Source organism: Myotis nattereri (assembly GCF_964212035.1).
Source record: "Myotis nattereri genome assembly, chromosome: 6".
In the NCBI taxonomy this organism is placed as follows: Eukaryota; Metazoa; Chordata; class Mammalia; order Chiroptera; family Vespertilionidae; genus Myotis; species Myotis nattereri.
The window spans coordinates 60,231,815-60,303,903 of NC_138081.1; the positions used below are offsets into that span (position 1 = coordinate 60,231,815).

At 44.5% G+C, this 72,089-nt stretch overlaps 1 protein-coding gene and 1 pseudogene across 3 annotated transcripts; both read left to right on the forward strand.

The window, feature by feature from the left end:
* Positions 1-12,519: 12,519 nt before the first annotated feature.
* PRDM1 (PR/SET domain 1) lies at positions 12,520-33,290 on the forward strand (the record flags this gene model as incomplete). Of its 2 annotated transcripts, XM_081093965.1 has the most annotated exons (7): positions 13,690-13,773; positions 14,024-14,272; positions 20,902-21,021; positions 24,537-24,789; positions 29,625-30,736; positions 31,178-31,306; positions 31,653-33,290. In XM_081093965.1, the coding sequence occupies 7 exons, from the start codon at positions 13,690-13,692 to the stop codon at positions 32,226-32,228; spliced, it is 2,523 nt and encodes an 840-aa protein (XP_080950091.1). In that variant the 3' UTR covers positions 32,229-33,290. The 2 variants fall into 2 exon arrangements, with proteins under 2 accessions (XP_080950090.1, XP_080950091.1); XM_081093964.1 differs by having other exon boundaries at positions 12,520-14,272.
* Positions 33,291-55,494: 22,204 nt separating this feature from the next.
* LOC308520848 (large ribosomal subunit protein eL33-like) lies at positions 55,495-62,172 on the forward strand (annotated as a pseudogene). Its single transcript has 2 exons — positions 55,495-55,519; positions 61,751-62,172. The product of its transcript is annotated as a large ribosomal subunit protein eL33-like (transcript).
* Positions 62,173-72,089: the final 9,917 nt, after the last annotated feature.

Here is a 72,089-nt window from a genome sequence, read left to right on the forward strand (position 1 = left end):
AAATGATGCATACATGGGAAGATGTTCATGGTAATAAGTGGGAAAAATGGGATGTAAGGCACTATTTATGGAATTCCATTTTAAAATGCTACTTGAACAGACTCAAGAATATATACGAAATGGCTAACGATTGTTTTCTTGTGGCTCACCTAGTGGCAGGGAAGAATGCATCCATTTACCGTCTCAGGTAGAAAGCCTTTCGCTGAGGATCTGTGAACTGGGCACACCAGATGATCTCAAGGACATCTGAAGGCAAATGCAATGAACATGCTGTGATTTTTAAAGGAAATATTCATTTCTTCATTATTTATAGAAATTTACCATGAGCACTGATTACTTATGTATTAAAATAAGAGTAATGTATTTTTAAAGATAAGTTTTCAAAAACTTCTAACTGCATATTTCCTTTGTCAGCATTGCCATTGATTCAATTCCTAAATAGAAATTTAAGAAATATCTTGCTTCTGGTTGTAGTTCTTCCAGTAACTATTTGTTGTTAAATTTAATGAATGAGACTCTACATATGAGAAAAAGTTCGTACTTCTGTCTGATACTCTCTTAACTAAGCTTGGGTTTTATAGTTTTGTATTATATCCTTTTGCTTCACATCAGAATGGTTACTTTTATGGAGTCAGTCTTTCAAGTTTACTAATTATAAAGAATCCTTTTTTTATAGTTCAGAAGAAATGTGAACAATAAGAAAAAAAATGGAATAATATTTTTAAATAGCAGCTCCTTCTTAGTTCTTTACACTCTTAGTTATTGGCTGCTCACCCAAAAGGGCTCTTAGTAGCTGCTTCACCAAGCTGCTGTCTGTCTTTAGAGTCTCTTTGCGCTCCATATAACACCCTGGCTTTTACCCCCACGCCTCTCTAGCTGGCTCCTCACTAATATCCGTGGCATTTCTGCTCTGTATTTTCTGATTGGTATGTTTTCCAAGAGTTGTTTGTATTTGCTCCCAAGCTTGATCATGCTAGTTGTAATTATGTAATTTAATTAAATATTATGTAAACCAATGACACATAAATATGAAAATATTTTTTTCATTAAAACTCAACATACTTAATAAGTACTAGTTGGAAAAATCCTGTAACAGAAATAGGTGTGAGTGAAACAAGCATGACATTTGGGGGGGAGGAGGGGATTATAGAAATCTAGGAGGATTTTGCAATCAGGTTATTTGGGCAGAAAGGGAGGGTCTGTGCAGTAAAGATATTGTAGATGCAGAAGTTCGTTCTCAAACAGAGGCCTTGGCCCTGTTTCAGAGACCGAGAAATTGACATTCATTGATATATTGTGTACATTTCAGATATAATTTTTAAGCTTCGTATTTTTCCTTTTTTATGAGTCTCTGATTTAACTGTTTGTGAAAGTAAAAAACTGTTGGTCACAATTGCATTGAATTAGAAAGCATCAACTATATTGACTACTGACCAAATGGGATAAAAATATTAATTTTATGACCATCATAATAGACCTTGATTTGTATTATCAATATCTCTTAATACATCAATAATCTCATTTTTAGAAATTTTCTCTAAAACCAAATTTTTATAGCAAGGACAGTTTGCTGTGAAAAATGCCTTCATTCCTGAAGCAAACAATTTTCAGAAGTATTCATTTCCTATAAACTTAGATTTCTAGAAGCTAAAGCAATATTCTAGCCACAGTTTCAGCTCTGGCTCTTCACCACTTCAGTATATTTTGAGACAATTGGGTTTTTATTTCCAGTGATGTATGTCATTCAGAATAAAGACATAATACTTAACAACCATAGCTTTTTGGGAAATCCAGGAGATAACAAGCTTTACATAGCCTTATGTTAACCATTAAATATCCTTGGATATGATAAGTCTCTTCCCCAGCCCTCAAGGCTATTGTGCTTGTTTTCCTGTAAGACTATCCCAGTTTTAACACACTGAGAATTTTATTGCTGTCAAATGCTGGGACTTCTAGTGGAAAGGAAATGGTACTTTTAATTGAATGTAGACTCTTCCTTTTCAGGTATAGTTGTAGAGAACAACCTTTTTCTTCATCACCATGCTCTTATTCCAGAAGTCAAGGGAGTTAGTGTAAAAATCACTGCAGGTAAAATCAAATCAGAGATATAAAACTCCAAATATATGCTTGAAATCTTATGTGGCACCAGTACTGAGTAATAAGCAAAACATTGGACTTGTGCTACATTTTTTGTGTACAGAAAAATAATTTTCAGTAGTAGTGACGGTGAAAAAATTAGACTTGAAATGGTAGTATTTTATGTAGAAGACATTCAGGAAATTGGATGGTGTTATGTTTACATCAGTCTTCCATTTAAAAAATACATAAGAGCTATTACTTTATTAGTAGAAAAAATGAGACATTTGTCTCTGGGTCATTTAAAACTCTATAACACTAGAAAAAATAATTCAAATTAAATTCATTAAATCTTGATGAATATATGAGGAAACCATAATGCTAGTAAAAATGTAGCTGTAATGTATGGTAATTCTAGACTGCATTATTCCAGATGTGGAACTCTGTTTCCTATATACAAACAAATGGATTATATGCAAAGTGGTTGCATAACTTATTTATCTTTCTTTTAAACTGCTTTGCACATCCTCAAACAATCTTGGCAATCAGAATTATCAGCCCACTAAGCAGCAAGGAGTTTGTTTTGTTAATTGCTCTTGTTAAGCCTAATTACTGTTGGGTGGAGTGACTCTGAAGGGGAGGAAGGCCCGAAGACTGTCAGGGGATGTTTCAGGAAGAGGGCCAGTGCTGGGATGTATGGGCGCATGTGCAGGTGTTGACCACGGCAGGCCCCACAACAGCTAAGTAGATCACTTTTGCTTGGAAAACTGTTCCATTTGTTTTTAATGGGTGGATCTGTTTTCAAGTGCTATTATCAGAGGTAGGTTCCCACTTCTTCCGTACATACGCACATTTTTATGTCTGTGGCTTTTGGCCCTGGAACATTTTCTCCGGTTCCATGAACAAGGGCTGAGAAGCAGTATACACTTTCTCAAGAAAAAGACGAAGTAACTCCAGAGCTGACTGCCAGGCCTCCCTCACAGGTGGGACCTGAGAACCACTTTTAATCCATTCCCTCAGCATATTAACCAACCATCTAATACACACCAGGCACTGTGCTGAGTGCTGGGTTTGCAAAGATGCCTGGGATTGCTCACAGCCTTGTGGGTAATGGGTTCATTGGTAGAGCACGAGCCAAAAAAGTGCAGAGGCACAGTGTGGACCAAAAGCCAGGTGTCCGTGGTCCTACCTGGCACTGTTGCCATTTTCAGGCAACTTCCTAGCAAAGCATGGACTTCAATACCCCGGTATTGTATATTGACACTGGTGCTCATCTTTGCTGGTTGGGACTTCTGAGATTTGAAATGTTCAAAGAATGTCCAAAACCGCATGAATGAATATGCAAGTTTAATGCACGTTAAATGCTTTAGCCATTTGAAGAATAACGTCACACTGTTATTTTGCTCATTATGGTATTTTGGATAAACCTTCCCTCCTAAGGAATGGAGGAACATTATTGCTGGAGAAAACTTTTCTTCAATCTGGCAGACCTTTTTGTATTAGTGTAAACTAGTTGTCAATGAAATAGAGGTCAATAAGGAAATAAACCTTTGATTTGTTTAAATATATTCTGGGTAGGACATCAAGACGAATTGATGTCATTTGTCTGACGAATGAAAAGCTTCGGGCGAACATCGAGTTTAGCAGTGAGAGGTACCTGTGATTAGTCCTTTCGTGCTGGGGAAGTGTGTTTACTTTTTTCCACTGGTATTTATACTAGTAAATGTGTTGCACCAGATAAATTAACTTCCCGAGTCCACCTTTCAGCTTGTTCTCCACTCTTTGGAGCTGACAAATGGTTTGAGTTTGACACACTTTATCAGTGGAGCCCCTGCTGGGTGCTGCCAGCACTTGCTCAGACTACTGCAGAGAAAAAGTGAGCCATGTGCAATATTGTGCTCCCAGTCCTCCTCTCTGGAGAAGAGTGCACCACTCAGGGACAGTTTCAGGTGGCTGTGAGCAGCTTTACCTCCTGAGGCACATACATTTCAGACAAGCTCCCCGTCATTTCCTGGTAAAGTCACTATAACATTGCATCAAATGAGACACAATTTTCAATTTTATCAGAGAGGCAAAATTGAACCTTTTTGGTGGTTGTTATCAGACTTTTGACACTGAAGGGTACTGAAAATGCCTTAGATTGGCCAAACACTGAAAAAACACACACAACGTGTCCCCAAAATGAGTGCAATCCCAGAGACTGTTTCTGTTGATGGGGGTAATTCAGGAGGCAGGCACCTTCTTCATTTTATACCAACACTTCTCTATTTGATGTTCATTCATACCAATGAAAGGTGATAAACTTGAGTGAAACAACATAATAACTTTGAGTGGGTCAAGTGGAATTTAAAGTTTTATTTTGAAATGTTTTTATTATAAAATATTTTGTAGCCCTAACCGGTTTGGCTCAGCGGATAGAGCGTCGGCCTGTGGACTCAAGGGTCCCAGGTTCGATTCCGGTCAAGGGCATGTGCCTGGGTTGCGGGCACATCCCCAGTGGGGAGTGTGCTGGAGGCAGCTGGTCGATGTTTCTCTCCCATCGATGTTTCTGGCTCTCTATCCCTCTCCCTTCCTCTCTGTAAAAAATCAATAAAATATATTTAAAAAAAATATTTTGTAAAATACTGAAGAGAATGGTGTAACTCACTCTATTGCCCAGTTCAACAATTACAACCAACTCAAGACCTGGGGTACCTCTGATGATTTTGCAGCAAATCCCAGAAAGCATATAATTTTATCCATAAATATTTCAGTATGTATATCTGAAATACAAAGATTTCTTTCCTGAACAACGAACAACACATTCTAGTGCAGTGGTTCTCAACCTTCCTAATGCCGCGACCCCTTAATATAGTTCCTCATGTTGTGGTGACCCCCAATTTCATTGTTACAAATTGAACATAATTAAAGCATAGTGATTAATCACAAAAACAATATGTAATTATATATGTGTTTTCCGATGGTCTTAGGCGACCCCTGTGAAAGGGTCGTTCGACCTTCAAAGGCGTCTCGACCCACAGGTTGAGAACCGCTGTTCTGGTGGGTGGTTGGAATTACTGTTAATTCTGAAGCTGTGTTTTTTAAGGACACACTCTTTAGGCTACCAAGTGGGGAAGGCTTGGAAGAGATGGCTTTATAAAGATTTCCCAGCATAAAAGAATATATTCTTGGGGCCAAAATTGGATTGCAAAGATAGTTTTGCTCCTTTGGTTGATTCTGTAAGGAGAGCCTACACATGTAGGCAGGCACCAAACTGGCATTTAACGCTCTGTTGTTTAGATAGAATTATATGAGTTGAGGAGGTGCTGGGTGAAATGAATGCTTTTCTCTGAGTTGCTGGTGGTGGCAGCATAATTAGTGAGCCAACAGCTACAAATAGAATCACTGAGGCATATACTCGGCACACAGAAGCACATGCAGATTTGGCAGCTAGCAGTGATCTAACAGTTGGATGCTGAGGGTGTCCCTTGCCACTTGTTGAGCTTAATGCAAAGTGCAATGTAGTCACTGGTGTGCCCAGGAACATGATTAGCGGTTATGATTAGCAAACTGTCTAAGGCCCCCGGAGTTATTGATTTGGACGCAGCCTTCTGTTCCACCACCCCTCCCCCTGCCAAGACCCCTTCTTCTCCTCCTCTCAAGCTCTGAGGAAGAAGGGAAAAGTAGACGAGGAAAGGGGGTCCAGATGGGAAGAAAGGGATGCTGGAAAGATCCTGTAGGAAGTAGGTCAGGTATTTTGGAGATTAGAGTAGCATGCTTCATCCCCGAATGCGGGAGCTCCGGCACAAGTGGCCTACAATTAGGAGGAATTAGAATAGCAACAAGTAGCTTGGATTTATCAGCTTTAATTGTCTATTGTCTCCTGCCTCCTAATACCTCTAATGGACAGGCACTGTGGGATTAGCTCTCCTAAAGACAGTGCCTGGTCTTCTATTACTATTTTTTTTATCTATTTTTATTTATTTAGCCTGCTCTTTTAAAAAGGAGCTGTTGGGAAGCCAGCCTAAAGCACACCGAGCTGTGGCTTTCCCTGTGATTGGCCCCCTTCTAGGGCAATGCAGTGTTGCCCTTCCGTCCCCAGGGGCGCACCTTAATGGGGAAGATGTCTATTGAACATTAACACTGCCCCAGCTGCCCTGGTGAGTACTTGTAGGAAACAATGGGCTGTAGATGGAGACCTGATAAGCCAGGGCTGATGGCTTCAGAATCTCACACTATCTTCTTGTTAAAAGGTTTCCTGGTTTATTCTTAGTCAACTTGAGAGAGTTCTTCCAAAGATAAGGTGTCTATTAAATGAGGTTTTGTCATTGTATTACTGCTGCCTTCTCTTCCCTTCTCACCTCTCAACTCCTCAGGTGGAGAAGAAGGCATTGAAGGGGCCGGTCTCTGTCTGGCACTGAATTAGGTGGGTTTAATGTTAGTCGAATCGCCTCCAGTTTAGCATTTAAAAGGTTCTACAATAGGCAGGTCCCCTTCCTCCCCCTTTCTCAGCTTATCTGTACCTTAGGCCCAGTAGGTGTTTGCTTAATAATACATAAGGATTCAATATAAAACTCTAGTCTCTCAGCTGGAAATCCAGAGAGCCGAGTTCTGGTTCTGCCCTCTGCCTGCGCAGTGGCATGTCTGTGGCATGCCAGTTTCACAGCTGATCCAAACATCAAGGCGACCAGGAGAGATGCCCTTTCTGCTTCCTGTTTGGCCCTCTGTTTCTCAGCAGGAAAATGAGGTGCTGGGCTAGATCTGCGGTCTTCAACTGAGACTATATGCTAAATGCCTTGGGAGCAGAGCTGAAGTGTGTGTGTTTTTAAACAAATTACTAAGGTCATCTTTTTTTTTCCATTCCCTCTCTTTGGTTAGGAATTCAGATGATTTCAACTATTAACCTTTATTCTGTCTCTTCTCTCTAAACTCATCTACAACCTAGGTATGTGCCCTGGGCAGGAATAGAACCCACAACCTTTTGGTGTATGGAATGACATTCCCACCAACTGAGCCACCCAGCCAGGGCAGTCCCATTTTTAAAATATATATTTTTATTGATTTCAGAGAGAGCAAGAGAGTGGGAAAGAGATAGAAACATCAGTGATGGGAGAGAATCATTGATTGGCTGCCTCCTGTGCGCCCCCTACTGGGGATGGAGCCTGTATCCTGGGCATGTGCCCTGACCAGGAATCAAACCATGACCTCCTGGTTAAAAGGTCGACGCTCAACCACTGAGCCACACCGGCTAGGCGGCAGTCCCATTTTAAAGAAGAAATCATTCTCCTTGACCCTTTGTTTAACATTCTGTGATTTCAGGGAAGCACACAGGCTCAACTGTGGGGCACTCATTCCTGCTCTGGCCTACGATGGCTCTCCTCGCCTCACAGCTGCTCTTCGCTTCACCTTTGTTTTAATTTTAAGTTTTTTATATCTTGATTTTAGATAGAGAGGGAGAGAGATTGAAACATAGATTTATTGTTTCACTTATTTATGCATTCACTTATTTATGCATTCATGGTTGATTCTTGTATGTGCCCTGACCAGGGATTGAACCCACAACCGTGGCAGATCAGGATGATGCTCTAACTAACTGAGCAACTTGGCCAGGGTCACCTTTGTTTGTAAGCCAACTTGCTCATCTTTCATCTTACCCTAGTAAAGGGCTCCTAACTATAACCTCCCTCTTCATTTCCACCTTGAGTCCACCCCTCTTTCAGCATGGCCTCTTCTCCCACTGAAAGGTGAGAGAAACAAACATTTGCCCCACGTCTTCCTTCTGTTGTGTGAAAGCTAGTCTTCCTCTTCCCTAAATGAAGAGAAGAGGGTAGAGACCACCGAGTTTCCGAATGTACACCTTTCCTTCTGCTCTCTTTCCCTATCACTTACAGTCCACATTTTGCCTTCTGTTGGTTAGTTTCGTTTTAGTCCTTTTCCCACCAATGTACAATTAGGAAATGTTTTCTGGGTTCAGAAATAATCTGCCTTCCCGTGCCCTTCCCCGCGGTCTTTTCAGAAATTTAAATCCCTCTTTTCTCTGAACATTCACTTATAAAATAAAAACATAATTAGGAAGAAAACCAAATACTGGAAACCTATCTGGGTTTCCCCATACTTTATATGGAAATGATTATAATTCTTATTCATTAAGTTGGTGGATGTCAAACTCGATTCAATTTAAAAATGTATAAATGATTCGATAAAAACACAACTCCTGTCTGAAGGGAGGGCTAAAAAAAAAAAAAAAAAAGACACTTAAGTGGTCTGGTCAATACTGGGACCTCAGACATTGTGTGGGTCTTATAAAGTCCTCTGGGTGGCAGGTACAGGATCTTGTTTCCTAGAGACAGGGAGGAAGCTCAACTTGGATTCTTTAATGTATTTAGTTTTTGTTTCTCTTATTTAGGAAGTCAAAACACCAACCTCATTTCAAAACGTCCACAGCCCCCTAGGATCTTCCCATGGGTTAAGCCCTGAAGGTGTATGTCAAAAGTGTTGGGTGGTGAGCTATGACATCAGAAGGAAGCCTTGTGCTATTTTTAAATTGATGCAACACACTGAAACATCATACACATATCATACCAATGACACACACGCTACATTGTAACATAGCATGTGTCATACATACATTCTCTCTCACTCACACATACTCGCTCTTCTTGTCCAGCGTTAGAAAAGGAAGGCTGCCAGGAAGCCAGGCCCAATGATTCGCGTTCAAAAGGCTGTTAACGTTTAAAAAGCAAGTGTCCCCCTACTTCTCAGCCTGGCTTTGAGACATGTGGGAGCGCTTCAAAGCCGCGGTGCCCCTCTCGGAGAGCTCAGGCTTACAGTTGGTCCCCAAATGTTTACCAGCATGAAGATGCCTAACTTACAGGAAGTGGGAAATGGGCGTGGGGGTGAGGGTGGGTGGGTGGGTAGGGAGTGGGGAGAAGAGGGTGGGGGGTGTTCTCTTGATGTGGTTAGTCTGTCATTGACCTTGTTTGGTTAACGCAGGAGTTGAATTAGAAAATGAAAACGAGTTTCTTCTCAGGCACATTTCATCCCATCTTTTACTTTCCTTAGGAAAAAAAAAATAATCTTTTCCCCCCCAAGTGAAGTCAGGTCTCCAGATTTGGTATTCAATCTCCTTTCTTTCTACAATAGTCTTCTCCTCCAGTCATCTGCCCCTTACATTGCAGTTCCCAACCCACCCAAGGACTGGGCCGGGACCAGTAGCTGAAACTGAGTAGCAAGGTTTTGTTGAGCCGTTGTGATGATACCATCAAAGGGAACATATGGGGGTTTCAGAGAGCCAGCTATTTAGATCCTTCATGATTTGCTGCTATTAGGAACAGCCTTAATGAGAGAACTCTGCCTGCGAAGTGCTGATTAATAAAGGTAACTGAGGTTGGTTTTTTTCCCGGTGTTTTAACAGGAAGAAAAATAATATAGTGACTAAAAATGGGCCAAATTATTAGTTGGAAACAAACATTTTGAGACTTGAGATCTCAGACAGTGGCAACCTCAGATAGCCCTCTCTGCACAGCTGTACCAATGCCAGCGTCATCCTGCTTTCGTCATCATTCTAAATGTGATGCTTGGGCCTTCTCGAAGGGGTGAGTGAAGTTCAGAAGGTCACCCCCTTTCCTTCCCCTTTAACTATTTTGTGCTGGACAGTACCTAAATATGACTATATGAACATGCTTTTTCTTATTATGGGGAAGGCTTCCTTTCCTTCATTCCTTCTTCCTTTTTGGCATGTTTTATTTATATTATTGCCTATCCTTGACTGCTATAATTGCAATTTTTAAAAATGTTTTGGTTTAGGGATGTGTGGTTGTTGTTGTTTGGTATTATTTCAGACAAGAAGAAAAGATTTGAAGAATTTTATAATCCAACACTCTGTGTCTCCAAATTTACTTTCCTTAAGGTTCCACTCGTGCCTTTGACAGCTCAGCTGGAACACCTGGAACTAATTTTAGGGTTGCCCGGCTAAGCCCCACACTGGTATTTGAAGTTTGCGTCCTCCTTAGACTCAAGCCCATTTCACCACCTCTGAAGGTGAGTGCAGGCTGATATTAATTAACAGTGAGTTGATTCACTGGCATCTTCCAGTCATTGAAGTAAATATTTGGCTTAAAATGGCCTCTTCCCACCTCAAATATCCAACTTTTTGCCTATTCCCTTACTCCATCCTAGTTGACTCACCAGGACTTGCATGGTATATGTGGCCTAAGAGCAGAGCTAGATTCTGAAAGGGAAGTGAGGTCCTCTTGAACATCTGCAGGCGAGACTGTTTGAACAGCAGGCCGGCCTTCAGTATGACTACATTGTTTTTCTGTCCATTGTGGCGCTGACTCAGCATCAGTTAGTAAGCCCTCTCAAGAAGGCTGGATTTCTCTTGTTTAATTATCATCTTGGAGCTTTCTGAGAACTCTTAGGAATTGTTCATTCCGTTTTAGACATCTGCCAACTAAAAGTCCTGTTTCCTCTTGGTGCTAGCGTCCCCTCTGGCACAGTGTGCAACAACACGTCACCAGGCTGTAAGCAGAGAGTGTGTTACTTATGTCCCCTAGTGGGAATTTAATTATTCTGTACTACAGAGGTTGTGGAAGGGTTTTAGACACAAAAAACATTTCCTGGCACATAATCTTTGGCTTCCCACCCCCCTCCCCCTAACTCCCCGCCCCCAAAATTCTAGAAAGGCATCCTGAAAAGGAAGAAAAGAAATTTTAAAGATAAACAGACAATATTTTTATGATTGAGTTGGGATTTTGTTTTGCTTGGTTTTGTTTCTTCCTGTAAACAAATACTCAGATGTCCACTTCATTGTATGACTAAGTTGGTATTATGATGTTGAGACTGGGTGTGTGTACGTGGGTGTGTGTGTGTGTGTGTGTGTGTGTGTGTGTGTTTTGAGACGTGGGTGTGTAGGCACACGTGTATTTAAAATAAAGAAAAGACATTGCAGCCAAAGGTGGAAGGAGAGATGGTTTTAAAAACAACCACCTCTATGAGGCAAGCAGGAAAAGTGGGAGACTGTGTCAGTGATCTACACAGTAATTGCAAAGGGGTGCCTGCTGTAAATGGACCCTATGCATCATTGTTTCTCTGAATTAGAGGATTCCTTGCTGAAGGCACAAGGCCATCGAAGGAAGTAAAGCATCTGGTTTGTTTTGTAATGAGAAGCAGGAATGCAAGGTCTACGCTCTTAATAATAAACAAACAGGACATTGTATGCCATCATCACAGGATGTCCTTCCTTCAACTAAGGACTGACGGGGCTGGAGGAAAAGCCGGGCTCCGAATGAACGGCAGGGCTTCCAGCGAGCCCCACTAATTACTGCCTCTGTCTGCCCTCCACTTGGAATGACCTGTTCAACATTCCCTTTAACTGGGAAACGATTAATACACTACATGCTTACACACTTCTCAGAAGTCTGGCTGTGGGTTTGGCGGGGAGAGAAAAGGCAAAAACACGTTAATCTGTAGGATGATGACTTTTTCCTATTTCCCTATTTACTAAATAGTTGAAAGGGGGAAGTTAGCTCTGCCAAATTTGAATGCATTTTAGTTAACAGGAGAAATGGAAGCTTACAGGTGTGTGTGTGTGTGTGTGTGTGTGTGTGTGTGTGTGTGTGTGTGTGATGTATTTCATAGGTAATAGCTTGAGGACTACACAGCAACCTTTTATTACATTAGATTAAAAAAATAATTTCACTTGCTCTTTCCAAATAAATTTCGTGTAATCTGTAACTGGATTTGAGCCGAGGAACTACAAAATTTTTAGGTAATTTTTAGGTTTCCCTTCATTTAAGAAGCGTGCGTGCACCCCCCCCCCTCCCCGCTCCCCTTCCTCGCCCCCGAAAAAGCCTCCGCAGGAAGGAGGGCGGTCTGGAATATTTAGAATACAATAACAGCCCGAGTCAGCGCTGAGGGTAAGTGCCTTCAAAGGGAAGAAGGATGAATGTTGAAATCACAGGCGAACCGAGGAAGCCGAGCCGCGGAGGCTCTGGATGGGGGAAAGCGCGGGGCTGGGCCAGGCTGCTGGTGCAGGTGAGGCCACGCCCCCCTTCGGGCGCTGGTGTTGAGTCAATCAGACAAATGGGAAATCTGCCGCTGGGAGGGGAGAGCCGCCGCGCGGGTTAGCGCAGACTGAAAGTGCCGCCGCGACACTCGGGCCTCAGAGCTCGCGGAGGAGGGCAGCGCGCAGCACCTGTCCGCCGCCCAGAGCCGGGACGCGGCGCCGGCGGCCGTGATCGCGAGGCACCCGCCGCGGCGCGCGTCCGTCTCCAGCCCGCGCCGCGAGCGGACGCGGAGGAAATGTGGACTGTGTAGGGATGAGCGACACCGATCTCCGATGTTGGATATTTGCTTGGAAAAACGTGTGGGTACGACCTCGGTAAGGAACTTGGATCTTCTCTGTGAATCTGAAATTGATCTGAAAACTTTTTTTTTTTTTTTTTTTTTTTTTTTTTGCTCTCGTCGCAGTAGAAACCAGAAAGGCTCCTGCTTGAAGGCACTTAGAACTGTCAAACATTTATAAGGCTTTTTCCTTATGAATCATTAACCCTTTCAGTTCTAGGCGTCATTGTCAAGTCACTGAAATTGCAGTAGTGGCTTCTGCCCGGTCCCGTCCAACAAAGGAACGATTCCGGGTGGGCTTACTTTTTTAAGTTTTGTTTTATTTTTAACACATATTCGGCATCATGGCTGTGCATGTTGCAACTCCGTAAAAGTAAGCAAGAGTGCTTAGATCGTAACTGGAGGGAAAGACAACTTTGCATCTGGCTTTTCTTTAAAAAAAAAAAAAAAAAAAAGCATCATGTTTAAGGAGACAGAAGAATGTGGAAGCCACCCTGAAGGACTTACCCGGTGTTATGTGTACATTCTAAGGGGCACGGGCTCTTACGCATGTTCTTACTTTTTATCAAGCATCTGTATATGGGAAAACAGCGCAGAAGTAGTCTACCTTCTCTCTCTCTCTCTCTCTCTCTCTCTCTCTCTCTCTCTGGAAAATACTATCTGCGGGTGAGGAGACACTTCCACATTTTTAAGTGGAAGCAGAGCGAGTGCTCTGAGTCTCCTCTATTTATTATAACTTTAGTTACAGTAAACTGTAGCACATCAGTGACTTCTGGGAATTTGTACACTTTCAGATTTAAATGGAAAGTGCTATTTGTAGCTGAGGGCTCCTGAAGGAATTCTCTCCCGGGAATTCTATTGAACAGTTTTATGTTTTGTTTTTGCTTTTCCACTTGGCGTGGGATGCCCACAAGTCTAAAGGCACTGTGGGGCGTTTGAACCCCTCGCCCATCTTCCCTCCTCTTTCCTGTGGTCCAAACAATTTCTGAAAAGCTGCACCTCGGTGATGCTGGCAGGATGCAATCCTTTCCAGACTCCAGAGGATAAAAGAGATCCCTCAGCAGAGGGGGGCAGGGGGGCAGTTGTTTTGAAAGTTGTTTTGCATTGGGAGCTGGTGGGAAAGTTCAGTCTTCCCCATTTGGAAAAGGCAGGCTGGGTTCCGCTCCTGCAACACACGCGCTTTCCATTTTTAGCTTCATTCACAGGCAGACAGAGCGCCTTCCTCTTCCTCTCCTTGTTTGTGACAGTCTTCTGAGGCAGCTTTTCCACAGCGCCCAGGGTCTGGCAGCCATGACCCCAGGCGTTCTGGGACACAGGACTGAGCGCCCACAACATTTTTCTGCCGTGAGAGGTAAAGCCAGGGATTGTTCAGAGGTGGTTGTTTTTTGTTTTTTTTTTTATCCCCCCAATGAAGTTGCCACACTTTTTTTTTTTTTAACTTTGAGTAGCATTCTAAAACCCTGCTTCTTTAAGGCAGTCTTCTTTATACTGCCTTTTGGCTCTTACTCAACTGTACCAAGCACTCCGCATCTGCTTTTAAAGTCTTCAGACTACTGTATTAGTCATAGCCTCCCGGAGGAGCCACAGGACAATGGGGATTAAAGGCCTTGCCCTTCTCTTCCAGGCTGCCCCGAAGTGTGACTCCAGCGCTGTGAGGTTTCAAGGGTTGGCAGAGGGGACGGAGGGGACCATGAAAATGGACATGGAGGACGCGGACATGACTCTGTGGACAGAGGCTGCGTTTGAAGAGAATTGTACATACATCGTGAATGATCACCCCTGGGATTCTGGAGCCGATGGAGGGACTTCAGTTCAGGCAGAGGCATCCTTACCCAGGAATCTGCTTTTCAAATACACCACAAACAGCAAAGAGGTGAGTTGCTGCTTTACTGCTGAAGAAGATTGGCATCTGATGCCAAGCCTCCCGAGGGGCTCTGGAGGCCTCCTCTATCTGTGAGGATCTCTAAGTGCCTGGAAGTAATTGATCACTCACTCCACTTCTTTCATTGCTTTCTCTTTCCCTAAGTCAGTCCTGGCTCACTTCCTCCAGCCCTCCACTGTTCCATACTAATTAGTAAACAGTTAAACCTTTTGGCAACTTGACATGTCTTGGCAAAGCTCAGCTGCAGCGTGGGGTTTGTCAGGGAGCTGCCGGCCACTCTGGGCTCCACGGGCCCGGTCCCCCAAGGTGCACAACAGCTTTTGAGGGAGAAAACTTTTTCTAAGAAAAAAACTTGGCCGTGTTTCTTTTGTCTCCTTTGGATCATTAGATGGCTTTATTCTTTTTAACGAGCCAGCTTTATTGGCTGGGTTTCTAAAATTATTCTCAAAACCCGGAGGTGTTTATGAACTGGAGTGATGGCATAAACCGGGGTGAGGGTCATGTAAAAGTGTCCTCTGTGCGGATGACTTCAGCGCTCACCGCTGTGGCTCCGAGGCGGCCCTTGGCTCTGGCTGCCTCCCGCCAGGCCGATTCCTTACTGGCCTCTGAAGTGGGTACACTCTTTGTTGTTTCAAAGGGGCTGAAAACCCCAACTTGGAATGAGCAAAGGATTTGTGGGTACCCTTTTATATGACGATTACAGCGAGGCGTGATGTGTAGCTGTGAATTAACTTGCAGAACCACCTCTTGTTTTGAGCGTTGGGCTAGCGCAGTTGCTCTCACTACTGGGCTGAGTGGAAGGAATCGACAGCTCAACAGACTTCCCACCACCAGCAAGACCTCAAGCCACTGTTAGTTCTGTGATGGCCTCCACAGAGCAGTGAAAAGGGGATCCTTTGCTGTAGGAATCCGCAGTTCAGTATTGGGACTCTTCATGGTAGCCATCACCGGTCCCTCTCTTCCTTCTCTAAGGAACAGCAGTGGAAGGATCCAGGGAGCCAGTTTGGGAAATACTTTGTCTCTTTCCTGTTTGTGCCCGAGTTCCCTGTTTTTGGTGAGGGGGAGACACAGCTGTCTGAAATTAAATAGAGCAACTCTGCTTTTGAGTTTCATCATAAAGCAAGCTTTTTCTTTTCCCTGCTGGGAGAGCAGAGGCCGGTTTTATAAAAAACAAAATTTAAATGGTAGCAGTACGTGAACATTCCTAAAAATGTAACCCCAGAGATCTGCCTTAATTATACCTCTTTCTACAGGAAACACTGTTCTCAATAGAAAGTCTCTTACTATGTGGCCCCGGGAATCAATGTAGGACTTGTTTGGGTATTTAAGGTTTGGCTGTGGCTTTAAAAGCGCAGTGTGTTTCTCACCCCATATCATATTTGACCAAATGTTGGTCTGTTCCCGAGTTCATTTGTGCTGTATTGCCCTGTCCACCCATTGGGACTGACAGAAATTTCTATTCTGTGGGTGATCTTTGCCATTTAATTCTGCAGTGTTCTTATCCTCAGTTCAGCGCTCAGCTGAAGTTTTTCATTTTCCGTCATTTGACTTAAAAATCATAGCTACATTTAGTAATGCCCTTTGACCATGTAGTCCAAGGTTCGAAAAGATAGCCACTTACCCCAAGTGGATAGTTAGAGCCAGAGCCGAGACTTGGAGAGAGCGAAGTTCTGACTTCCCCAGCCAGTGCTCTGGTGCTCTTTGATTATGCTACGCTGGCCCCTCTTGGTGTCACTGTGGCTTTATTTTTAGTCTGAACATATTTCAGACCAATCCTTTATTCAGCTGGTTTGGCTCTTTTTCTTTTCTCCTCTTAACATTTAACTCCCTACTTCAGTATGTTCACACCAAAAAAAAAAAAAAAAAAAAAAAAAACAGAAAAAGGAAAAATGCTGTGCCTGTATTCCTAAAGAGGGTCCTTCAACACGAACCTAATAAGAGATCAGGGCTCTCTTATTCTATTTTCCCGTATTTTATGTAACTGAAACACTTGACTAAAATTGTACATCTTCAGTTCCTAATCTTAAAAGCAACCAGGAAACCAACTTAAATGCAATACTGTCTGAAGCTTACTCTGGAATTTGTACCTGTTTTTCTGTTTCTCCCTTTTTGAACTTCGGGGAAGGACAGCTCCCTTAAGGTGGTGAAGGAGGACTGTGGGGTTGGGCCATTGAGGACGTGCTTGCTGCAAACCAGTTCTCAAACAGACCTTGAGGACTGATGAACTGTTTACACTGTCATTATTCAGTTAGTCCTTTCAGTCCCACAAGCTGTGGAAATAGGCCAAAAAAGCCTTTCTACATGTAGTTTTTATCTGACTGATTTTACCGATTTAACTTGCCCTTCTTTAAATGTTTTCATTTAAGTAGCAGAAGATACCACATTATGTACTGTTGTGCTGACATACTTGGGGATTTTTTTTTTAGCAAGACCATTTTTCATTATGAATTTGTGCTATGTGTCAGCACCTTTTTTTTTTTCTTTTGGTTTAAAAACAAAACATACAAACCGTGTTTCTGATCTTGACCCTCATTTTTAGAGTTGGTTTAGAATCATTTTGTATCTTTAATGAGGCTGTTCTTACTTCCTATTTCCAGAACTCAAACCAAATATAGACATAGTATTCAAAACTGTTTAAACTTTTTTAACTGGTGGGTTATTCTTTTAGGGGGATTTTCCCCTTGTCCTCCTGAAATAATTTTCTATGAATATTTGAATACAGAAAGGTCCATTTAAACATCTATATTTTAGAAGTGGTAACCTGTGCTAAAAAGAAGCGCTGTGCCTCCGAGTCTGACCTCCCAGAGCCATGTGGTGACAAACATCCCTGTGGACGAAGGGGACTCCCTCAGTGTCCACTTGGCTTGAAGTCCTTTATTCACTCGGGCCATCTGTAAAGAGTGTCTTGCCATAACGTGCAATTCTCTTCTCTTCCTACTGCCTTTTATTTGGGAGACATGTACTGAGGCATTACCACCTTTCCTTTAATACAAAGATAATTAAGGAGGAAACCTTCTAAAAACATCTCCATTTGCTCCACCCCTTTTTTAAAAAAATGAGGTGCATTACCGGCTGAAGTCGTGGTCCACAACAGTTCTAGTCATCTCATTGCAGATAATCCTTATAATTGTAATCGAATGAGGCATTTTATGGGGGTGGGGGTGAGGAAGGGGAGAGATAGCTAGTAATTAAAATGATCTTAATGGCATCTGGGCTGAGGATGCTCACAGCACATTTAGACCTGAATGCTGTTTCTGGTTAAAACCCACTACTGTGTGTGTGTGTATACACTCCCTAAAAGAGGAATTGCTTTAAACAACAAACAAAGAACTCACATTCTCCTTGCTATCAGATTTTTATTTCTCCCCCACCCCCACCCCATCCATCCTAAGTTGTGAAATCTTCCTTTTGTCTAGTAGTCACCGACCTGAGTGTTCTGTGACTGGGGCCACTGACAGAGATGGATCTGCTCATGTGGCAGAGGGGTCGGCTCCTCACATAACCCATGACATTGAAGAGCTTCTGGGGGCAAGAAGTGTTGAGGCCAGCATGGTCTCGCTGATAGGTTTATGGAAGGCGAACAGCAGCCTGTCCCCAGCAGAAATTCTTTAGGACCCTGGTCAGTTCCAGTGACGTTTCCTTCCTGAGCGAGGTGAACACATTCTTAGTCTTCTTAGCACTGCAAGGGTTAGGGCACACACCAGGCTCCTCTGTGTCTTGTGCTTGCCCCAAGGATGGAATGCTGTTGGCTAAGCTTCACGTCTGGCTACATCTTTCCAGGGCGGGAGGCGGACTGTGACCTAGTCTTCCACTTCCCATTTAAGAAAAACCCTCAGTTCCTATTCCCCTTCCTAGTTACCTGGCTGAGTACTGTAATCTTGGAGTCGCAGCTGTTATGTCCTCTTTGAATAATGTCTCAGACATGGATTTGAAGGTTTTTATTGTGTGTTAGAGTATGGGACTGAGCACGGATGTAGATGGCATATTAGCTACACAATTCCTTTCCACCTAAAAATTCTGTGATCTTGTGTCTCTATTTATCTACATACATGAGTTTATTTGTATCCTACAGTTTTGTGTGTTATACGTAATTAAAATATTAAGACTCTGCCCCACTTGTAAAGTTAATCTAATATCGAGGTTCTTTTATTTGTTTGGGGCTTAGGGATTTCCATAGATCTCTCTTCTACCACACACCTTCCTCTGTCTAGTTGCTCTCCTGTCTTGCCTGCTGTACGGCATTGGTAAGGTTACAGATGGGAAGAGTTACCTCTAATAGTGCCTTATGGCTTCCCCAGTGATTCGCCCATATTGCTCCAATAGGTATTGGGTGGCTTGTATCTTCCTTAAATTTCTAGGTGGCCTTTGTCCATAAGAACATGATGTGTTTTCTTAATGTGAGATTGGCATCTGAAAACCAAGAGGCCCGGGGTTAAAAAGAATGGCAATTCGGAAGAAAACCCTGACCTCAATGCAAGGCTCCTTGTTGGTAATCAAGCTCTGACTCCTAAGACACTGTCTGCGAGAGACTATAATTTAAAACAAAGTTGATGAACCAGTTGAGTACCTTTCTTGAAATTACTGCTTTAAAGTGGATATGTTGAAAATATCAGCTGCTAATTATTGGCTCACCAACAAATGACATTATTTGTTTTTCCTGTTTGTCATTTTAATATTATGGAACAATCACTCAAACATGAATGCCAAATGGTTTGCGTGTCATAGAAATCAATTCCATGAATTTTTCCAATTAATTAGGTTCTATGATGTATTATAAACAATGAGCCTCTGCATAAGTAAGTCCACTTAAGCTTTAGTGTATGTTTTTATCTCAAGACTGTTCTGAGGTCCTCCTGTCTCCAGTAGTTGCACTGCCAACAAATACCAATAATGACGAACTGTGATTGAAAGGGCAGATGGATGTAAATGAAGGCAGAGGAAGAGGATGAAATGAACATCTGCTTTTTTCACCTGTCTGCCAGAAATTCATAAATGACCAAAAATAACATTCTAGCTGACCAACCTTGTTTCAACTTGTGTTAGGGGTAGAAAATTTTTTTCTGTCTTTCCAGTCTGTGTATGTTCCATTGGCTTATATATTGAATAATAAAAATATTAAAAATAATAAATAAATAAAATTCAAATAAATTTTAAAATTATTGGCTGATAAGAAATGTATATAAAAAGAAGTGTGCCTACTCTATATGCATTTAAACAGAGGTTTGAACTCTTAATGCAATTTAATGAAGTGTCAGTGCATATCATAACCAAAATCTTAGATTTCTTTGTGAACATTTATTGATTGACATATTCCGGCCTCCATTTCAGTTACACAATTAAGCAGGAACCACCAGGGATAATAAAAACTAGAAACAAATATTGTCTTTTACCTCCCATCTTGGTCCATTTCAGTATGGCATTTAGTAACTAACTTGTAGGCTTTTTTTTGGATGGGAAGAAAATAAAAATGGGAAAGTGAGTGTATAAAAACCAAAACAAAACTATAATTGCAAAATGTTATTATAAAGAACTACTTACGGAGGAGTTTTGTCAATAGTGATGAATTGCTTCCTGATTCGTGGTTGGTGACTTTTTTTTTTCACCCCCTTAAAGAAATTTACGATCAAGAAGGAACTGGCATAGTTAACATGTTTCTTTAGTAAAACCCTACAAAGTCAGAATGTGTGATACATCCAGTCTGAGAAGGTCACTTCCTCTGATCTTAGAACCCGAGGCTCTCAGAACCCACAACTCTCCTCAGTATAAATTTCATTTCAAAGGAGGACTTTGACCACTGTTGAGTAGAAGATGCTAGAAAAGAACAAAAGTTACTTTGAAAGATCTTTCTTATAAAGAGAACTTACAAGCTATGAAGGAAAAAAATAAAAAAGCAACACCCTCATCTGGGTTGAAAAAAAAATAGAATGTGTTTGGTTTCTGGTTCCTCAGGCCTTTGTGGAACAACCAAAGAGCATTATTTTGGTTTCTGAGGTTAAAACTACTTTATTCCCCTCAAGCACACTGTGTTTATGGTTTGAAGGAGAGGAGAAATAAGAAACTAGGAGCGGGCTGAATTGGTCTAACCTTGACCATCTAATTCTGTGTTATCTGATTCCGGTTCTAAAGCAGAATGGCTACCTCTCTGTTCTTCTAATATAAAAAATAAAAGACCCTCAGTCACTGGAGAATAAGTGGTTCTCAACCTTCCTAATGCCACGACCCTTTAATACAGTTCCTCATGTTGTGGTGACCCCAACCATAAAATTATTTTCGTTGCTACTTCATAACTAATTTTGCTACTGTTATGAATCGTAATGTAAATATCTGATATGCAGGATATATTTTCATTGTTCGCGACCCACAGGTTGAGAACTGCTGCGACTATTTTAATGCTTGGTTGAATATTTGTTTATGATCTGGGAGTTTAAAAATGGTCTCCCCCCCCCCCCCCACAAAAAAAGGTCTTCCCGTAAGGTGAAGCACGTTATTAATTATATAGGCGCCATATCATAATTTTGTCATTGTTGGTTGCATTTACCACTTGACATCTCATAAAAATAAAAAGATTGATTAATATATTGCAGTCAAAGTAATTGTTTCATATGCTTTACCTCCTTTAGGTTATTGGAGTAGTAAGTAAAGAATATATACCAAAGGGAACAAGATTTGGACCTCTAATAGGTGAAATCTACACCAACGATACAGTTCCCAAGAATGCCAACAGGAAATATTTTTGGCGGGTAAGTATGGAAAATTTTTCCAGATTCATTAAGAAAAAGTAGAGCTAGAATTGCTGGGTCACTTCCTTTTTCAACTTGTACTGGGCCTCACCACAAGTATTCAGGTCCCCATGGACATAGTGAATCCTAAGCAAGTGTGATGAAACTGGCTAAACGTTTGGCCCTAGAAACACAACAGTTATAGGTGATTAGGATGGAGATATGGACTATATGTGAATCTTAATTTTTGCAATTCATTGAGCTATGTGAAGAAAGGAAACAGTTTGTTACTTGCTTTAAGGGTAGGCTCATTTGCATTTCTCTGCAAGGAAGTAGTAATGAGTCACCAAGTCTTAGATTTCACCTCTTCTTGATTTCTTGCTGAGTTAACTTTAATTGAGTGGAAGAATAATTATAAATGAATAATCTTGAAAAAAATGCCATTCAGGAAGGCTAGTCATAGAAGATAGCAGTAGGGGAATGGAGATGGACCTCAGGACTAGTCCTGTTTAAATTCATCTGCACCAGCCTGGCCATCATGGCTCAGTGGTTGAGTGTTGACCTATGAACAAGGAGGTCATGGTTCGATTCCCGGTCAGGGCACATGCCCGGATTGTGGGCTTGATCCCCAGTGGAGAGTGTGCAGGAGGCAGTCAATCAATGATTCTCTCTCATTATTGGTGTTTCTATCTCACTCTCTCCCTTCCTCTCCTCTCTCTGAAATTAATAAAAACACATTAAATTTGTCTGCATCATAAAACTATTGGATTTGCCAGTAGGTAGATTACGTCCATAGCTTTGGGGAAATGCTTACAATCATGCAAGATGATAAACTTTCTTATAACATCCAGTCCAAAAGTCTAGCCAATACAATTTCCTTTGGAATATCAGGGTTAGAAAGGACCTCAGAGGTGGACTAATTAGATGAAATCCTTGGGTAAAAGACTCTGAATTAGGAGTGAACAAGAAAATATTGGTATGCTTTTCATCTTCCCATAGCTCTCTGCAGGATATTTCATTTCCTCAATTAGAAAATAAAGATATTCTTACAAAATTTAAAAGCAAATTTTTATACACACTTGCATAAGAAGCACACAGCAATTGGGGAATCATTGTTTGAATTATTTTCAGAAACAGCTGCATGGTAACAATAAAAATTGGATTACTCTTAGTTTGGCCAGTATTTATCTAGAACACTTCTACCTTTTAGACAAGTATCTTGATAAAACACTTATTTGGGGATCATTCAGAAGCTGTTCCTAACAAACAAGATTTTTTTCAAAAGCCTGGAAGTTTTGTGTTTTTAGAAATCTAGTATTCTATTTTCCAAGCAGATGAGAGCTCTGAGAGTTGTGTGCTCACAATTTTTATTTAATAACTTTCTCATGCTTAAAATACATGAGTTACAATGGGAAAAATCTTAGTGCATTATTGCCTTTATTGCCAATAAAATCTTTTCAGAAGTGAAACATAGAGGTGTATAATTCTGCATTCGTAGGTCTGAATGAAGAGAAGCTGGCATAAGTCTCATTAACGCCTGGTCATTTTGACAAAAGCAAGAAACACCTAAGAACCTCCTATCACTCTCCCAGTTCCCTGGTTCATTCACGATTCACTCTAAGTAACTAAAATGCTGTCCTTGGGAGGATTTATTTGAATCAGTCTTTCACATACAATGGATGTTGTAGGAGATGACTCCCCACATGTTGTTAAAAGCATCCTGATTTTGCTGGCAGGAATATGGACATCTGTTTGAGGAAAGAAGAAAAGTTTCATGCAAATGACACAGTCAAAGAGAAGAGAAGGGATGTGCAAGTTGAGAAACCAGTAACATTTCTTGTAACTGTACTATGAGTCAGCACTTTTTAATCTTCTTGATAATGTATGGAAATGTAGTGAGGTGACAGGGAGCAGTGTTCACTTGACGTATGCATATTTTCGCGTGTGTGTGTGTTTGTGTGTGACTTCATGGCATCAGTAATTCTTTTTTAAATGAGGATACAGTAAATTGTAATCTGTGGAAGGCTGACTGGAATCAACATACCCGTAGCTTTAGAAAGCAGTTTCCGCCCAACGAAGAGTGCAAGAGCGATGGAACCCCATGTTCCTGGAAGTTTGCACATCAGAGTAAACAAACTTGAAAACCCCTCTTGATAGCAGAATTCACCCAGCCTTGTTCCATTTTCTCTTAACAACACACACCGCAAACGCTCTCACAAGCTGCTTTGATGAAGCCACATGTATTTCCCCCTTCACAATTTACAGGAAGTTACTCTTAAAAGAAAGTGATTCTGGTGTTTACTGCCCGTGTTAAAGGGACAGAGTTCCTTTTTATCTCTGATAACGTTTGAGCGAAATATAGAATCAATTTACAGACTCACATAGTATGTGACTGAGAACAAAGCAGTAACCTGCTCTCCGGTCCGAGCCGTGGCCCACTGCTTGGAGACTACAAGTTGCAGATGACCAGGTATTGATTGTAGCTGTGTAAGGAAATGTCTTAGGTCTGAAAGAAAGGTGTGGTACAGGTTAAAAAGAGGGAGAGAGAGCAGCTTTCTGTGGAAGGGTAAGGAGTTTCATGATGGAGCCGTTTCAGTAAGGATGTATATTTTGATTTTTCCTCTTCTTACCTCTGCCTTTTTCCCCCGAGTGGCCTGTGTGCATCTGTTAAACAGAAGTAGTGTTACTACGAGGCAAACTTTGAAATCTGCTTTATGCGTTGCCTTTAAGGAACGACATGGTGTCTTCCTGTTCTTTTCCCAAAAGCACATGCCTATGGCTCTGTGAGTGGCGTTTCAGCCAACCTCCTCACAGATAAGAGGGTTCCCTCTCCCCTCCTTTGGCAAGGCTGAACATGTTTATCAAGAGGAAAAGTGACTCCTTGGGAGACTGTCAGATTCTGGCTCCTGTCCCAGCCTTCACTTTGTTATGCCAGGTGAAGTTCACCTTTGCCCCACCCAGTGCTTCCACAAAAAGGCAAGGTTCCAAGTATTTATATGAACAAGTGTTACTTCTGGACTCCGAGGCTTGGGGGTGGAGGATGTTTGCATAGTTGAAGCCTTGGGCGGGGGTGTAGGAAATGGCAAGTACAGAGGCCATAGAAAAGTGGAGAGACTCGGTCTGACGTCCTCCGTCGGCTTGTCTTCTACGCAGTGACTCAAAGCATTAAAAGTCAGCACAATCGGAACTCCAGTTTGTAGCATCACCCGTTTGTCATTCGCTGCTGTGGCAAAAGTAGGACTCGGCTGTTTTCATTCATCTGAGGCAGCTCCTTAAATGTTGTGTTTCACCCCTCTGTTATTTTCGCCCCATACGTGAAAAGACGATAAAACCGAGATGGAAAAGGTAACTGACAGTGTGCCTTCCCTGTTTCTGCCCTTATTTCTGCTGTTTCAAGACGACTCGGGCCAAACTGATTTGCTTCTTTTTCTAGCTAGGCGATAGGGGACCAGGAGTCACACAGGTGCTTGCTGTGTTGATTCTTAAGAGGTGCTGGGGGCTGACTCTCCAACCCGTCTGTCTTCTCTTTCGGACAGATCTATTCCGGAGGGGAGCTTCACCACTTCATCGATGGCTTTAACGAGGAGAAAAGCAACTGGATGCGCTACGTGAACCCGGCGCACTCTGCCCAAGAGCAAAACCTGGCTGCGTGCCAGAATGGGATGAACATCTACTTCTACACCATTAAGCCCATTCCTGCCGACCAGGAGCTGCTTGTGTGGTATTGTCGGGACTTCGCAGAAAGGCTGCACTACCCTTATCCTGGAGAGCTGGCAATGGTGAATCTCAGTAAGTGGATTACAGAACAAAAAAAATGTTAAATGCCAGTCGTGTCAGTCCTGCCCCTCTGAGCTAATAACATGTTGTTTAATTATATGGCTTCATCGGTTGGGCCAAGTAGGTGGCGTACACCAGGCCCTCAGAAGGAGGGGAGGGATGAATTTTAGTGCCTATTTCCTATTATAAAACTTGATCATTTAAAAAAATATTAAGAGCTACTTTGAGTGTTTAATTCAGAAAGTCACAAGAAGAAATATATGTCCAATTCTAATCTATCCGAAAGGGGGCAGGGAGGCGTTAGATAGAGATTGGTTCTGACAGGCTGACTTGGCAGGGAAAAGGCACGCCCCCCCCCCCCCCCCCGCCCCTTGTTTGTGGTAAATTGTTCGTGCTTAAAATATGCATTGAAATCTTGTCGAGATGCCCATTTGGTTATTAAGTTATGGTCTGATGTGGAACATAGGAGATTGATTCTAGAAAAAATCGCAGCTGTAATTTTTCAAATATTATTCTAAATGAATAACAGGTTTTATATTTTAGCTTCCTTTTATCTGATCACCTGATCAGTATTAAAGTAGCCACTTATCACTTTATCGTAACAAATTCTCAATTCCTTAGATTTATAAGCCTTTACTTTTTTATTTGGTGGAAGTTGCTGTCCTTCCCTCTCTGCAAAGGTCTACTTCATTTTAGTCCTTCTCAGGACTATGAATGATTTAAGAATTACCATAACATTCCAACCTGTTGTAACTATGCTTGTGTGTTCTCAGTTACACTGCTACATAATAAAGCAGTTTCTTAAATTAAGTTTAAATTTTTAAAGTAAATTTTAGACCTTTTGGTTTAAAAGTTTTAACATCTAAATGCTGAAATTTTTGTAACTTGACATCATTTCAAACTTAAGGGGGAGTTGCAAGAATAGAACAAAGAATTCCCAGATACACTTTACCCAGATTCATCAATCATTGATATGGTTTCCCTTTTGCTTTATATGAAGGCTAAATTGTTTTAGTTCACACTTTCCTCTTTGAGACTTTTGGAATAATATTAATATTAGCATAAATTAGAATTTTTTACTTCAGTTCTAGGACCAACTTATCCTAGTCAGGTATAATCCAACTCTGTAGCTATTTAGTGCTCATCCACAGAGTCTACTTCACCTCCTTATGATCTCAAGACTATTTATAGTTTGCTGAAAAACGGGGAATATAAAAGATTATGGATCTCCTCCCCACAGGCTTGTGTCTGTGGCCCATTGATACACACAATGCACCTTGAGCTTCATGAAGAAGTCTTAGAATGTTTGGAAATAAACTGGCTTCCAACATAAGCATGATGGGTATAATCAGGTCCTAGGCGAAGGTGGCCATTCTTTTCCCTCATTTCTCTTCACTGCTCCCAAGAATCGCTGTCCTGTCCCAGAGCCAAGCATCTAAGGAGATACTCAGCTTTTTCACCACCTGTGTGTGCCAGGCCTAGTACTCAGGGCCTGGTGGTAAAAGACAACGTATGTTCCAGCAGGGCATCTCATGGGAAGATAGGCAGTCTCCTCCTAACTTTCTCAGCACAGCAAGTCACTTCTTCTTGGGGGTCTCCTTACAGTCCTTGGGCTAAATTATTCATGGGTTCAGAGAAATACTTTGATTTCTTCTATTTAAACAGTGACTCCATTTGAGGTGATGCATCCCAGGGTTTTTGTACCAACCAGTGATTTTGCATACCTCCCTCACTCTCTGCCAGTCAAAGAAAGGTTTTTAAGGTCTTGCATTTTTATCCCCCACTGAAAAGTTTTGCACAGTATTTTAAGACTCGGGCATACCATTTGTGTTCTGAAGCAACATTCTTGTGTACTGTGAAATGACACCTTTCTTCCCTCAAATATCACTTACTGTTTATGCAGAATTTTTTCCTAAATGATGGTCTGACATTCCCAAGTTCCTTTTTATTGTCCAGTATTCATAGTAGAGAATGAGAGGTAACAATACTAGTCACATTAAGCCAAGACTCCTACTGCCGATTGTGAAACCAGTTGTCTTGGGCGTGGTAACTGATGATTGAGACTCTGATCAGGAAAATTTCCACTATTTCATCAGGCCTAACAGGTAGACTGTGTCTGCAAGTGAGTTGTGTTGGGTTTCCATGCATCAAGCATAAAAAAGGTCCATGCCAGAATCCCCATGCGGGCTGGAAGTGGCAGTGACGGCTCAACCGGTAGAATGTTGAGAAGAGATTTGATGCAAACTGAGGTCAAGAAAAATAAGTATTCAGAAATCACAAATTGGCATTTTTAAAAAAACAAACAAAATAAAAGGAGTTGGAACTATTAAGTTTAACTCCTACCCCTCCCAAGTTTTTTTGGTATTTTTTTCTATCTATCTTACTAACCCATCTAGAAAACAGTTGACCAAATTATAGACTTCTAAATGTTCATCTGCTTTCTCAGTTTCAGTTGAAAACAGACTTTGTTTTGCCTATTGCAGAACTTCTAGGTTCTTTCTTGTAGTCTTGGGGGTTCTTATTATAGATCGAAAATGTGAGTCGGCATAATTAAGCCATTCAGAGCCTTCAGAAGCAGTTCACTCTTGAAATGACTCTGTACGCCTACAGCCATGTAAGATTTAAGAACAAAAACAGATCTTGATTTTCCTTTTCATGTTAACTCAAGCTGCTGCTGAGTGGGAGATTCAGAAATGACACCAGCTCCCCTGATTACTCAGCTGCTAAGGATGATTTTTAAAATGTGCCTTCTGTGGATGGCATGATGTCCACCTCACAACTCCTCAGGAGGGGCTACCCTGCCCTCTGGATATTGTTTTGGAGTAAGACATAAATTTGTTTTTAGAAAGGCATGAGAGATAGCAAACATTTATTGTGGATTTACTATATGCCAGACACTATGTTAAATATTTTACCTAGAAAATGATGAATTACGACTTTCTTGTTTGTTGGCCAAATCATTAGCTTCTTTCAATTCAGTAAACGAATTGTTGAAGCGCTTAGTAAGAACACCTAACTAAATAGGAAGAACAAGGTTATGGTTGGACTAAACGTTTTGCTTTCGCTTTAATTTATTGAATTTTAGAATTGAGGGAGTATTGAAGCCGCCGGAAAAAGGAAGAGACTTAGATGTAATTTGCCACGTAAAAATGGCAGAAAATGATGATGGTGAAGTGTCTGTATTTCATTTTATTCGGATGGTGTTTTTTGTTAACGTGGGCCTATGGGGATGCCTCTGAGTCGCTCTTTCTCAGCCTGCCTAACATTCCTTCCTGTGGCTGAGAGATAGATGTCTCGCCTATCAGTTTTCCCACTCCGTTGTCTATCTTCCTTTACCATTTAGGCTTTAAAAAACAAAAGTGACAATTTGAACTTCCTGCCTGCTGGGCCTCACTGAAAGATCGATATTGGCCTGATAAGGGGCTATTTATTTTGGGTTAGTGGCTTCAGAAATCCCTCTCCCTCAACAAGCTTTCCATCACTGCCCCCATCAGCATCTTCCCCGATAGTGTCTTGGCTGTGTTTACTCTGGGGCCGCTGGCTCACCCGGAGTAACTGATAACAGCCAGCCGCAGATAACATTCTCCGAGGGGCTCTCACGCGGGAATCGAATCCCTCCAGCCTGTCAACCTAGAGAATGGATTTGAAGAGCTCAGAATCTGGAGTTCCACAGAGCTCATTTCTAGACCTATCGGGTGTCAAGCCTGGAGTTCCTTCTCAGTTAAATCAAACAGGGACCTTTTTTTTTTTTTTTAAGATGATGAATGATACTTTACGGAGGCCTCAGCCTGATCCCCACCAGCTCTCCTGCCTCTCGTGGCTGATGCCTTCAGTCTGCTGCCACTGCTGTGGCAGGTGTTCACGCTGGAGTGGCTGCCCTCCAAGAACCTGAGCTCCAGCTCAGCAGCATATGTTTTACTTTTGCTTTCCAAGGCAGGCTGAGCAGGGAATTTTTGGTTTCCCTGCTCCGACGGGTGCTTTCCTGAAGGCACCGTCTGTGCTGTGTGTTTGGAGGCAGGGCTGGCGAGGGCCTGGGGAGTCTGGAAGTGTCCTCCTCGTGGCTGCTGTCTGTCCCTAAATAGTATATTTACCGAGTCATAGTGTGCCGGCTTTGGGAATAAATGGTTTCATCTTGGCTGCCTGTTTTCTTTGGTGCTCGAAGTAATTGGACCGGCTCGGGAAGTGCCTGTTGTGGTTTGGCAGGAGCACTGTGTCATGCCTTGTGATTCCAGGGGACAGCGTGGCTGGGAGCCTGGGTAGACCAGACAGAGCCGTGGTGAAATTCTTGTGTCAGCAAATCGAGGGGAAGGGGTGGCATCTGTGTTTCTAATCTGTCTATTTGGCACCGACAGTTTTGAACAGGGTTTTATCAAATTCGTATTAAATGAGAACGAAGGTGAAAATTGATGACTGCTTATTACTTGAAATGAGTCTTAATCTTTCACATCTAGTTCGCAGGGTGTGCTGACTTTCTCAGAATGGCATTTATTAACCTACGACATCCCCCACCCCAGTATTTTTCCACCCCATTTTAATGGGAGCTCTCCGGTTCTAGCCTGCACAGCACTTTTCCATCATAAGGGGGTGTTTTTTGTCAGTGGAAACAAAGTAACCTAAAGGGCGCTGTTCGCTCCATCCACCGATGCTGCCAGTGCCCACGGTGCTGAGGAGGAAATGGAGCGGCGCTTCGAGGGGCCGGGCCCTCTAGAATGAGAGGCGCCGGGAAACCAGGTGTCTCGCGCGTGGCCAGCTGGCGCTCAGGTTTTCTCAGGGAGAGAGCCACCTGGGCAATTTCACTTCAGTTCTCTGTACCCCTCTGAGTAATCGTCCCTTCTTCTCTGTTTCAGCACAAGCACAGAGCCATCCAAAGCAGCAGGGCACTGAGAAAAATGACCTTTGCCCAAGGAACGCCCCAAAGAGAGAGCACAGCGTGAAAGAAATCCTAAAATTGGACTCCAGCCCCTCCAAAAAAAAGGACTTCTACCGTTCGAACATTTCACCCCTCACTTCAGAAAAGGACACGGACGACTTCAGGAAGAATGGGAGCCCCGAAATGCCCTTCTACCCCCGGGTCGTGTACCCGATCCGGGCCCCTCTCCCGGAAGACTTTTTGAAAGCTTCCCTGGCCTATGGGATGGAGAGGCCGACGTACATCCCTCACTCCCCCATCCCGTCCTCCACGACGCCCAGTCCCTCAGCAAGAAGCAGCCCGGACCAAAGCCTCAAAAGCTCCAGTCCTCACAGCAGCCCAGGGAACACCATGTCGCCTCTGGCTCCGGGGCCTCAAGATCACCGGGACTCCTACTCCTACTTGAAGGCGCCCTACGGCTCTGAAGGTCTGGGTGCTTACCCTGGATACACGCCTCCCCACCACCTCCCGCCAGCCTTCATCCCCTCCTACAACGCCCACTACCCCAGGTTCCTCTTGCCCCCCTACGGCATGAATTGTAACGGCCTGAGCACCATGAGCAGCATCAATGGCATCAGCAACTTCGGCCTCTTCCCCAGGCTGTACCCCGTCTACAGTAACCTCCTCGGTGGGGGCAGCCTGCCTCACCCCATGCTCAACCCGCCCACTCTGCCCAGCTCGCTGCCCTCGGAAGGAGCTCGGAGGTTGCTGCAGCCGGAACATCCCGGAGAGGTGCTGGTCCCAACGCCCCGCAGTGCCTTCTCCCTCACCGGGGCCGCCGCCAGCATGAAGGACAAGGTGTGCAGCCCCACCAGCGGGTCGCCCACTGCGGGCACAGCTGCCACGGCGGAACACGTGGTGCAGCCCAAAGCTACCTCAGCAGCGATGGCAGCAGCCCCCAGCGGTGACGAGGCCATGAATCTCATAAAAAATAAAAGGAACATGACTGGCTACAAGACACTCCCCTACCCCCTCAAGAAGCAGAATGGCAAGATTAAGTATGAATGCAATGTCTGCTCCAAGACTTTTGGCCAGCTCTCAAACCTGAAGGTAGGCCTCCCAGCAGAGCAGTCTGCCTGTCTGCTAGTGTCTGTACCTGTGTTAGGCATGTTTGTATTTAGCTCGCTTTCCACAGCTTATCAATTTCATTTTCAATAGCGTGAGATCCGGGTCGGGAATCGTTGATGTGGGTTTGACTTTGCTTTGGGCGCTTCTGGCTCTGTGTGGCTTTGGGCAAGTGGCTTCCCCTCTCCTGAGTTTCTTCTGAATGACGAAAACACGGGGTTTGCGCTAGAAGATCAGCTGAAAGTCCCTGCTGGCCTGTAGCTTCTGTTCCTTTAGCACAAACAAAACAAAGCCTCCTGAAAGCCTCGGGCTTTATCTGCTCTGTATAAGACTTTATCGCCATGCTTTTCTGAAGATCTCTGCATCATATATGCCGGGTCCTCCGGGCCACTGCGAGCCGAGCTAACACATGTGGCTTCTTCCCAGGTCCACCTCCGAGTGCACAGTGGAGAACGGCCTTTCAAATGTCAGACTTGCAACAAAGGCTTTACTCAGCTCGCCCACCTGCAGAAACACTACCTGGTCCACACGGGAGAAAAGCCACATGAATGCCAGGTGGGCAGTCTTTGGGGGGTAGCACTTTTGACCTTTGTAGGAAATATCTGAGGAGTTGCCCTCCCCAGGCCATGCAGCCCATAGATTAGCCAACGCAAGAACTCGGCCTTGGCACGGGCTGGCAGCCCTGGTGCAAGGTAGATGATGACACAGCCAGCTCCCAGTGGGTGGAAAATGGTAGGGGAAATAAACACCACCTCGTGTGCAGTGTGGCCACATCGCCCTGTTTGCTTAATGCCACAGGGAGGCTTCTCCCCTCCCAGGCTGCTGGGCATCATCTGTAAGCTTGCCCCTCCCGCTGGCAACTCTTAATCTTTTCTGGTCTTCCCCTCTCCCCACACTGCAGGTTTGCCACAAGCGGTTCAGCAGCACCAGCAATCTCAAGACCCACCTGCGACTCCACTCCGGAGAGAAACCTTACCAATGCAAGGTGTGCCCTGCCAAGTTCACCCAGTTCGTGCACCTGAAACTCCACAAGCGCCTACACACCCGGGAGCGGCCCCACAAGTGCGCCCATTGCCACAAGAGCTACATCCATCTCTGCAGCCTCAAGGTCCACCTGAAGGGGAACTGTCCTCTGGCCCCAACCACAGGGCTGCCTTTGGAGGACCTGACTCGAATCAACGAAGAGATCGAGAAGTTTGACATCAGTGACAATGCCGACCGGCTCGAGGACATGGAGGACAACATCGATGTGACCTCCTCTGTGGTGGAGAAGGAAATCCTGGCTGTGGTCAGGAAGGAGAAAGAAGATACTGGCCTGAAAGTGTCTTTGCAGAGAAACCTGGGGAATGGACTCCTCTCAGGGTGTAACCTCTATGAGTCATCAGACCTGTCCCTCATGAAGTTGCCTCCCAGCAACCCACTACCTCTGGGACCTGTCAAGGTCAAACAAGAAACAGTCGAACCAGTGGATCCTTAAGATTTTCAGGAAACAGAAAGTGTCTTATTTTGTTTCTTATCTTACGACGTGGCGAGTCAGGGTGCCTGTAGCAGATTCCTTGTACATAGACCCAGGGCCGCAAAGCTCTCCCTCACCTGTCTGGAATTGAAGAAGGAGCTCCAGAGTTACTGAAATCTCAGGGCATAAATGAGCAAAGACAATATATTATACATATTATATATACTTATTTACCCCCATATATATATATTTGAACCTGTGTATTTTGAATATTTTGTGTGAATATGTTTGCATAGCCTTCCCATTGCTAAGAATATTGCCTAGCCATAATTATTTTTTCAATGATATTAATCCTTCATAATTTATTATACAATTTACCATTTAAAAAGCAATAATTAAAAAACGTTTACAATGACTGGAAAAATTCCTTGTAATTTGAGTATAGATGTTATATATGTTTGTCTTGTGGCCATTCTTTGTTAAACAATCTCTGCACATCTGTTAAAGTACCTAAGATTTAGTAATCAAATACATGACTTCAGTCAACCTCCTTCTGTAATAATGGTTTGAAAATGAGGTTTTGGTATTGCCAAAAATAGACAGTTGATGTGTTAATTCATAGGATCATGTCATTCGAACAGCATTGCATAACTTGGGGGTATGTGTGCAGAATTACCCGGTAATAACTTCCAGTAGAATAAACAAGAAAAGGAGTCTTGTATGTTTCTGTAGATAGTGCGTTTATTTTTCCCCTAGCCACAGAGTTACTAGAAAGGTGACAACCTGTCTCCCTCTCCAAAAAGCAGGGTCACTGCACCCCCAGAGTCATGTGACCATTCAGAGTGGCCCCATGACTTTCGCATTCCCACCTTATTATCTGAAAATGTGAAGACAAAATGCCCTGTTTAAAACCACTGCGAAGCATTTCCAAAGCACAGATGGTTTTGTGTGTGTGAGGTTTAGGGGCTTGAGTCTGGGTGATGTTTTTGTTGTTGGGTTTTTGTTTTATTTGTCATGTTAAAATTGTACAAACATGGTGCTCCACCAGGAAGGATTTGAGGTAGATAGGCTCAGGCCACACTTAAAAAAAAAAAACCAAAAAAAAAAACAAAAACGGGTATTCTCGTTGTCTTAGGGTCAAAGCGGGTAATGAGCATTCCTATCCCCAACACATCAATTGTATTCTTTCTGTAAAACTCCGATTTTCCTCAGTATTTGTGTTTTTACATTTTATGGTTAATTTAATTGAAATGAAAGGGCATTGCAAAGTTGTTCAACAACAATTACCTCATTGAGTGTGTCCAGTCGTGTAGGAAATGATGGCTTATCTAATGATTTGCTACTCCAGACGAAACTAAGTGTGCTCCGGAAAGATAGAACAAGGCCATTCTATCTCTTACTCTGCTTAGCCCAAAGATTACATGTCGGCATTCAAGGTGTAGCAAAGAATGATGTATATTTATAAATCTATTTATACCACTATACCATGTATATATAATATATTTATAACCACTTAAATTGTGAGCCAAACCATGTAAAAGAACCTACTTTTCCTAAGGGCAAGAAAAGACCAAAAAACAAACAAACAAACAAAAAACCCTTTTGAGACTTTCTTTAGCACTCAATGACCTCACAATCATATTGATGATCTTGGGCACCCCTCACTATTTGTAAAAGACCCTAAAACCTTGGTACAAAGGTGGGGACTGCATCATAACCAGGGGAAAAGAGATTGCTTTTTTAATATTAAGGACAATCTAAGATGGCTTTATTTTTGTTTTGCCACATTATGATTATGTGGTCATACCCAATATGGAAATAAAAATTCCATTATTACTCCTTTACTATTGCAATTTTTTCTCTCTTCCTCTCCCTCCTTCCTAAATAGCTGGTGTATCACTCGTCAATGCGGTTTATATATGTATATGCAGCATTTTGTTCATGGCAACTAATGCCAACTTGCAGAAGAGAACAACAAATTAGGGTAATCCAGGGAAACCCACGAGCCTTCGTGATCTGTTCCCATAAGGAGTGAAACCGGCAGTTTATTATGTATCAGTATTCGCCAAACGCTGTCCTTAACTACAGGTAAACCAAAGCATCACACTGACATCGACACCAGATGCTTTCTATTCCCAACCACTCATTTGTCCTCTCCCGCTTCTGTGCTTGCTTACATGGGGGAGTTTTTACCAAGACCTGCGCAGTGGCTGAGACTTCCTGCTTCTCTGTAGTGTCTGACTTTCCCTCCACGGCCTCTTACATGTGAATGTTGAGCCCACAATCAGCAGTGGTTCTATTTTTTTCCCCCTCAAAGTCAAAACTGACCAAAGTTACTGGCTTTTTACTTTGCTAGGACAACAAACTATCTTATGTTTACTTACTGGTTTACATTGTTATTTATGTGCAAGTTGTCAAAATGTAAATTAAATATAAATGTTCATGCTCTACCAATGCTTGTCTAGCGTCTTGAGTGAGGGGCCAGTGAGCGACATCTTCACCACCCTACAAACATGGCCCTAGAACAGATTTTGAACGTGACACAATTGGTCTCTCTCCCGCCCCCCACCCCCCAGCAAGGATTTCCTCATATCTCCATCAGGGACAGCACATGGCAGTGATGGGAAGAGTTGATCTGTTATATCTCTCATAACTCAATGGTGTAAGCTTTTTCTTTAATTATGAGCTATAAAAGTGTTCTCTTAAGGAAAATTGTCAAGCATTAGCCAGTAAATGGGGGAAGCTTTGTTTTTACTGGATTTTTGTTTATTTGTTTTACTTTGTTGATGGGCATGGGGAGGGGGTGGTGTGTGTGTGTGTAGACCCAGCCCACTCATGGGTGGGGGGCCTCGGGGAGTCCCCAGGAAGCTGAGTCAAGGAACACCTTGCCCATTGGTGACAGTCACTTTCGCTTCAGTAGCTAGCACTGAGGGCGCCACCGAGAATAAGGCCTTTTTGTGCTCTGCATGGTCTTCCTGCCCTACCTCCTATGGTATTTTTTTTCTTCACAACTTGGGAAATAGCATTGCCACTTGTGTAATTCAATTCAAGAAAGCTTCTGTTTTACCAGAAGCCAGGCATTGTTAGTGTGAAACCCAGGCGTCATGGCAGTGTGACCATGCGGCCCCAGGGGTCATATGGTGGTGAAGGGACCTATTTGCTTGTCCACTGATGCTCCAGAAACTAACCTATCTTCAGGCACAAATAAATTCGAGTCTCATTTGATAGATGTGAATAGAAGATGCTTCTAGAAAAGTGTTACTGCCTTCCATGGAAAAAAATCTAAAAGCTCTTTGCAAGTGGTTTTCGTGCTTGCCATGTCATCCATTGCCAAGTTCATGGTTCCATGCCCACCAACTGCATGTTCAGAAAGTAACGCTCCTTCTTACATGTGGACACTCGAAACTGCCTGATTTTTTTAATGTTTCTTCTTTATATCCACTTAAACATCTGTGCCAAGAACTTGAAATGCTGCCAACATGTAACTGTGGGGTTAAGAAAACCAGAACCCTATTGTCATAAACGTGCCAAATGGTGCTGGTTGCACTACTAAATTCTGCAGAACCATTGTGGTAATAATTTTTCAAAACAAAGCCCAATAAGACCCAGAGTGTAACAGTTACTGTCATAAATCATAGTTCTTTACTTGGCAGAGCATGTCTTTTTTTCTGGAGAGTTATATATCTTGGGAACACTTGTGCACTTGGCTGTTGAATGAAACATTACATAAAAAGCTAACATTCACTAGGAGCACACGTCTACCCTGCCGGCCTCCACACAGTTGGGTCGAGGCTTCATGCAGCTGTTTGTAGGGCAAGGACAAGACTGAAGAAATCATCATTTTCTGAGTCTTTCCTTAAAATAAAATCTCTGTTCAGAAATGATGCATTCAATTCTCCACTATAAAGGAATATATACACTAATAAGAGAGAAACATGCAAATTGGTGTCACTCCGCTACACCCACCAGCCAATCAGAGCAATTATGCAAATTAACCCAACAGAGATGGCAGTTAATTTGCATATGCAGGCACAGAGCGAAGACTGAAGACAGTGTAGAAGGAAGCGAAGCACTGCAGAAGGGAGTGAAGCAGTGGAGAAGGGAGGGAGCCGAGGCAGCAGAGATGCGAGCGGAGCTGAGACAGCAGACATGGGAGCAGAGTCTAGGCAGCGGAGATGGGAGGGAGTGCGGCAGCAGAGAAGGGAGCGAAGCCCGCCTCAGCTTTGCTCCAGCCACAGGAAGCCCTATTCTTGCAGGAATCTTCCTGCAATGGGCCTCTAGTATAGAATAAATGGATATATGGTGGCATGGGAGTTTATGGGCACATTTCTAGATTTTTCCCCCCTTTGGGAATTGGGAAACCAATTTATCTAATTTTCCGTGTGTGTGTGTGTGTGTGTGTGTGTGTGTGTGTGTGTGTCTAGACTTTTTTTTTAAAGGAGATAATGGGGAAAGGCCAGAGCAGAGAAAATGAAAATAAGGTAAAACCAGGCCTTTAGGGCGATCTGGAATAGAAAGGAAGGTTGAACCACAGAGGATGGCAGCTAAAAAAGTTAATAAGAGCCGAAACCGGTTTGGCTCAGTGGATAGAGCTTCGGCCTGTGGACTGAGGGGTCCCAGGTTCGATTCCGGTCAAGGGCATGTACCTGGGTTGCGGGCACATCCCCAGTGGGGGGTGTGCAGGAGGCGACTGATCGATGTTTCTCTCTCATCGATGTTTCTGACTCTCTATCTCTCTCCCTTCCTCTCTGTAAAAAATCAATAAAATATATTTAAAAAAAAAAAAAGTTAATAAGAGAGAATTTACATAGAATGTGATTACTGAGCCAATTCGGAAGACCTTTTTTCTTTAGGAGACCATAGAGTTCTTTGCTCACAACATGTCCATTATCAACTTCTGGCCATTAATAACAAGTCTGATTATTCTGAACTCTGGCTACCCCTTCAGCGTCTACTTATGGGTACATAGCAGCTACAAGAAATGTTTCAAGACCTGGGGGTGAGCCTTCCACCACATCCTTTTTCAAGCTTCAAGTCCTCCGAAACCTCACGTCCATTCGCTCAAAGTGCTGCTGAGTGCTGCTCCTTAAATTAGAAGTGATTTTAATCTCCATACAGCCTTAATCATGTAATTTAAGCAAAAAAAATCTTAGCAAGATTTCAAAAAGGTATTTTTAACCTGATTTATGCAAGTACTCTCTATGCCCGGTTTCACAGGATACTATAAACTAACAACTCTCTCCTAGTTAACTCCTTCTCCCAGGTTTAAAAGTAATGAGCCCAAGTTGGCCAGGCACACATTTCCTCCTCCCTGGATTTAAGATAGAAGCTTTAATTTAACATAAACTCGAATGCAGTCACCTTGTGGTTTTCTCCCACCCCAACCAGAAAGGAAGAGGAGGTGATCAGTAAGTGTCAATGAGTGATTTTGGGAAGAAATTCTCCCCGGTGTTAACAGGAGGGGGTTGTTCTCATGGGATTGTGACTAAGCTTCCCATCTTTGGGTATCTGGAGGTTTCACCTGTGGATGGTGGCAAGCAGCTGTCCTACATTGCTGGTGAGGGGCAGAGCAAAGGAAAGGAAAGGAAACCCTAGGAGTTTGGTTTAAATTGCAAACACTGACACCTATCTTTTGGGCTTTTCCTTTCCCTGGAGGGAGGGAGTAGGGTCTCCTTCCTGGGAGGCCTTAGAGAGGAGTCAGGTTGTTTGGAAGCACAGATGTACCAGATGCTCTGGCAAGCCCTTCCTAGTTCTATAATTCAATGATTTCTAAAAGGTTGTGGGTTCAATTCTTGATCAGGGCACATTCCCAGCTTGCAGGCTCCATCTCAGGTTGGGGCTCTTGTGGGCAGCAGCCGATTAATGCTTCTCACATCAATGTTTCTCTCTCTCTCTCTCTCTCTCTCTCTCTCTCTCTCTCTCTCTCTCCTCCCCCCTCTCGCCTCCCTCTCTCCCCCACCTTCCTCTCTATATAAATCAATAAAATAAAATAAAAATTATTCCACATTTGAGTTCTTTCCAAGGATCCCGAAAGGGAGCATGGTGCCACTCTCACCTGGCATCTGGCATTCTGCAAAGCAACCTCTGAGCTAGCAGCCTTTCAGTGCAGTTACTCTGTGGGAAGAGGAGGGGTGCTCCTCACCTTGCCTCCTCCCATCAGCATGGCTTCCCTTGAGTGCTGTTTCCCATCCACACAGGCAAGGGGGAACACTGGTCACCTTCCATGTAACCCTTCTTTGCCTCCAAGTTTTAGTACAAGTAACAGAGAGTGAGTTGTTGAGACCAACCAACTAAGGATCATTAATGGGGTGATTTCACTCCTTCCATGGTTCCCTGGGCCAGAGTCTAAAAATACACCGGACCTGAGGTGGGAGCTGAGATCATGAACTCTCCCTGTGGTGGGAAGAGCAGCGAACCAGGGGTGCAGACACTTCGTTCTAGTCCTGGTTCAGAGCCTTGATACCTGTGTGCTCTCAAGAAAGTCCTGGAACTTCCCTGGGCCTCTGTTTCTTGATCCATAAAATGAAGGAGTCATTCCTACTGTAAGTTGTCTTCCTGCTCTTCGGGAAGTACTACATCTCTCAGATGCAAAGATCCCATCGTTTTCTCTTATTTCCTTTGGGTTTGTTCTTGGAACTCTGATTGTTGCTATGGCAGATAGTAATTTGGACAGATGAAGCAGAGAGAGATGTCAGAGAAAATGTAAATGGGGGGAGGCTTGTATGGAGAGAAATATTGCAGCTTCTTCTGGCAAAAGAGATTGGGCTTACGAAGGTCCTGCTAATTTATGAGGACCAGGAACTTTCCCCAGGAACTAATATGCTCATCTGAAAGGAATCAATATTCTTTTCATGGACATAATGGGTTGTGCTGAAGTCAGACCTCTGCTAAGCTTCTGAATGAATTCTAGGCTGTTTAGTTTAGTGGGTTCAAGGGGAGAGGGGTTCTTCATAGTTTTTAAGCAAAGGCATGCTTATAGGAAAGATTTAAGTTTGTTGCCACAAAAAGAAAAGGGAGACAACATGACTGGTAGCTAAAGAAGAGAACCAGAACCCAAGAAACGTTTTGGTTAGCAAAGCAATCGAGGCTTTAATAGCGTTCTAACGGTTCAAGGTTTTAAAAAAAGGAATAAAGAAAAATGAAGCAGAGAGAGGGAGGAGGAGAGAGGGAAAGGTTAAACCAAGACAGAAACTGTGAGTAGATAGATGTGAAAGGGGCTGAAAATAAGTGAAAAGTGAAAAATTACTTTATGAATAAACCGTTAAAAAATAGTGAGTGAAAAAGCAATTGTGCTTCCAGTTATTACTGAATCACAAGCTCGTGGAGGCCAGAGGCTGACCTGAGCAGCGACTCCACACTTAACCTGCGCGCAGCAGCTGGTGCAGGGCCCTTCCGTGGGCGGTCGCCGTTTTCTACTTGAGTGTCAGTTTCATTGTGATTACCCTCCATCACAAACGGAATGTGGGCCGTTTTGCCGCCTCTCCTTGAGCACAAAAGCCATGACTTGGTCACCTCTCCAACCTGCTGACACCAACAAGGCCGGCGACACCCTCGGAGGACAAACAGGACACAGACAAACCAAGTAGGGCCAGGGGAAGGCGAGCAACCCTTCTGAGGGAAGGAGAAGCCCGCGAGTTAGTGAAGCCTGAATCTTCGGCCTGTCCCTGCCTCTTTCTGAAATTGAGACTGTGATTTCATGCTCAGTGCTCCCTGTCCTCTCGGTGGTATGTTCCCACAGGGATACAGGGTCTTCCCTGCCAAGACCCGACGGAATATCCTTCTGGGGAAAACACCTGGGCGCAGGGCTGGCAAATCAAATGCCAACCATAGCAGCACTGCCTCCGCCCCACGCAGACCTGAGGAAGCACTGGGAGCACTGGGAAGTGAATCAGGTCTCCCAGCCTGGCCTCGCCCTCCCAGCCTCCAGCAAGAGCCCTGAGGAACGGAAGTGCTCGGGCACCCAGCAGAAGGCAGGTCACGCGTCCTGAGGAATGGCTCATACAGATGGTACAGCTATTTCCAAAGTGGCAGAGCAGCTCCTCTTCCCATTCCAAGCATGGAACACACTTCTGTGTCGGCACTGCCGGCACTCAGCGAACGTCTGACTGTCTGCTTCAACAGAAAGGCGGTGGGGAATGGGTGGCCCCAGATCCCGGGGTCACTGTCGTGGGACTGCTTTGTAGGTCAGCGCCCGCCCTCCCTGAGCACACCCCTGTCTCTGGCAGACTCCGGGGAGGCAGGTGGCCCACGGGGGAGCATTTGACCCAAGTGACCCGTGAAGCAGCCAGCCCCCATGCGTACAGCTGGCTGTACAATCAAAGAAAGAGGCTCCATTTTAATGAATCTGTTTCATTTTTAATAACCAGGGTACAACTGTGTAGTTTTGTACATCTGGCTAATGGGCTGAGATTTTCCTCAAAACAGATCCTGGTATCTGCTCTTGCTGTTGCTGCAAAAGGTACCTGGCCTCGTGCTGGTAGAAGGTTTAAGGCGATATGCTTTCCTCCTTGAGCTGTTTTTTTTGTTTTGTTTTGTTTTTTTGTTGTTTTTTTTGCTTGAAGGAGGTAGGTAGTTGGGCTTTGAGTATCTCCATCCTGGAAACGGGAATATTAAAGCATGGGAGGTCAGGAGAGATGCCCAGATGCCCGAGCCACCCGATGAGCTGCAGCTGGACCTGGGAACCAAAGCCCCGCTTCCTGCCTCTGCTTCCTACATTAGCAGGTTAGACAATGCTGCTATTGCCGAGCTGGGCAGGGCCCATGGCAGCCACTGATGTTTGTACTTCAGGCAGGCTTGCCAAAACAGCGGCGTCTCAGAGCATTACATTACTGTCTTTGCTGCAGGAGCTCAACTCTTAACTAGTTCTGCAGACATTTCGAGAAAGCAAGGAGCAGACAGAGTCTTGGGGAACTGTGGCCACTAGAGCCCCTCATTTGGAATCTATCCCACTCAGAACTCCACACCCCTGTCAGGTCTCTGAAGCCCAGCTGCTTCCAGGTGACCCTTTACGGAAAGATGTTCATCACTCTGGGGGTGGCCGGTCCCCCTCAAAGTGCCACATCGACTGTTTCTGTGTGTAAGCGAAAGCGTGGGTGTCAGACTTCAGTAGCTCTGTGTCAGCCACAGGTCAGCAGCGTCCCAGAAAGGAAACTGAGGCACAGAGATGACTCCACCCTGTCAGAGCATGCCTCAGAGACCTGGCAGCTGCAGCTGAAGGGCACCATGATCCTCAGATAGAAGGCGTTGGGCAACGGCAAAAATTCAGATGCTATTTTAGATAAAGTGGCTTTAGGTTCATTCCACTTTAAAGCATGGAGGGTCTGTGTTTTCTACAAAGAAGAGGAAACATATAAATGGAATATTTTCTGCTTCAAGTACACATTTTTTTTAAAAAAAAGCTTTGTTACTTCTAAGTTAAAGAAGGTATGTTCTCTGTTTTAAATATTGCCCATATATAGTTAACCAATGTACTAGTACCTGGAGGCAGAGATGAAAGTTGAGAAAGAGCAGTCTGTTCTACCCTTTTGTTCCCAGGCAATGTAATCCCAAAAGGCACGATTCCTCTAGGAATTATCTGTAGGCTTTCAGCAAGCCCACCTGCTATACAGCTTTTGCAACCACCAGAAACCCTGCACAATTTATAGATGGATCGCTTCAAATTGGTAGTTTTTGTCTTCTCTAGTTTTGACCTACACGTGGATTCCAGACTGAAACGTACATTATCTGAAGCAAACCATTCAGCCCATCTTAGATAGGTTACAGCTGTTTCAATCTCCCCTCCAACGTTAGTGTAATCGCATAATATATTATTGTTCATCTATATATAGCCTAAAGAATTATATGCCCTTAAGAGGGTTGGAAAGAAAGAAAGAAAGAAAGAAAGAAAGAAAGAAAGAAAGAAAGTCTTTAAAAACTAGCTGTATTACTTAGAAACAAGAGAAGTGTCTCAAATTCAGCTCCAAATCTTGTTCACCTGAGGGAAGTGAGCAAATGCTCGGCTTCACCCTCCATGGCACTTGTGGGCTTCTCCAAAAGAGAGGCATATGTTTCTGCAAGACAAGAAAAAAGAAAAGAAAAAAAAGACGAAGGGTGCACAGACTTCCTTCCGTGTTGGGCGCTTCTCCCTTCTAAGGGGTGTTTGAAAGTTTTTCCTGTGCTTCTAGCTGAGCAGAAACCACATCACGTCTTTTGTCACTGTCTTTGCTCACCACTGGAGACCCTGGTGGTTAGAGAGGGAAAGTCCCTTTCAATGGTGCCTGTGGGGGTAGAAGGTGTTGGGGGCCTGGCAGGGGGGTGGTGGGAGAGGGGAGAGGAGAGATCATTATGGTTTCCTCTCTGGCCTAGACGGGGCACCCACCCTGGCCAGACTCTCCCATCGTCAGAGCAGCAATGCATATCTTTTTATGCCCCTGATCGTTTCAGGGCGATGGGGACGAGATCATTAGACACAGGAAAGAACATGTAGTTCAAGAGCTCTGTGTTTCTGGGAAGCCCGGGGGGTGGCCACAGTTACCTCTGTGTAGCTTGAGACCAGCTTATACCCGACTCCTTAGCGCCTGTTCCCACGGGTTAGAAGGACACGGAGAGAGGTGGGGGCGCAGGCACATATTTGGTTTGAGCTGTTTTAGGCAATCTCTGAAGTGACATTTCTGTTCTTTTATTTTTTAACTCCGATTTAAACAATAACAAACTCTACCATGTCTTGACCATTTTTAAGTGGCAAGTGTTTGCTACTTTGTTCAGTAGCATGAACTCTGTGCACACCGTGTGCCACAGATCTCTAGAATGTTTCCACCTTGCAAAGCTGAGCTCAGTGCCCACTGGTTGCCGCCTCCCCCTTCCTTCTCCCCCTCAGCCTCCGTGTAGTGCCATTTCCTGATCACGCCACTAACTCTGAGTGTTTTTCTTTGGTTAAACCTATAACCTTGATTTCCATACTGAGACCTGTTTCCAGTTCACGCATCAGCCGGCCTGTTTGGGGAGCAGATTCACTCTGCCATGAATATTCATCACTTGCTCTGATCTGGTTGACAAATGCATGTCCTCAGCACTCCAGCTGGGCTCCAGCAGTTTATAGCATTGTTATTTGCACCACCGAACCAGTCAGGAATGAAAATAACAATCAACCCCTGGGATGTTTACAAGCCTCCTGGCCTCTGGCACATGTAATTTAGAGCTGCCATCTTGTCTCCTCTCCCTTAGTGGGATGGAATGTCCTCTCCAGCAACCTGCTGACTCTAGGACTATGGGAGGAGAAGGCCCTTCGCCTCCAATTTTCTAATGGAGCCTGGGTTGCAATCATCTCTGGTGGCTGGCTGTGTGGATTCAGTTGCTCCGCAACACTTCCTCCTACAAGTCACTCCAGCAGGCAGGTAAGTGCTCTCAACCAATGAGCACAGGCAATTCATCATTCCCTGAAAATAGAGTTGTCCCTCCAGTCCGTCCAGTTCCCGCCCCCAGCGCCTGGTGTGAGGACAGGGGGGGGGGGGGGGCCCTCCTTGCTGGAAGCCACATTCCAGGGGGCGTGGCTCTTCGGCAAGTCACTGTGGAGGGTGGTGCCTCATGCCTGCAGCACCCTCCGAGTGCTGTCTTACACAACAGTCATGAACTCTGGAATGTCTCTGGTCATTTACAGCCTGACTGGGTCACTCCATAAATGACACTGTCAAGCTTCAAGACCCAGAAGGAGGTGGCCTTGTTTTTCAAGAGCCCATTTTCTCCCACCCAGAACAAAGCTTCCAGAATGCACTTCTTGCTGGGAGACTTCTAAGAGAGCAGAAATTCAGGAGTAGGGAAATACATGACTAGATTACAAAGCACACACCAATGGTGCAGATGCGTTAGAACACACTGAACAATTTGACCAGACTCTTTGCAGATAAGCTTTCTAGAAATTAGGTGGGCACTTCTTAGAGTCACTTTCTGTCTTCCTCACTCTTACCTTGACTTTTTCCTTCTTCGGTTCACTTCCTTCATGAGATTATTGAAGAGAGCGACAGATAAAGGTTCCAAAGAACATATGATTCATGAGTCATGTCTATTTTTGCACTGCAGTATTCATTTTAAATGGCATTGTTCCAATAGAAGAAACAGAAAGTAAAAATCCACCTTAAGTAGTGATTTGGCTGCCTCTGTAAGACAATCAAAATTATGAAAATAATGCCTCCCATATGACTTATACTGTATTAGAGGCCCAGTGCATGAAATTTGTGTACGGTAGGGTCCCTAGGCTTGGCCGGCAATCAGGGCCGATCAGGGCCTTCCTGCTGCCAGCCAGGGCCTTTCTTCATTCCGTGCCACCCCCTGGTGGTCAGCACATGTCATAGTGAGCGATCGAACTCCAAGTCTCCCGGTCGAACTCCTGAGGGGACACTTTGCATATTAGCTTTATATCAACCTGTCACAGCCATTTTCTCATTTTATCCTCACAGATACCTTTTGAGGTAGTTTCTGTTACCCTACTTTATATACCAGGAAACAGAGGCCCAGAGAGATCAAATAAATTAGATGATGCAGGAAAAGAACCTTAACACAGAGCATATAGAAAGTACTCCAAAATGGTAACCATTCCCAAGTAACTTGCTTAATGTCACCCAACTAGTAACTCTGACTGGAACCTTCCCAAAACATGTCTGATAACTTCTCCCTAAACCTCAGGTTAGGAGCCTTAGTCCACAAAATACAAGAGATAGAATTTTAACTACACTCTGGAACCTCCACTTTGTCACGTATTAGCTATAAAATTATAGAGTTTATTAAAGATTCACTAAGTGTAATTCACCTAGCCTTAAGTTATTTTGACCTATTTCCCCTGGGGTGGGGGGTGGCGGGGGGAGCGCTTAGGAAGTCCTCTCTACTATTCCTCTTACTTTTAAATCCTTTCATCAGATAGTTTGATCCAACACATGAGTCCTGAGATTTGTGGGGAGGGTTTGTCTCTAATTGTGGGGTTTTCATCCTAATAGTGAAAGATAAAACCAGCATTTTTACTTATGCATTCACTCATCTGTTCATTCAACAAACACGTGTTGGCTGCCAATTATACTTCAAACATTGGGCCAGGCTGGCTGTGAGGATAAGACCAAGACACTGATCTCAAAGCATTACTTGCCTGTGGAGGGAGAGAGAGCTATGTACAATTTGATGTTATTGACCTCTTCTAAGTGAATTCGTTCTATTATTATCTGCTAAGAGGGATCAAGCTCTCATTTTGTAGCATTTAACTTTACAGGTATTTTGGGTTTCTTCTGCATGTAATTCACCTGTGGCTCAAAAAGATTAATTAAGAGCAGTGTACATTCTGACTGTATTTGGATCTAGATGTTCAAGAGAGAATTTCATGTTCATCTATTACATTTATTTTATTGACTAGAACAGAATATCAAGACAACACATTGTTAAGTCTAGCTATGTCTGCAAGGAAAAAATTTTAATTTTTGTTATAAATTTTGATAATTTAGAAGTAGGCGGTTGGTTCCTTGAAATGGGACTGCAGTATCATTTCTAACTAGATCTTCAGAAGTTCTTCAGAAATGTGAATTTCTGGGTAAGATCATAAACAAAAAGAACTCTAAGTTTTTTTTAACATTATATAAAACACTCTATGCTAAGATATTCTAGGTTTTACCTTTAACCATCCAAGTATCTCATAAGGATTCATCACATCATGTCAGGTTATTATTTTATTTCAAAAGACTGCACTCCCAGAACAATAGGAATGATGGGGGGTGATGTCATGAAATGGAAAGAGCACTCTACTAAGGGGTGGTTGGGGGGACAGGTCATCAAGAGTCCTAGGCTTATTCCTGGTCCAGCCAGCTGAGTGACTTTAGCAAGAGGTGTAACCTCCCTGGGTCTGTTTCCACACCTGTAAAATGCAGCAGTTAAACCAGATGACCTCTAAGGCCATTTCTACAAATCAATGAATGTAGAAGCTTGTTGCTCACTTTAATAAGGCTGTATTAACATTCAAAGGTCTTGCTGAAGCCTCAGCTGGTGGTGCTCCCTTCTAGCCACTTTGCCCAGCACATGTTTTGATCAGGGCAGCAAAGGAAAACAGGGTGGCCTTGCCCTGTAGCTCTTGGCTCAGAGCTTTGGGAGGTATTGATGACTCAGCATGCGGCTCTCTCCCTGGAGGACCAGGGCTGCAGGTGCTCAGGTGAGCCTTGTTATGAGGGAGCTGCCAGCACTTTGGGGCGAGGCAGGAACTTGAAATGTGGACCATTTAAAACCACTCAGATTCCAAGACACTTTACTCAAGCTTAGGAGTGTCAACCGCCATCCTTTCATCAACTGCCACCTTGGATAATTGTGCTCCTCAAATTATCCTTGCATTACAGTGTTGCATGGCATCCACACTTCCTATTCCGTGGTGTTGTGTAGAGTTTGCTTGTTGTCTTCCAACTAAGGCTTTTATTGGTTGAGGGGTTAGGGATAAGAGTGAATGTGGATATTCTTCCTAGACCCAATGGGTCTGCTCTTTCAGGTCACTAAAGAGAAAAGAGAGAAAGAGCAAAGAAAACAAGCAATCCAACACCTTTCCCAATTTGAGGGCAAGTGAAACTACCTACCTCAAAAGCACTGGTGTTAATACCAGAGTCACTCTAGGTAGGTAGGGGTCTTGGAAATCCTGGAACACATTCATAAAGATTAATACAACACTTATTTGTATGGAAAACTTTTGTTTTTAGGGGGTGATAAATTGTGAAACTACAAAGCTGTATAATCTTTAAGCTATGAGATGTCGACATAATTGTTTTGAGATCAACCAATCAGACCACATTTCGTCCTACCAGATTATAATGAGTGTTCATTAAGCATCATGATAACAACGCCCTCCTTGTTTGCTAACAAAGGGGCATTCTGTTCATGTATCACTGGTGACAGCTGATGTGGCACAATTAAAGTCATCCACTCATTCCCTCTTTTTCCTGATTTACTCCAAAGCTGTCATATGGTCAAAGAACATTTTTTTCTCCTCTTTATTGTTTTCTTCTCTTCTTTCTCCTTTATTATCTTCCTCTGGGCTGAATGAGATTTCTTCACTGAGGAAATGTCTCCTTATTGACCAGTTTGGGTGATGCTTAACTTTTCCAGGTCACTGGGACACCGTTTGGTGAACTGGAGTCAACACTGACCAAGTGGAATTCCAATAGCTAGAGCCATCTGCCTGCCTCCCAAGATGACCAATATTTTCAGAGGAGTTGTTTACTCACCTTGCAGAGTTAGCCAATGGAGTTATCTCCCTTAAGTGTGCATGAAAACTTGGAAAACTATTCTACTTTTGGAACATATTCTAAATATCTGCCTTTATTGTCACCTATTTTATTTTATTTCTGTTTCTGTTGACTGACTGATTCTCTGTGATTTTAGGCAAGTCATTTAACATTTGAATTAGCATTTACTTTTTTCTAAAGGATCATGGGCACAATTGAGGATCTTTAACTCATTTATTCAATATTTATGAAACCCAAATGATGCTGCATTTTGTGTTGCTAGAGTCACAGGACAGCACAATATCTGCTGTTCTCTAGACATTTACAACCTAATTGAAAAGACAGATATTTATACATCTATAAATACATGATGATACATGATGATGCCAAAAAGACAATGTTATCTGTACAAGGATATTCACTGCAGCATTGTTTGTTATAACATCACGTTGGAAACCATCTAAATGTCTATTAATAAAAGTCTGGTTAAACACATTATGATGATTTATACAATAGAAATACTATGCAGCTATTTAAAAGAATGGGGTGGCTATACATGTACTAACATGGAAGAATTCCAAAGAATAGCTTTAAGGGAAAAAAGCAAGTGTGGGTAATAGTGTGTGCTATGCTACTGTTTATGAAAAGAAAAAAATAGATGTATGCTAAGTCTTACATATATATTGAATGTCTTTGAACAGATACATAAGAACCTAGAAAAGGTGAATGTCTGTAAGGAAGAGATGGACGGCTAAATAATGGGGAAGAAGGAAGGCTTACGTTGCCTTTAATATTCTCTAGTCTCCTTGGAATTTTGCACCAGGTACATATATCACAAATTTTTAAATAAAAAAGCAATATTTAAAATGTGCCTTAATCCTCTGATTAGCTCTCCACAGTGAGTCCTGGTAAACATTAAATGAGAGAAAAACAGAATTTTTTCATAGAGGTCTGACACATGGAGTGAATGCTCTGCAAGAGGTTTTGAAATAGAACTTCCACTGGAAATTCTACTGTCTTGTACCTTTCAAGACAGTTCCAATCTGATGCTTCTGACACATGGAGCATATAACCTCATTGGGCTTGGGGTTTTAGGTCACTGTTTCAACATGATTATTCAAAAGGATGTGAGACAGCATTGAGGGAGGGAATGTGGGGAACACAGGAAAGCAAATCAGAAGTACTGTGAGTAGAAGATTCTTCCTTCCCTGAGATCCCTTGCTGACTCTGTCACGCTCATGGGTGTCCTTTGTCATGTGGACACGTGGTTCCTGTCATAAGGTGGGTCATGTTTTCTTGGTTCCAAGTTCTTCCTGGTACATTCCCAGAGGGTATGGCAGTTAATCAGATCTCTGTTACCATGGATGATAGCACTTCGTAGACCAGTAGAATCTTAGACGTAGGAAGGACTCTGGAAATTATCCTCGGTAAACTCATCTTGCAGTCAGGCCATAGGGAAGAGTGACCCGCCCATGGACACATCAGGCATCAGGTGCGAAGCTGGGACTACACCCTCAGTCTTCTACGTCCAGTGTTCTTTTTATGACATTACATACAGTCACAGTCCCCTTGGATTTTCAGTAGGGGCAATGCTAACGACAGCTATTCCTCCAAAAATGATTGAACACTCAGGGCAAAATCACCAAGTTGGGTTCAGTGTTCCCTAAGCCCAGGCTGCTGAGACAGGTTTGGAGATGGGAACAGGGTGTTCCCTGCTCCTGCTGGAGAGAATGTGGGGGATCACACAGACCTCCCAGCGAACAGGTAGGATCAGTAATCTTCAGGATGCCTGACCCCATCCCCCACCATAGATCAAGTCCAACCGAGATGTTCCGGCATCACAAATTCCAACCAAAAATGTATCTTCTATCAATTTTTTATCAGTGATGGGTTCTAAAACGCCCCCTACAGTCTTAGATCTGGAAACCATACTTTAGGACTAAAGCAGTAAGGAAGATAGACAACTCCTGCCTCTTTTCCATAGGTAAAAATAAAATAAAATAAAATAAAACCTCAGTAATTGTACTAACTTAATTTGGCATATATATATATATATATATATATATATATATATATATATATATGAGCCAAATGACCTCCCAAGTTCAATACCACTTCTCTTTTTTCTGTCTGTGAGTCCCCTGTCTCTGTGGGATCGAGTTAAGTCTCTGGGCATCAGAGCTCACGGGCTCAGGTTGGCAGATGAGGTCATCACTCCTAGACGCTGACCTCTAACCCTGCCGAAGTCCCAACTCTGTCGCTCTGACACCTTTGACTTTCCATTTACTAAAATGAATTTACTTTTTATAATGACTTCAGAAAATGGACTCTGGACTTGGAGTTTACGAGAACAAGAACCAGCTTATCTTTGTCCTGCCATGAATCACTGCCTCTTCCCACCCATTTCCACAGACACCTGAGCTAATTTAGTCTCATCTAATTCCTCCTGCTGTTTTCAGTGGGACTTCCGCCACCTAGGCAGCATGACTCAAAATGGATCATCCTTCTCGTCCAACTGCTTGACGAATTAAGGTATTTGTTTGGAGCTGACTGTTTACAGTGAAAACCACCAACCATCTTGTTTTTTCATGTTTGGATATCCCGGAAACGGAGCAGCAGGGAGAGGGCCTCTCCATTCCTACTGAGGAGAGACTTTTCTGGATTATTGTTTGGCTTTCATTGAAAGCTTTGAAAGTTCTTCGGTCTGTCTGGTGTCCCAGGTCTTGATGGATAAAAACATGTCAGTACGTAAGCTAATCTTCATTCTTTATTTCCAGCCAGAGCTCAGGGGTCCTGCTTGTCTGTCTTTGGAAATGACTCAACTAACAGATGGGGGAGTAAAACGGAGCCACTAAATTAACGATGCCACATCTTCAGGCTTTGTCCTCCCATTGATTGAATCGATGTTTAATTAACAATTCAAAACTGCACTTCCTTGCAGAAGAGTTTGTGTTTCATGAGATCATAAAATTAAAGAAGTCGGCCAAGCTCCGTGTTCACCAGTCCTTGTCCCTGGCCCAACCCTGATGACTTTCATTTCCAACTCTTTCTCTCTAGACGTCCCTATAGACAAGGTATCCCAGAAGGGACAGCAAGTCCTCACTGCTGCACCTGCCACATTTGGAGTATTTTCCTTGTTGGCCCATCCCCATAACTATTTTCACTATCCTCTCGCTCTACCATTGTTTTTTCTACATTTTTATTTGCCAGATATGAGCAGATCATTGAGCTGCCATCAGTATTTACATTATAGTTCTGTTTTAGGTAATGGTCATTTTATGAATAGACACAAATAGTCACCAATGATCTCCCTGGCTTCTTTCCTTCTCAATTTTCCCTATTCTCTCTCTATCTCTATCTCTCTCTCTATCTCTATCTCTCTATCTATCTCTATCTCTATCCCTATCTCTATCTATCTCGATCTTTTTCTCTTTCTCTTTCTCTCTCCCCCCTTCCCCTGAATCAGAAAGAAGGTGGGGGGGAGGGGGCTATTTTTGTTCTGATCCTAAACCAGTCTTCAGTTCTGGCTCATTCTTCTCCCTGCCAAATGCTTTATCAATACCAATTCATATAACACCCAACAACAGTATGCTCATCCCCGTTTTACCATGGAGGTGGTCTGGCTCTTAATATTGTGCTCCTCTGCCTCTCACCACCTATATGCTGCCAAATCACTTCTTGGCCAATTAACACACACACACACACACACACACACACACACACACACACACACAACACTCTTAAATTAAAAAATAATTTATCTGATATAATTTGGATCTATGAATATTAACGCCCTTTAATAAGCTGACATAGAGCTCAAAACATAGCACAGAAATGTTATACCTACTAAAACCATATACGTTATTTTGATGAAGACTTATCCATTCAGAATACTGGCCTCTGATTCACCAGAAAGGGTTTCATAAAGGTTCAGTCCTAAAACCCAGTACTTGGCTCATTCGTCGAGCCCCTCTTTCAGAGTCATTTCAGTTCTATTTACTCTTCCTTTCTACACAATTCAAAAAAAGGGCCAGATATCTGCTTTCCAGTCTCCAGAAGACTACAACAAGTCAAAAGGCAGAGCCAGAGGAAAAGTTGCTAGAAACCTTCATCTGAGAGTGGAAAGAAGAGGTAGCTGGTACCTGGACAAAAGGAAGAAGAGCTTTACAAGGTACATGTATACGAGAAGTTAGTGAGGAAGCTACAACCTGTCCACAGCTTCCCTGACATTAAGAAACACAGTAACTTGCTCATCATCATGTCACTAAGTCACCAAGACAAGGACAGACCATGATCAACCGTAACAAGATGAAGAGGTTCACAACTTTTTCATGGAATTCCTATAAATAATGGCTAAAGTTGTATTGCCTGAAGGATATCAGTAACACCAAGATAGCAAAAATGACTCATTCCCCAAGATTTCTAGATGGCCAAGTTTTACTTTGTGTATTTACATACAACTTATCCCAGAGATAAGTCACACTGTCACTGGTTTCTGCTAATCATAATTGTATATCATCCAATTATGACACACTAATAGCTCCAACTGCATGAATCTCTAGCGCAAGTATGACTATTTTAGGAGACCCTGAATTTCTGCTAGTACAGGTTTCATGACTGATTCTGGCAAGAGCAGGAGCCAGCCCAGGACTGTGGTTATTTTGCATACACCACGACTCTCTTTTTGGAGGACTTGGACTGTGTACAACGATCCCTCCCTTTTTGCATAATGATACTTTACTTCCTGGGTCATAAAAATATTATTTTACTAAAGAGGAAGAAATTGGATTTGTGGCATATTTTTGTGCAATGATTTAACTTAATTTCCCATGTTCAATATGAACCTGTTGGCTATGAGCTGACCAAATGGAATGATATATATCAAAATCAACAGGATCTTTTTATTCACTCCTTCAATCTACACACAGTCAAAAGCCCAACATAATCACCACCCCTAGTTTTTGGTTAAAGAGCATTTTAAAACTTCTTATTATGGAAATTTTCAAACATCCACAAAATAGTATAAAGAACCTCCATGTACCCATCATTCAGCTTCATCTATTATGAATCTTCTTGTCCATCTTAAATAGCCCACCTTAGTGTGCCCATGCTAAACTCTTATTGTAATTTTCCAGCAGGCTGACAGTATTTGGGGCTGGCCTCCAGCAGAGCAGAGCAGCTAGGCATCCAACCATAAGGTATGATTGGAAGGATGTTAAAAGCTGTTTACCCCACAGATGATGAATGCCATCATTTGTGATTCATTCTTGGTACTAACTATTTCTCTCTCTCTCTCTCTCTCTCTCTCTCTCTCTCTCTCTCTCTCTCTCTCTCTCATTCTCTTTTAAAATGCTCTTCTGCCCAGCCAGCGTGGCTCAGTGGTTGAGTGTTGACCTATGAACCAGGAAGTCATGGTGGTTCGATTCCTGGTCAGGGCACATGCCCAGGTTGCAGGCTTTATCCCCAGTAGGGGGCATGCAGGAGGCAGCAGATCAATGATTCTCTATCATTGATGTTTATCTCTCTCTCTCCCCCCTCTCTACCTGCCTCTTTGAAATCAATAAAAATATAATTTAAAAATAAAATTAAAAATGCTCTTCTGATGGGAAATTCATAAAATCTTGTCAGTAGTTGGTATTTATCAGAGTAAGTTGGTTTTTATCAAATAATTGCTTCTAGAACAGAGACTTGGGAGGGAGACCAACATCCCTGTAGCCTGGGGATGGACAGAGGCTGAAACAGGGGGAAGGAATAGAGCAGAGAGGTAAGAGAGACAAATTACAATGCTGGCCACGTTTAGCCTTAGGAGTATTACCTTTAAGAGGCTGCCTTGGAAAAAAATTATAATTGAAACATTTTTATTACCAATATTCAGGATTTGGGAGTGGTAGAAAGGATAAGGTAAAGAGTCCTTTTTATCATTAAAAAAATAATTTAAATCCATACTTTTTAGTTAAGATGATATTCAAAAGTTTTGAGCTGCCTCTATTTTAAGCAGCTGTGACACCTTAGGGAGAATCATTTTAGTGGTCCTTGTCACATAGTCTGTGAGAAGGGATTAGTTAGTAGGACTCTTTTTGCTGTTGCTGCTTGACAAATATGGTCCCTCTCCACAGGTTTTAGGACATCTGAGCAGCAGGAAGTGAATACTTTTTCAGAACTTCCAAAGAGGAAAGAGACTGAGTACTTGGCTGTTATTCTTTGAGGTTCAATATTAGAACATCTCTGATGGATTGGTGTAGGCCTGACTGAGGTTAGCTGGTAAAAAAGGAGCCTAGAATTCTGTCCAGGCCCACCCCACCCTTGGCCATAAAAACTCACCATGAGTGAGGAGGAGTCTGAACCAGTGACCCAGACTTGGCTCTGTCTCACTAGAGGGAAAGTGGGTCTGGATAGAACCTGTAGCTGACAGTAGCACTCCAAGGGGAGTTCTCAAATGGGGGTGAGTTTGCACAAGAGTTCCCTGGGGAGCTTAGGCAGGGTGAAGACTCCTGGGGCTCACCCCAGTCGTGGTTGGAAGATTTGGGGTGAGACACAGGAATCCTCGGATGATTCTAGCCAGAAAGTAGCCTGAGGGCCTTATTTTAGAAACTGCAGCATGGCCCGGTGAGTCCCCATGAAGAAAATGCAAGTTAGGATTTCATAAGATCATGTTCACTTCCATGATCGTGAGACATCTCACAACAGCAAGCAAGAAACTCACTTGTTCTGGTTCCACAGAAACTCCCCATGAACTTGGGTGATGTAATGCTGTCTCAATGGGCGATGCTGTCACATTGGTTCCTGCTCTGCACACTCCTTGGCTGACATCCCGAGGGCGGGACACCGTGACTTTGATGGGCATCACTCGCCACACTCCCCTGGTGATACGCTCACTGTCAGGACACCTTCCTGGGGGTCTGAGCTGCACAAAGGGAAGTCATCATCATTTCTTTTTCAGTGCAGGGAGATATAAAGTATTTCTTTTAACATGGTGCTCCTCAATCAAAGTGTACAGAGTGGAATCATCTCTACAGTATGATATCTACAGTGTACTGCCATTGACGGCCTTGCACAAAGCTGGGGGAGGAACACAGCCCACACCCTGACTCTCTCCTCCTGCTCAGCCAGGCCCTTCTGAGGCCTAAACTATTGGGCACAGACATGGAAAACACTGGCTATCCACTTCTGATACTGTGTCACCAATCATCTCTGCTGAGAATTCCCTGAGCACCCCCCAAGTGCATCCCCTGGGAAGGAAAAGCCATGACTCTCATCAAGGAGCACCCACACCAGGCAGAGAGCAAGGATGAAGGAAAGCTAGGGTGTCCCTCCAGGCCCCCTGGACTTCTCCTTCCCAGCAGTTTTCCAAAGAACAGTTGTTTGTGTCATTTTCCCACTAGAGTCCAGTGACCAGACTAGACAGTAGACTTTAGAAATGGTGGGAAAGAAAGTGACAGAAAGATTCGGGGGCCAGAGTGCTGAGGGCTTTGAGTCCAACAGCGTTTGGGATTTATCCTGCAGACAACAAACTCGCTGAAAGTTTCTGAGGATGAACACGCAGTGGCGGTGAGGCTGGTGGGTGGAGGAAGGAAGGTCTGCAGACGAGTGGCCAGTGGGTGGCTGCTCCGGGAGGAAAGCCTTGACGTGGAACTCCTGCCTGCCCCTCCCCAGGAACGAGCACTGTGTTGTGAGCGACACAGGGAGTTGCAGCCACTGTGCATTGGAAGGGGTAATGTACTGGAGCTGTTTGGAGACTCCAAAGAAGGGTGCACACACACATGGACAGCAATGTGTGTATCCACACATGCGTTCCTCTGCACAGCCATCAGGAGTTAAGGAAGCCATCACCTGGCAGGGCCTTCCTGCCCCAGGAACTTTCGCAGGACTTCATGGTACCAGCTAGTCCCTGAAAGAGCTACTTTTCCAAACACACGCCCCCGTGCCCAGTTAAAGAGTGCACATTTCAGTCCGGTGGCATAGTTGCTCGCTTTGGCTACATCGATGATTATGATGGCTATTATAAATTCTGGGTCTCACAATAGCCACATTAACAAACAGGTGTCTGGGACTGCCACATTGATAGCAATAACATGACCTATCACATGGGCTATTCAGGTAACTAGGAAAAACTTTTCATTATTGGTTATTTTACTTTCCCCCCTTAGTCCCGCCTTCACTGTGTGGGTGGAAGTCACCACGTGAAGGCTCAGCCTGAAGGCCAAGTGGAGCTATTTCAAACAGCGAATATGCAGTGGCATTGTGGTCCCAGGAGCCCTGGGAAGTGATGCCCAGCCCCTCCCCCGAGACCAGGGCTGTCCAATGGAAATATGAGCAAGCCACACATTGTCACCTCAAGTTCTCTAGTGGCCACATTTAAAAAAAGTGAAACAGGTGAAGTAATTCTAATATTTTATTGGTGTAGGCCTGAATATTTTATTCAACCTAATATATCCAAAATACGATTTTACCATATGATCAATATAAAAATGATTAAAACTAGTGGAAATTCTTTTGTTGCTGTTGTTCCAAGTCTTAGAAACCTGGTATATATTGTACACAGACAGCACATTTCTCTTGGAAGCAGCCACTTTGCAAGTGTTAGTGGACAGCGCAGGGTGAGCCCCCTAGGAAGAGGCTGGCGTGCCACTGGGCTGGGAACGCTGCAGGCCAGCCGCACTTTCTGGCACCAACCAGAGGAATTTAGCACAGGGCAGGAAAATAGGGGAAATGCCCAACACTCGCCCCTCCTGGTGCCAACCGAGCAGAAGAAACTGTCTATGAGTAGAGAAGAGTCAACAAAGAAAAAAGTGTTGTGGCAGAGGGAGGCGAGAAGAGGGGGAAAGGCCCTTTACGGGCTCAGAGATTCTGAGGCTCTAAGTCATCTAGTGGAACTCTGGGCTGTCAGGGAGGCGGGTGGCAGGCCCAGGCAGAAGGAGGAGAGGAAGAGGAAACAGGCGGGGAGGGATTACCGCTCAGAGGCCTCCTTAGAGGTGATCCTGTCTACCAGGGGCTCACGGAGCTCGCCAAGGAAGGAAGGAGCCAGCCACAGGGATGAAAGGAATGCCCTGAACAATCCCAGGGGTTTCCTTCAACACAAAGGTGGAGGTGAAGCCAGGCAACCAGTGGCCAAAGCACCCAGGGCCCTGTCCCAGCGACCAGGTCCTGAGGGGCGGGAGGGGGGGGGGGGGGTCCTAGCCTCCCCTCCAGCTTTCATAAATAAAATTCAAAATAGCACACTCTACAACCATCCCAGTGATGTCAGCTGACTCTAGGTGATTAACTGAGACAGGTGTGTAGCAGAGAGCGCTGCCGGATTCTCCCGTCTGCATCACTGAATGAATCAGCTCCGAGACTCTGAGTAATGCAGGGCAGGGCCGCCGGCTCAGGCTGCCGTTTCCTAAAGAGAACTGGGATCTTTCCCAGATGTCCCAGGTTCAGCCAGGGGTGTGCGGGCAGGTACTAGTAAAAGTGCTGCATCACGCACCACAACCACAAGATTTGCTTCCGCCGCTCGGAGGAATTTCCCTGCCAAAGGCCACGAGTGTGAAGTGAGGCTTTAGAATCAGGCCTTAGCAACGAAAGTAGACACAAGACGTTGACCTTGGGGACAGAGGCTTTGGGTCAAATGCCAGCCAGAAGGTGTCAGGAGGACACGCAGTGCGGGCCAGGACTCCTTCAGTCCCCCCAGTACCAGTGGGACCGACCACGAGCACGTTGGACAGCTGGTACATGTAGAAGCTTCTGTCCTCAGGCCGGTTTCTATAGAAATCACACATCCCTAGGCTGCTTGAGGGCCCGAGGGAGACTGACTCCGCAACCCTGCAGTGCTGGGGGTCCCACTCCAGGCCACCCGGGCGGTGGTAGCTGTGCACCCACCAGGCCAGATTGCTTAGAGGCCGCACATCTGGCAAACAAACAGGAGGGAAATGCGTTCGCCCTGGGCCTGCCCCACCCTCCTCTCTCCCACAGAGGAAGCAGCCCACTCCCAGAGTTCAAAGCCTCCCGACTGCTCCGGAAGCTGGGACAACATGTGCCTGCTTCGTGGGCTCCCTGCTCCAATTCCGAGAGGCTGCATGCGGGGGGCAAGCCCCTCCTGAGCCGTGGAGAGAAATGAAGTCCACACCTGACAGCAGAGAGGCAGCCGGAGGGAGGCTTGCTCCCGGGAGCCCGGCCGGGCCGACAATTATTTCTTATGACATGGTGTACATCATGCTGCTGGTTTCATTTCTGGTTATTACCTTCTATTAAAAAGCATCTTGAGTAAGATGATTATGGGGGCATCTCATTCCCGCCTCAGGAATCTACTCCCAAACTTTTAGTGAACTGTTGTTTTCCCTGGACACAGTATTATTTTTGTCCTTGTTATGGTTGTGATTATGTTAACTGCTAGTTGACAAGTAGCTCTTTTTATTAGCCATGGCTCACAACCCCTTTGCTCTGAAGTAAGCAGTATGGGGTGATGCCCATACAGGGCACAGAGAGGTCAAGCACCCCCGGGAGGTGTCTCCTGGCAAGGGTTCACCTCCTAGAATAGGGTGCTAGCATTTCGCCAGGGGCCAGGCATGCCAGAGGCATTCCTCACTTCCCCTTCCCCAACCACCTTGCCAGGACCAGTCCTGGGGACTGCGAGCAAATGAAGAAGAACAACGTGCCCAGAGTGGAGTCAGCTCCCGCTCTGGGACCAGCCTGTTCCCGTGCACGGGGCTGAGGGGTGCATGGGTCCCTGTGCTCTTGGTTTGAGTGACCTGCCTAGTAGGGACAGACGAGTGGCAGACATGATGGTCTGGACTGACTGCAACCCAAAATGAAGAGTCAGAGCTTAGAAGTACAAATGGGCCTGAGTCTGTACTTGGACTAAACGCTGTGAGCCGTTGCCACGTGGCTCTCCCACCAGCGCTCACTCAACATGCCTGTCAGCATGTATTCTCTTTGTTCCTAACCCCAAACTTAGCATCTGCTGAATTCTGTCAGTGGCATCTCTCAGTCACCCAAGAGGGGAAAAAAAGTATTTTTAATTACAAAATTACATGCTTATGGCAAAACAAAATGCAGAAGCTTATAAAGTAACAAATAAAAACGTGCTCCCCCAACTGCCACTCTCCATCTTACTCCTCAGAAGTAACAGCGTTAACAGTCTGGTGGTAGCATTCTAGACTTTTTTCTCTGCAACCATGACCTATTTTCATTTGTCGTGATTATTATCTTTGACCCGACCCTTGCTTTCCTTCTAATCTCCAATTAGTCATCAGCTCCCACTAATTTTCCCTTTATGTTTTTCACATCTGTCCAATATTTCCATCCAAATTCCCATTGCCTTATACTTAAAATACCAGTGTTCCACAGTGAAATGAGCAAGGGCTTTAAAACTGAATAACTTACCTTCTTTCTCTTTCTGCTCAAAGAAGTTAATAATAACTAGCTTTTTTAAAAAAATTCTTTATTGTTTAAAGTATTGCATATGTCTCCTTTTCCCCCTATTGACCTCTCCTTGGTCACCCCATCCCCCAGCACATGCCCTTACCCCAACTAGTGTCTGTGTCCATTGGTGATGCTTATATGTATAATACTTAGCTTTTGAGGTTGATGAAAATGAGTAAAGTTGTCAAGTGATTTCATGTATTAACACCATGGTTAGATTAATCTCTTTAAAACACTCCTTCTATTTTGATAGTCTCTTGCTCAAAACCTTTAAAAGGCTCCCCATTGTTTATAGTACAGGAGGCAAATAGTCTTTAACTCACACATCAACTCCAGTTGATTGGTAGTGTCTGCTTGAGAGGTTGCCCCTGGGCCTGGTGGGAGACAGTGTGGGGTTAGATTAGCAATGTCTGCTAAGGGAGTCAAGGTGGCAGTGTCCGTATCCCTGATCTACAGAATCAAGTCACATATTACTTCATGTCCTCTAGCCCCTACAGGACTCCCTCCTTACAGGTGTCTTTCTCTCCCTCTGGCCCAGTCTCCTGATCTGCCACACACACCAGGTATTGGCACAGTTGGCTCACTTTCTCATCCTGCGCTCAAATGTTATCTCCCCAGAGAGGCCAAGCACTCCTATCACATTGCCATCTGTTTTCTTCATAGCACGTCATGTCATCTCTGTCTGGTGTGGTCCTTATTTGTTTCCTTGTTTATTGTCTGTCTCACTCACAGGAATCTGAGCACCTGAAGACAGGGACTTTCTCTTCCTCACCTGTGTGTCCCAAGAGCCTAGACCGCGGTCTGGCACCCACATGGCTCAGCACTGTGTGCCATCAAGAGCAGAGGCTTCTTTGATGACTGAATCCTGCCTTCCCAAGCAGACTGGGACTTGAGGGCAAGGATTGGGTCTGATTTTTTGGTATCTGCCATATATAGCCCAGCATAACATATAGAAGGATTCAGTATTCCCAATAAAACCTGGATTGGCTGATATCTATGGTCTTCAAGGGGGGGGTCTTCCTAAGACATTTGGGCCCATGAATTGCATCAGATTCTGTCCTCAAATGCTGTAGGTTCCACCTATGTCCAAGCTGCATTATTTTAGGCCACTTGTCTGCACTCCTGTTGGCGATTTCTCTCCGGACCTTCTCCTCAGTAGTTTTCACAAAACCACATGTTGCAGAGTTTCCGGTTTCCCAGAGATACCTCATGATGTGCTAGTTACCTGTGCCCTTTACGTCTTGACGACGGCTTTTCCATTTTCTGTCTTAGCATTATGTGCCAGCACGAAGGAAAGCACAGAGAGAGCTTAGGGTGTTAAAATCCATCGTTGGGAGAAACACCACGGCCCTCAGAAAAGCCCTCAGGACAGAAATGATGGGGAAGTTGGAGCACTCGATCTCTTTTGCCAATGTGTCCCTGTGCCTAAATATATTTCCCTTGGTCATTTTCTACTCCTAGGCATGTTGCTTTAATTGACGTTTGTTTTTTTAAGTTTATTTATGTCTGAGATCACATAACACCAACACTGAAGAACACATTATGAAAGAAAAATGTTTTCACATTCTGCTACCCCCAACAACTGTTTTCTTTTCTCATGCTTCCTTCCAATCTTCCTTCATATGCAGATTCTTTCAAATACTTACAGTCAGGCTCCTTTGAGAAAGATGAGCATTTGACTGCTAAGGCCAGTAATAGTACCTGTAAGAAAGCACCAAATATTCATAGTTTTTATAATAAGAGGCTTATTTCCCCCCAAATATCTAGGTTTTAAATTGCTGAGGTATAAAATACTAAGGAAGAAAAGAATGAAAAGGTGTGGTGAAGAACACCCATGCTTTTGCAGGAAGACGTTTTATCTGCTCCATTTTAGACAGGTTCCAAAGGATTGCAAAAGATAAGACACTTCACTCTGCCCAACTCCCAGAGGAGTGGCTTCCATGGGCTTCGCATGCAGTCAGTCCTCATTATTTGCAGATTCTGTTTTTGCAGATTCATGTACTTGCTACAATTTATCTGTAATCCCACAGTCAATGCCCATGGCACTTGTGCAGTCGTTTGTGGACACGCACATGTGCAGAGCAGGGCAAGTGAGAGTCATCCAATGCGCACACCCGCAGCTGAGGTTGAACGAGGCAACGCTCTGCAGCTCTCGCACGGAAAACAAGTGACTGTCGCAGGCTATTTGATTCCATGCGATCTGCCTCTTTGTACTTCTTAGTGATCCCACTGTGTGAAATGGCCCCAGGCACACTGCTGAAGTGCTGTCTGGTGCTCCTAAGTGCAAGAGGACTGTGACGGCTCACAGAAAACATACACGTGTTAGATAAGATTTGTTTGGGCATAACTGACAGTGCTGTTGGCCGTGAGTTCAATGTTAACGAACCAACAATATATATTAAATGAGGTGTCTTGAAACAGAAACACACATAACACAAAGTTATGTGTTGACCCGTTGGTGAAAATGCTGTGACCAGAGGCTCACAGGGACCTACCTCAGTGTTTGCCCCGGGGACCATGGTCCCGTATTTGAGAATTCGGTGCTCCCAGGGACTTTATGGGACATACCACCACAAATAGCGAGAATTGGCTGTATAAACTGTGCAGGCATGTGCATTTTTTGAGTGGGAGAGGACCATGACTTCTATCACATTTTCAAGGGGCATTGAGAAAGGTTCTATCATTGCTTCAGACCTTCCATTATAAGAAACAGAGTGGAACAGATTACAGATCTCAGGAGAGGGAGGGAACTGGATAAAAGAAGGTGAAGAGATTAGCCAAAAAGCACATGTGCATAATGCATGGACATGGACAACAGTGTGGTGAAGGCCAGGAGAAGGGGAGATGGTTGGGAGCTGGGTGAAGGTGGGCAAAGGGGGACGCATGGGGGACATCTGTAATGGTGTCAACAATTTTAAAAATAAATAGATAAAAGAAAAATAGGGGGCTTTGCCTTCCTTTCTCCATATCTTGGAGCCCCGAAGGCTTGCTGGGGACAGGACTTCTATAACGACAATTACGTCTGGAAGGCTGTGGGCCAAGGCCATTTTTGCCAGCTATAAGTGGAGTCTCTGGAAGCAGAGGTAACACACAGCTCTTCTTAAAATTGAAGGTGTTTGTGCTCAAGATGAAACTGAACTCTCTTTGGGCAAGAGATGTGCTTATGTGTACAAAGCAAAGAACAACACAGTGACTCCTGGTGGCAAACCAGACAAAACCAGAGTCGCCTGGGGAAGGTAACTCTTGCTCATGGAAACAGTGACAAGGTTCGTGCTAAATTCCAAAGCAACCTTCTTGCGAAGGCCAGTGGACACAGCACCAGTGTAATGCAGTACCCCTCGTGGATTTAGATTTATTGGAAAGTAAATAAATAACATGGATTTGTTCTCTTGAAGAAAGAAAAACAATGCTGGCCCTCTTGAGAAGCCATGGGAGTGGCACAATGACTGGACAGATCAGTCCCAAGACCACACGGCTGCCATCTTGACCTGTGCTCCTTCCCAGGCCATGAAAAACAAGGGCTTCCCAGGCCAAGCAAAGCCTACTGTGCTCCACAGACTGGAATTCAGAGGGCACTCAAGCAGCTTGGAGGAATGGTGTGTGTCAGAACCCTAAGGAAACCGAGCACGCCCATCACCCCTCCTGTCTTTGGGAAGAGATATCCTTTCAGTAAAGAAAAGCCGATGTGTAAAACTTAGCATGTAATAACAGCTGCTGTTCACAGAATGCTTATCCGGAGCTAGTGTTCTCTCACGTAACTCTTACAACCACTGCAGGAGGGAGGGAATAACTAGCCCTAATTACCAGATGAGGAAACTGAGACTTGCTCAGGAAACTGGGCTGTGGTGTTGGGGGTGGGGGGGCGGCAGGGGGGGAGGGGCTGGGACTGGAGGTTGGATGTGCAGGACTTCAAAGCCCACACTCCTAACCACTAGGTTAGCTTACGCTGCACAGCTGGGAGATGACTGTTTGCCCCCATCCTCTACCCCAGCCCCTAACCAGTAGGAAGCCCAGTGTGCTCAAGGTGTGATTCACTTTCCCAACATCTGTCCCATACGCTTCTCAGAAGCCCGTCAGCCACGGTGGAGGGAAGCGTGACGCTGCACTCCAGAGTGGTGAAGTGTAATTCTCAGGCTGTTCTCAGATCATGTTGAGGTGGCCAATTCTAAGACTTTCTAAAAATAGGTGGCAAATTCTAGGAGTTCCTAAAAATAGCATTGGGACTTCTGCTTTGCTTAAGGGATTATTCTGACCTTTTCGCCTGCAAGCCCCCACCCCTCAGGGTGACAATTTCACTGCTTTGCATGACATTTGGTTTCTCTCACATGTGGCCGGTAGGATTATAGTTACAGGAAGTCGGAGAGAACCTCTAACCTCCTTCTGTGCTATTTATTGCTTTTCATTCTTTCTCTTCTACTCTTCACCCCCACTTTGGTTTCTTGGGTCTTTGAGAACCCCTCCCTGCTGGTAGCCACATTTGGTGCATGCTGTTCTCCCAGGCAGAAGGAGGGTTCCCCATCACCCAGTCCCAGCTCTTTGGGGGAGGTGCTGCCTGAAGTCATTTAACAGCCCCATGTTCATCCAGGTTCCAACCTGTAAAACACAGGGCAATCACACTTACCCAGCGCAGGTGGTGGGAGGACTAGTTACTGGCCACAGGCCTTGAGAGGGGCAGGTGAAAGGCATTCATAAGTAAGTAAGTGTTATGAGCATGATCCTTCTCTTCAGCTCTCAGCTTCCTGCTAGTCACACAACACCAGCCATTCTCCAGGGAAGAGGAATGTTATCACATTGCTGAGTTACATGTGAAACAGAATCAGCATTCAGGGCAGAGTCCAAATTCTTAACATAGGCTCTGTAGAGCTGCAGTTTCTGCGGCTAGAACATGTGTGTTAACACAATAGCTTACACAAAAGCTTTTCAGACATGTGGGGCATGTTTCAGAAGTCCCATTTTCCCAGCACCTATGCCTTTATGCTTGTAAAGTTAGACTCATTAAAACAGTGTCCACAGGTGGATTTGAATGGAAATGGGAATCGTATTGCAGTGTTCAAATCATGGGCAACCAAAGTCCTTGTGAGCTAGTCTCTCCCCCTTTGGAGAAAGCCTGGTGTTCCCGCCCCTGTGCAGGGGGCTTACACCCAGACAAGTTCCTCAGCGCACCCCTCCTTTCACCAAGAGCACCAACCCTGGGAAGAAATGCCCCATCTGGTGAATCAACCAGCACCTCTACCTTCCTAATATCTCTTGGGCATTTTTTTTTTTTCAGAATTACAAGAGATCCCGGAATATTTTCCACTCTCATTTGGCTCTCAAGCTGAGAGGCCCGCTGGGTTACAGAGGCTGTGATGGGATTATGGTGTCTACCAAAAAGATGAAGAACATGGGCTTTGGAGACAGGGCAATACAATTCGAATCCCAGTTCTACCACATGTGAGCTGTGTGTCCTTGGGCAAGCCCCTTAACTTCTCTGTGCCTTAGCTTCCTCATCTGTCAAATTAACATCCTGGTGGATAGGGGGCTAAAGTGAGAGATTGTGTAGTGTCTGACACACTGCAAGTGCTCAGTCCATGTGAGCTCCGCCGAGAAAGGAAGACGGGGACAGCAGGGACTCTAACTTTGAGAAGCTAATTTTCTTTTTTATCACTTGGTCATGTGCATTATGCTATATTGATGCCAAAAGACCCCAAAGGGGGTATTGACTTTTCTAGGACATGCTTGCCTTACTGTCCACTTGACTAGTGGGTCTGAGGCCTCTTACTGGCTCAACCTCTGGTGGTGGTTCTCCCCTGGATTCTGTTTCTCTTTTGCTTTCTCCAAACACTCCAGAATTCTTCAGGACAAGCATCTGCTCAGAAGTACATGAAGCAAAATATGCTGGCTGTGGCCACCCCGCCCGCCCCGCTGAGCAGGGCTGTGGTCCCACTGGGTGGCAGCGCGTGGCAGCTCCAGGGGCTGCTCTGAACTGAGAAGGTGTAAGAGGCAGCGGAACCCGAGGCTCTACCCAGCGCCGCTCGGCTTTCTAACTCCACAACAGGCTGCATTCTTGATGCACGTTTGAACTTCGGTGTACTTTGAAGCTGCAATGTTTAAAAATGTGCTACATCATAAACTCACTTGTTAAAACAAGAAACCCCACAGCATCTTTGGCCACTGCACCGGGCCCCAGAGCTCAGCCGAGAGTGCACAGCTGTGGTGCTGTTAGCCAGGTCCCATGTCACTGGAGAGCCCTTGGAATGTTTTCCGAGGCAGAGCGGCTGCCCCCGGCTGAGAGTCAGACCAACCAGCCCTCCTGGCCCCAGGTCCCCCACTAGCTTAGACCTAGAACTAAGCTGTAGGCTTGTTGAAATGCCTCCTTTTTAGAAACTAAAATGGGAGATGATAACCAGTGGTATGGACTGAATACTGACGTCTCCCCCCACCTCCAAAATTCATTTGTTGAAATCCCAGTGCCCAGTGTGATGGTGCTGGGATGTCACTGGGAGGTTATGTAGAGTCCCCATGAATGGACTCAGGGCTCTAAAAGTGCTGGCCCTGAGCTGGTATTTCCAGCCTCCAGAACTGTAAGCAAGGAGTTTCTGTGGTTTGTAAGCCACCCGGTCTGTGATGTTTTGTAATAGCCGCTCCGACAGCAATGATGAACTCTAACGGGCGCCTCGGTTGAAAAATTGTCAATATGAGAAAGAGTTCGGTGTTTTGGGAAGAGAGACGCTGGGCTCCCCACCTGCATGCCCACGCTGCACACATGTAACAATCCCTTGTTCTCTGATTATTTCTCTCATTGGTTTCAGAAGAAATTTTGGAAATACAGGAAACTTCAAAGAACATGAAACCACCTAAAGCTTGACCACTCCGTGGTAGGGGCCTGACGCTGAGTCAGGGATGGCTACGAGAAGGATTGCGCAGCAGAATGGGGAGCAGGCCTTGAGCCTCATTGCCTAACGGCTCTGTCGCCTTGAAGGAGTAATTTAACATCTCGGGACCCAAATGTCATCATCTGTGAAGGGAATGCATTACACGATTGGATTCTGAGGTCTTTCTGCACTGTTAGGCTGTCAGAGTCTAGGAGCACAAGCCTCAGGCAGGACACAGAGAACGTCTCGGTACCAGCCGTGGCTGGGGCTTCGGTCAGACTGCGGTGCAGAGACCAGGTGCCTCTGAGTGTGTTTGCCTCACTTGACTATATCGCGGAGTGTCTCTACCATTTCCTTGCACATCCTGTCAGGTGTGTGGAATCTGTTGCAATCACCTCATGTGTCAGAGGGCACAGGGGAGCGGGGTGACCTGTGTGTGACCCTGCCACCAGATTCTAGATGCCCTGGGGCCCTAGGCAAGGCCTCTAATGCCCTAAGCCTCCGGATTCCCATCTGTAAAATGGGGAAAATACATCTGCCTTTCCTAAGGCGACTGAATTACTCTTCAAATGAGCAAATGGGAATAGAGGCATTTGGGGAGGGGAAGGAGGGGGGACAAGGAGAAAGCACTAAAAACATGTAAAAGAGATAATGATCATGTGTGTAAGTGAGTCCATCCGCTAAATGCAAAGTGCGGCTTTGCTGCGGGCTTCATCCTGTGCTTAGATAGGGCAGGCTAATCACCATAATTAAGAACTCAAACATCAGCGAACTTACTAAACAGGTGAATGGGAAACAGGCAGTTTCAGAGCCTGGCTTTCGGTAAATGTTAGCATTACAGCCACAAAGCAGGCCGTGCTTCGAGGGCAGGTGGGAGACGAGGAGAGGTTTCCTGGCCCCTGGCCTTCACCGTGGTCACTGACTCAGTGTGAAACAGCGCCTGCAGGGAGGAGGAGCGTTCTCAGCCTCCTTCACAGATCAGCCTGCGGCCACAGTGGAGCCGTGAGCTGAGTTCACAGCAGAGGATGACTAAACAGCCTCCTCATCATTAATAACAATAATACTTGGCATTTATCTCGTTCTTTATGTTTTCAAAGTACTTTACAATCATTAATTAGTTAACTAGCACTCACCAACACCCCGCCGCCGTCTGCCTGCTGTGCTGAGCAGACAAAAGAGCCAGGCAGGCCCTGACTGTTTGCCAGGGGATTACAGAGCTGGGGAAAGTGAGGGCTAGGGCATGTGGGGTGAAGACAGCGTGTGTGTGTGTGTGTGTGTGTGTGTGTGTGTGAGTGTGTGTGTGTGTGTGTGAGTGTGTGAGTGTGTGTGTGTGTGTGTGTGTGTGTGTGTGTGTGTTGGTGGGGGATATTAATGGCAAGGACTAAATTTGGAAGGAGACAGTTATGAATCAGTGTAAATAGATGTGAGTGTATTCCTGGACACGGGTGTCAAGCACACAGGCAGGGGCATGATCTGCCCTGGAACAACTGGCTCCAGTCCTCGGTAGGTATGGATGGTGCCTCATAGGGGGCTTACAATTTCCCTAAAATTGGATGCCTCCAGCCCCTGCCAAGTGAGCCAATACAGGAAATGGGCTGCCTCTGTGCCCTGGACAGCCTGCTTGAAACCTTCTGCAAAATACAGATTTTTCTGCTCTTCAGAATGCTCATGCATTTGGACACTGTTTTCTAAACTCCGGGGTTCTGCACACGGCCAAGATCCAAACGTGCTGGAACTGTTTATGCAACTTGCACTGGTTATGTGGAGATGAACCTCCCTGCAAAGGGTTAAACACACGGTGTCTCCTGGATACGCAATAGCGATACTGAGGGAGATGGAGATGGAGATGGCAGTGCGTGAGGTGAGCTTTCTCTCCTCCACTCATCTCCTGAGCTTTACGTGATGGTGGGGAAATACAACTAAGCAGTTTGGACTAGGTGAAGTGGCAGAACCCACAAGTGTTTTCAATGAAGCTACCCACTTACATGGAAATCTGATAACTGTTGTACTTAGAGAGTAGAAACCAAAGACATACGCCAAATAAGTGACCAGAAGAAAGCGATTAGTCATCTTTCCTCTTGAGTGATCACAATACTTCTGAAGCTTCTCCACCTGTAACTTGCAATTTAGGGCCTTGTCTAATGACAGGGTGAGCGTCTCTTATTGATCTCCAGACTTCTTAGTAAATTAAGTGGCAGGTACACAAAGAGGCCAGGGACAGGAGTGTGGCAGCAGCTTCACAAGTCCAGCTGTTAGAACAAGGTTCTAAGAAAGCCTGTGGATCCCTGGGCTGCCCCAGAACCCAGAACTGAAGGCCTGTGGCTGGCAGTCTACTGGGCCAGTCCCTCGCAGTGAGATACGCATAATCTGCTGATTAGCCTGGGTTTATGGCCCTCCACATGGCCTGGGGCTGTATCTTGTCAGATCTCAGGAACTAAAAGCAAGACAAGGGCTTGGCTTGAACTTGGCTGGAAGACCCAGAAATGATAATAATAATTAACACAGCTCAACTTCCACTTGCACTATAAACAATAATTAATGCACACAGCAGCCCGGTGAGGCATCTAAGTTTGGATTATGAGCCTTATTTTGCAGACGGGGAAACTGAGGCCAGGAGGTTAAGTGGCTTTTTCAAAGCCACACAAGGATTCAGTATCATACCTAAAATTAAAACTTGGGCTTCCCTGTCTCCTGGTCTGAAGCTTGGGTCACACTTGTCCATCAATGAATCAATGAGACTTAAGAACCACATCAAACTCTCTCTCTCTCTCTCTCTCTCTCTCTCTCTCTCTTTCTCTCTCTCTCTCTCTCTCTCTCTCACACACACACACACACACACACACACACACACATACCAGGAAAGGCATTTCCCCAGAAGTTCAGGAAGGAATGGTAGGTGACGTGTGGTGTTGGCCTGCCAGTCTAACCAAGCCCCCTCCAGCTGCTAGTGGACAGCCTCTGAACCAGACAGGAGCCGAGTCCACGCTGTGTGAGGAAAGGCAGCATTCCTACCAGCTGCAGTTTCATGTAAATGTCAGCGGTCTGCTAGACTTCCTTTTGTAGCCACCTTTACTTTTGTATTTGGGTCTAAAGAGTTGACAGGGTTAGTTAATTGTCTAAAGAACTGAAGTTGCTCTCCCGGTGATTCTGACACTACATGGAAATCACATTTCCTCCTAATTGCCTTGCCTAGCTGTTGCTTAAAAATTCCAAATATTGCTTGTACAGTTGGTTATTCAGACTCCTGAGAACTATCCCACTCATATATTCATGTATCTTCAACATAGAATAAAGAAAATGCAACTGCCACACCAATTACATTTGCAGAAAGATCATTTCTACTGCAGCTGCTAAAAGATTACTGGCCTCTCAGTTGTCGGTGACAGGGCCTCATTCAAAGTGGCTTTGATGGAGGATTCTGGGCACAGCTTCAGGTGGAACGGGACTCCTGTAAGCAGACGGTGTCATCGGCACCTGAGTGTCTCCCTCTCTCTGCTTGGCACTGACCACACCAGGGTTCCTGTGTGAGGGCAAAGTAGCCGCTTGAGCTCAGGTGGACGCCCTCCAGTGGAGCAGCCCTGCAGATGGAGAGCCTTTCTTTACCGACAACACAGGCAGAAAGCCTGGGGTTGACCATGGTTGGCCCACTGGACCCCAGGCCCCTCTCTGAGGTCACTAGGGCAGGTGGGTGTGTCACTCTTGTCATCTAGGCCTAGGTTACATGCTTGTCCATAAAGCCAGGGTGTGGGGGTGGCCCCTCACAGACCACCGGGGTAAGAGTGGGGGAGGAGTTGTTCCCCAAAGGAAAATTGGGGTGCTATTTGCAAATGAGGGAAAGGATGCATGGCAGGTAAAAGCAACTGAGCTCTACCACCTTACATGTAGAAATTAAAAGTCAATATTTTACCATGTACACTAACAGAATACAGTATTTTTCTAAATTCTATTTTTATTCCCACTCATAAAACCTTAGGTTGGCCCTCAAATACTGCTTCTTGCTAAGTGACAACACCGCCTTGAGGAACTTAAAGGCGAATGTGATTCTTCTACTAGTTTGAGTCTATAGACCACACTCGGCCTGAGAGAGGGAGCCAGGACAGACAAGAGGGCAGGCAGCACACCCAGTCAACAAGAGCTCCGCTGCCAACAGAAGCTGGCAAATGCCACAAGCCCTGATTTTAACATAACTTTTGACAAATGCTTTCCCAATATACTTCTGTATCATTTGGATTTTCCTGAAGAGCACAGTTACTTTTGTACTTAAAAGGAAACCAAAAACAACCCACAGAAAATAAAGAGGTAGGCAAGTGGGTAGGATGATAACGATACAGCTAGAGGGGTATTGGGCTGGTGGAATAGCTCAGATGTGTTACTTGAAAGCTAATGGAAAATTGACAGGATCTAAAAGACTTCTTCTTGTGGCTGAGCTCTTGAATTCCTGCCTTCTCACTGTTAGCAAGGTCTCCCCTAACCAGGACATCCCAGGTTCCCCAGTCCTCGCAAGTCACCCTTGCCTGAGTAACCCATGTCAGAGTCCACCTATGCCCCACGCCCCCTCTCGCTTTCCTGGGACACCCTGGGAGTATGGCTTTGTGTTCCAAACCCACTTGGTTGCTTCTCCTTGTCTTCACTTCTGCTCCTCCTGGCCAACACAAGTTGTCTGTTTCCCCCCGAGGCGGCAGTATACCGTAAGGGAATTACAGAGCAGAAAAAGAAACTTCACGGAGACAGCTGCCCACTGGCCTTCCTTCTCACCGCTATCTTCTCCCAGCTGCCTCTCACCAAAGCAATGGCCCACCACCGTGTGGCCAGGAGAGATCATCGCTCCTGGAGGTTGTCCCAGAACATCTAGCCTTACACCTGATGACTTAAAAGAATGAAAACCCTGAAGAAGAATGAAGGAGTCCTTGTAGAACAAAAAGACAAACTCTCCTTTCCCCCAGAATGCAAAAATCACTCTCAAATCAAAAATCGAAGTTTCTTGGTTCCAACCAGGTCAGGGTGCAGACTCAAGCGTCAGTAACGGGGAAAATTTGAAAATAGATTTTTTATTTTTGGTCTCTGCCACATTAGGATAAAAAGTGTGTTTGTTAAATCTGTAGATAGCCAAACATGGAAAGGACAACCTCTGACCAGGAAGACAGAATGAAGATCTTGATAGTATTACCATGAACCAAGACAAAGAAACTACGTTTCCATGCTGAACAGATTAGTGACTTGAGCAGAGATTGGGATAGCGGGGCTTCACTTCAGTTTGAGAGGGAAACAGAGAACTATGGGTCCAACTCATTGCAGGGTTAGTGTATGACAACCATGTGACCTACTGTTCACTGACCGTGGGAGAGGGTGATGTTGTAGCAGGGGGAACAGGTGTGGTCAGATCACTGGCCCTTGTCTGGAGGAGGGCACTCGGCAGGTCAGGGGTGTGCAAATCCTGTCACACGGGTCTCAGGGTGCTTAACCTGGAGCAGAGAGCTTGGATTGAAGGGTGGAAATGACACATAGGAGTTGTCTTCAAATATCGAAAGGACTTAAAACTTGTTCTGTGTTGTTCCAGGTGGACGAAGTTAGGAGCCGTTGGTGATAGTTACAGGGATGCATGACCCCATGTTGTGGACGCCTCAGTGAGATTCCTGCCTGCACGGGAGGTGGCACAGATGACCTCAAAGTCCCTTCCTACCCCCAGGAGAATGAGGCCTAGAGAAACAGAGGGCATGGGCCAGTCTTCAGGTCACACACAGTAGGCACAGTTCTAGGGTGGAAATACTTCAAGGCCTAGGAAACTGCTTCCTTTTTTTTTTTTTTTTTTCCTTACATCAGCAAAAAAAATTTTAGAGCTCACAAAAACCAAACAAAACACAACAATTAAATTTTGCCAAAAAGAGACAAAAATGTTGATGTATTTAAAGATGTATTAAAATAATTTTTATATTGATCTCATAGTGCGGTGGGGGAGGGGGCACAAAGCAATAGTGCCCAGGACCCTCAAAGACCATACTGTGGCCCTGGCTTCTGCATAAGGCTGGGTTGCATCCACATCCTGACTCCCTGGAGAGGTCTCTTTCCGGCTTAGGGTGACTCCAGCTGAACATTGTTACTTATAGCCCAGTCCTAACCTACCCTGTCATGACCCATTCCTCCCACCACTCTGTGCATCTGGGGATGATCTTTGCTTGTTTAAGCAAAGAAGGGAATTCTCCATGTAAGAGGTCTCATTTTGTTGCATTGAAAATCTTGCTGGAAATGATGGTCCCGGACTGCAGGACTGCATTGGAGGTGAACTGATGTTTCAATCCTCTACAGGGAATTAGGAAGGAAACTTAGGAAGAAATCTCAGAAAGGAAAAAAATGCCACACACCTATCTCCATCCCGATGTACGTCCTTTCCAGTGCTCTGTAATTGTGTTTCTTTT